The sequence below is a fragment of the Microcebus murinus genome, chromosome 4 (genome assembly GCF_040939455.1).
Source record: "Microcebus murinus isolate Inina chromosome 4, M.murinus_Inina_mat1.0, whole genome shotgun sequence".
Lineage (NCBI taxonomy): Eukaryota > Metazoa > Chordata > Mammalia > Primates > Cheirogaleidae > Microcebus > Microcebus murinus.
In genome coordinates, this window is record NC_134107.1 from 84,878,073 (window position 1) to 84,950,161 (window position 72,089).

The 72,089-nt window shown below is 35.4% G+C and overlaps 1 long non-coding RNA gene across 1 annotated transcript; it reads right to left on the minus strand.

Moving 5' to 3' along the window:
• Positions 1-8,501: 8,501 nt before the first annotated feature.
• LOC142870632 (uncharacterized) lies at positions 8,502-50,945 on the minus strand. Its single transcript, XR_012918995.1, has 3 exons — positions 50,812-50,945; positions 14,016-14,060; positions 8,502-9,054 (listed from the first exon to the last, which is right to left on the minus strand). It is a non-coding gene; the product is annotated as an uncharacterized LOC142870632 (long non-coding RNA).
• Positions 50,946-72,089: the final 21,144 nt, after the last annotated feature.

A 72,089-nucleotide genomic window follows, 5' to 3' on the forward strand; every position in this document is an offset into this window, starting at 1 on the left:
GATCAGTTAATGAAAATATTGTGACCAAAGGCTTATAGGACTCTAACTCTGTATTTCACCTAAGAACAATGCTTTAGTATTTGCCAATTCAGTACTTGTGGCAAATGTGTAAAATATAACTACCACAAAAAATGAGAATCAACTATACCTGTGTGTCTACTATCTCTGTCAGATTTCCTCTTAATTTTTCCAAGAGAAGTTGGAGGTCATTTGCTAATTAGATATCTAATTAGTCAATGGGCTTAAACAAAAAAGTTTTAACTGTTAAGCAGTATATGCCACCTAAGGGGCAATCCTTAGTTAATCGATCTATAAGAAAATACACACACATATACACACAATCATAAAAGGGATACCATTGGCTAAATGCTGTGAGAGAAATAGACCTCACAAAGTTAGTTCAGTCAAGGCTCTAAACAAACAAACACAAGCACATCAACCATTAAGGGCTGAGGGACTCAGTGTCTACAGTTGCCACAATGCATTATTTTAAAAGTCCAGCTTCAAGAACAAATTATGACATTCAGAGAAAAAGGAAAGTATGACCCACACACAAAAAGAAAAAAAAGAGAAAGAGAGACAACTAAAATTGCTTTTGAAGAGGCTCAGATATTAAATATAGCAGAAAAGACTTCAAAGTAGCCATTTTGAATATGTTCAAATAACTAAAGGAAACTATGTCTAAAGAAGATATATTGACAATGTCTCAAAAATAGAGAATATCAATAGGAAGACAGAAATTACAAAATAAGAACCAAAGGTAAATTCTGGAATTGAAAAGTATAAAAACTAAAATGAAAAATGTACTAGAGGGGTTGGACAGTAAACTGGACCTGGCAGAAGAATCAATGAGCTTGAAAATAGATTAATAAAGTTTATGCATTCTAAAAAACAGAGAGAAAAAAGAAATAATAAAGGAAAATGAACAGGGATTCAGAGAAATGTGGAATGCAATTAAGTAGACTGACATACATTTAAGAGTTCTAAAAGTAGAGGAAAACCTATAAAGAAATAGTGGTTGAAAAACTTCTTAAACTTAATGAAAAACACCAGTCAACATATTTAAGAAATTAGTGAAGTCTAGGTAAAAATAAACCTAGAGATTCACACTCAGACACATCATAGTGAAATGTTGAAAGCCCAAGAGAGAAATCCTGAAAGCAATAAAAAGAAAATAATTAATCATATATGAAAGAATCCCAATAGCATTAACAACTGATTCTAATCGAATCAATGGAGGCTAAGAGCCAGTAGGGTATAATATTCAAAATGTTGAAAATAAAAATAAAAAAGAAAACAAATAAAAGCCTATAAACCAAGAATCTTATACCCAGTAAAATTATCTTTCAAAAATGAAGGTGAGATTTCTCATTTAATCCCCAATATGTTAAGAGCTGAGAAGTTGTCACCAATACATGAGTGGATTAATTAAATGTGGCATATGCATACCAGAATACTACTCAACCTCAAAAAACAATGGTGATCTAGCACCTCTTATCCTGGATAGAGATTGAACCCATCCCTTGAAGTGAGGTGTTGCAAGGATGGAAAAACATGCACCACATGTACTCGCCATCAAATTGGTACTAACTGACCAACACTAAGGTGCTCACATGGTAGTAATACTCACTGGGTACCAGTCAGGAAAGGAGTGGGGGGAGGCAAGCCCACCACTAATGGAAGTGGAACCCACTATATGGGGGAGGGACATGCTTATAGCCCAGCCCTGCCTTGGGCAGATCAAGCAGCATTACATGTAACCAAAATGTTTGTACCCCCATAATATCCTGAATTAATAAAAAAAAGTGAAATGAACAAACTGAAAATCAGCAACTTTTCTTGAAAACATCAAATTGCCGATGTTGTAGGGCAAACTACCACCTTAAAATTTGGAGGAACAGATAAACGTAGAGAGTGACAGTCAAGATCTCTTTACAGCAATAGTAGCTGATGGAGCCATAAGTTGGTATAAACACAAAGATGGTCTTTTTGACAAATGCTAAAGGCCAAATGTGGACTAGCATGAAAATGAGAATCTCTATGGACTTCAGTCTTAAGAGTGCCCCCATATTTTCATGGGTTTTACCTTCTGAATTCCACCAGGTTCTCATGATGAAGGTTCAAAATACAAAAAAGTAAAAAAAAAAATGTTCTAGTATTGGCTCTTGTGGAGGACAGGGTGACGAGTGCGTGATCATTGTGGAATGCATTCAGAGCATTCATCATGAAGAAAGACATACTCTCTCTAAGAGAAAAAGTTTTACTAGCGCCTTCTCTCACTACAGAGAGGATATTCCTCCTATTCCAAGTGACTCTAGCCTTGCCTCACCTAAGGCAGGGTGGGGAAAGAAAGGGCGGAGAGAAGCTATACCACTGGAGAAATAGCTGTGAAAGTTACATCCCAGAGACAGAGGCCCAATAAAAGGCAGAGATTTACTTTAATCATAAAATTACATTAGGCTTTTCTTCCCCACATCGTTCTGCCATTTAAACAGGAATCCAGTGAAATAACAGTCGATTACAGCTAAACGAGATGTTCAAAGTCAAGAAGAGAGACAAAATAAGGACACTACTGAAATTTCAAGACTCCAGCACTTACTGCTGGAGAAAACATTAAATAAAGCCCAACTGCTAGCCAATCAACATGTCTTTATAATAAAGGTTTATTTTCATTCCTATGATGGCACAGTGTTCAGTTTTCAATAAAAAAAAATGAAAAGGAATGCCAAAAAGCTAGAAACATACACACACACACACACACACAAAGAAACTAAAGAAGCATCGGAATTAGACTCATCTATAAAACAAATGTCAGAATTATTCGACACGCAATGTTAAGTAAACATGAATAATATGTTAAGGGCTGTATTGGAAAAAGTAAGCAACACTCACGAACAGATGGGTAATGTAAGCAGAGAAGTGGAAATTCTAAAAAATAATCAAAAGGAAACTCTAGAAATCAAAAACACGGTAACAGAAATTAAGAACATCCTTCTGTGGGGGGCCCATCATAATACTAGACAGATGACAAAAAAAAAAGAGTAACGCCATTAACTTGATAAAGAACCTATAACTAATAAAACATGTACAACTAACATCATAGTTAATGGTGAGAAGGTGGGTATTTTCCTACAATGTCAGGACATGGCAAGAATGTCATTCTTACCATTCCCATTCAATATCATACCAGAAGTTCTAGCAATTAAGAGAATAACATAAAATAATACATATATATATATTAGAAAAGTAGAAATAATACTTTGTTTACAAATGATATTCGGTAGAAATTCTCAAAGAATAATGAAGAAAACTCCTAGAATTATTAATAATAAGCCAGTTTAACAAGGTCACAGAACACAAGGTCAGTATACAAAAGTCAAATGCTTTTCTACATACCAGTAATGAACATTTGGAATTTGAAATAAAAAAATTCAAAAATAGGCCGGGCGTGGTGGCTCACGCTTGTAATCCTAGCACTCTGGGAGGCCGAGGCAGGCGGATTGCTCAAGGTCAGGAGTTCAAAACCAGCCTGAGCGAGACCCTGTCTCTACTATAAAAATAGAAAGAAATTAATTGGCCAACTAATATATATATATAAAATTAGCCGGGCATGGTGGCACATGCCTGTAGTCCCAGCTACTCAGGAGGCTGAGGCAGTAGGATTGCTTGAGCCCAGGAGTTTGAGGTTGCTGACGCCACGGCACTCACTCTAGCCAGGGCAACAAGCGAGACTCTGTCTCAAAAACCAAAAAAAAAAAAAAAAAAAAAAAAAAAAAATTCAAAAATATGATTTATTAACACAATAACACCAAAAAAGAAAAGAAAACAAATACTTAAGAATATCTAATAAAATTTATATGGGTGTCATATGCATAAAAGTATAAAACTCTTTTGAAAGAAATCAAAAAAGATAAAAATATATGAAAAGATATTCCATGTTCATGAATTGTAAAACTTAGTATTGATATGCTGTCACTTCCTCCCAACTTGATCTATAGACTCAGCATAATTTCAACCAACATTTCAGCAACCTATATTGTAGATCTTGGCAAAACTGATTCTTAAGTTTATATGAGAAGGAAAGAGATCTAGAATTATCAAACAATACTGACAAAAATACACAGTACTGAAGAAAAATAAGAAAGTTGAAGCCCATTAGGTAAAAACTAAGAAATATCAATAAACTATAGGCTTTAGATACTAATAACATAGCAATATTGGTTCATTAATTGTAACAATTATACTGTACTAATGGAAGATGTTAATGGGGAAACGATATGAAGTGTATAGAAACTCTTTGTAGTGTTTTGCAACTTTTTAGAAAATGTGAAACTGTGCTAATAATGAAGTCTATTAATGATTTTAGAATGAAGATGAAATAAATAAATACTTTTTTAGACAAACAAAACCCTGAGAATTAATTATGAGAAAACCTGCATAAAAGGAATGTCAAAAGACGTTCTTCAGTCAAAAGAGGATACTAATGAGATACTAATTTTTAGACAAGTTGTGCTAGAAATAAGATAATGAACTTGACCAGTTGTACTTTTATTGTGTAAGTCATGGTTTGTAGTGGTTAAAATTAGTTGCACTAGAAATTTTCTGAGGGTTAAAAATCAAAGTTTAAATGGGAGTAATTTTAAAACGTCGCTGACGTAGGTTCCAAATCCCCTGTGTTAATCCTCGTGCTTTTCAAATTAACGACTTATGCAAGTTTTGCAAACTCATTGTGGATAATTGAATCCTATTTGCATAGATACCAAAGCAGGGTGTCCTTGACTCCTATATGACAGCTACTGACACTGATAGACAGGAAGAAGTAGATAATTTAGCAGAAATAAAAAGCTTCTTTTCTTAGGAGACACAGGGCATGCTATGCAAAATAAATTATTATTCCCACTTTATTTGGGGAATAATACTTAACATTTTAAAAATTGGCAGTTAGTTTTAAATTCAACAAAAATTTACATGCTTTAGAGCATGTTACTATCAAATACCTTGTGAATCGAAGTGAAAATATTTCGTTTATACATTTATATTCACTAGTGTCTGGAAAACAAAAGGGTAAAGTACCTTTTGCCAAAAGGAGGAATCCTTGCCACCTTTATAATAATACTGAAAAATCGTATTGACAGAGAACCTTTAACTTGTTCATTAAATCTGCCTCTATGCAGACAGACTGAAAAGTGGAGACTTCTCTTTAGAGAACATATTTACCTGAATCAGTCATAATGTTTTAGAAACTTTGCATTTTGTTTGGCAAACACACCACTTCATAGCCCTGAAAAATAAATGTTTTAAATGAATAGTCTTGTTTTTCCACTTGGAGCCTAATAAAAATATAATACTTTAAGCAAAGCAGTGAAATTAGGAGGAGGAACACAAGGATAACTGGGCTACCAAGCTATCCTTGTTCTCATCTTGCTAGACAGTTCAGAATATCCCTATAAGAACTACACCTTAATATAGAGTATTTATTTCATCCTCACAGTGTGTGAGCAGAATTAAAGAAGGTGATAATATATATGAATGTAAATTTTAAATGTGACAACCTCCCCAAGAGTGATAAGAATAGAGACTGTGTTTTATTCTTTAATGTTGTGTCCCCTACTCCTAGCATTGTCCTACATTTAATAATACCAAAAGAATATATATTTATTAAATGGATGAACTATTTAAAAATTACAAAATGTTATAATGTGCAATGCATAATTGTTATCAGTAGTTCAAATCCAAATTTCTTGTATTGCAAATATTTCACCAATTAATCTATGTTACCTCCAATATCTCTCTTGTCCATCTCTAGTTAACTCCAATATTAAATTTTCATTACCTACCTTCAAATACATCCTGGATATTCTCCTAGCATTACAGAGTCAAGATGTGCAAATTAAATTTCTACTTACATGTCTTAATTTTCCCTTTTGATAAAGAAACCTTAATTCCTTTGATTCTCCATCATTCTACGAGTTCTTTGGCTTCATTCTTATCTTTACCCGAACACTTCCTATTTTTAGTCAAGCCTGCTGATGATATTTCCATACTCTCACTTCTGATCTTCCCCATTCTTTCTGGAAATGCATAGGCAACTCATTGTAATCTTTTATCCTGGACTTCAGTTAGTTTGCTACCTGCTTTAGTTTTTCAGATCACTATGTGAACATTCTACCTGGTCTCTGTGCTTCCAATTCCTCAACCACTCTCTCCCCATTTAATCTTTCCTACACACTTTCTAAATAAAGGCACACCTCGTTCTATCACACTTCACTTTTTGTCCTTCATAAATATTGCGATTTTTACAAATTGAAGGTTGTGGCATCCCTGCGTCAAACAAGACTGTCGGCGCCATTTTCCCAACAGCATGTGTTTGCTTCGCATCTCTGTGTTACGTTTCAGTAATTCTCACAACATGTCAAACTTTTTCATTATTATTATATTTATTATGATGTTATGCGATCAGTAATCTTTGATGTTATTATTGTAATTGTTTGAGGACACCCAAGACCACTCATTTATGACAAACATAATCAATAAATGCTGTGTGCGTTACTGACTGCCCATACTGACTGAAGTGGAGCCTGAAGATGTGACTGAATTGCTGCAATATCATGACCAAACTTGAATGAATGAGTTGTTGCTTCTTATGGATAAGCAAAGAAAGTGGTTTCTTGAGATGGAATCTTCTCTTGGTAAAAATGCTATAAACATTGTTGAAATGACAACGACTTAGAATATTACATGAACTCTTGATAAAGCAGCAGCAGGGTATGAGAAGATTGACTTCAAATTTGAACAGAATTCTACTGTTGGCAAATTGCTATCAAAGAGCGTCTTATGCTACAGAGAAATCTTTCATGAAAGAGTCAATGTAGCAAACTTCATTGTCATTTTAAGAAATTACCAAAATCACTCCAATCTTTAGCAACCACCATCCTGATCAGTCAACAGTCATCAACATGAAGGAAAGACACTCCATCAGCAAAAAAAATATGAATTACTACTGCCTGAATCTTAGATGATTGTTAGCATTGTTTAGAAATAAAGTATTTTTTTTTAGTTAAGATGTGCACATAGTTTTTTTCTTAAGATAGAAGGCTCTTGCACACTAAGTATAGTGTGAGCATAATTTTTATATGCACTGGGAAACCAAAAAATTTGTGTAACTTGCTTTATTGTAGTGGGCTGGAACTGAACACACAATACATCTGAGGCATGCCTGTGTACCAAACTCCTATGGTTTCAATCGCTTTCCTGTTTACGAATCAATTCCTCTTAATTTGTTATTAACAAAAATTCAACTCCTTAGTTTAGGGTATGTAAAATTGTCAATAATCTAGACTTAACTTATTTTAGTCTTTTCTTCTTCCCCCCAGTTTTTATTATTATAATTATATTCCAGCCAAACTAAATAAAACCCCACCCCTATGCAAATATTCTTTATATATTGCAAATATTTTCTGTCTTTATGCTGTGCCTGAAATAACTCTGTTCATCCCTTCCTGTCTCATCCATACACATCCACTAAAACTCATCTCCAATGCTACCTTTGTGTGCATGCCAGAGGAGGAACTCAGGTACAGAGGTTCATGTTCATCATGCTCATCAGTTCATAGCCTGCTATTATTGCTGGCTCATATAAAAGCCCTGTTTTGTTTTATTCAGTTATTTATTGCATTTTATTCCCATCACTGTCCCCATGCAGGCTTTCAAGAACAGACATTTTAAGGGGTCTAATGTATATAATAACTCTTTTATTGGTATATGTTTTGGTCATGCTATCATTATAGAAAGGAATTGTGCTGTGGAATGAGTTGTCTTTTCTTTTTTCATTCAGTACCTATTATGGATTTTGGAGATATATCCATATTTCAGTGCGTATAACTAGTGTGTTGCTACCAAATGCTACAACTTATTCTTTCAATCCACTGTTTATACCAAAGCCTGAGTAGTCTTTAAAGATACAAATATGATCATGTCATTCAGCTGTTTATCATCTTTTGGTGATTTTTCGTTTCACTTAGGATATATTCCAAAATCCTTACCTTGTATAAAAGGCCTTGAAGGACCTGAGCAGTGTCTGGTTGGCAAGTCCAATCCTGTGCCTTTTCCCTTTGATCTTTGCATTCCAGCCACACAGCACTCAAATTCCCCAAACCTGTTATACTTCTACTTTTGTTCTTTGCACACAATGTTCTCTCTTCCTTTAGGTATCAGCCTAAATTTTACTTCCTCAGATAGATATTTCAGGCCAAATAAATCATAGGCTCAAGTTTTAAATATTCTTTCATGTCATATGTTTTATATTACAATTTACACCAGCAGTCCCAACCTTTTTGGCACCAGGGACTGGTTTCATGGAAGACAATATTTTCCATGGACTAGTCAGGGGAGGGTGGTGTGGGGATGATTCCAGCATATTACAATTATTGTACACTGTATTTCTTATATTATTGTGTTGTAATATATAATGAAATAATTATACAACTCACCATAATGCAAAATCAGTGGGAGCCCTGAGCTTGTCTTCCTGCAACTAATGCTGTTGTTGCTCTCACAGGAGGTGGAGCTCAATCAGTGATGTAAGTGACTGGGAGTTTTGCTATAAATACACCTGCCTTACCTCCTGCTGTGTGGCCAGGTCCATAACAGGTCATGGACCAACTGGTACTGATCTGCACCCCAGGGGTTAAGGACCACAGGTTTACACAATATTTATTTGTATTTATTGTTGTGTTCAATTCTTTAATATTTTTGTTACCCACTATAACATCAGTTCCATAAAGGCTTGGGCCATGCCTAATTGTTCCTCATTCAATCTTGTTTCTGCTCATGGGAAGCCACTGATAAAAAAAAAAAAAACTGTCCAATGAAAGAATGACATAGGAGAAGTGACTTACCAAAGGTCACAAAACTAACTGAAGTCAGTCAGGCCCAGGACAAGAAATCAGCACCTTTCTCCTTCGTGAACTTGGTGTTCTTCGAATGCAGTGCCATGTGGTATTCTTATGTCTATTCCAGCTCAATGCCTTGCACACAACGGGTGCTCAATAACTACTGTAGGAAAACACAAAAATAGCAAAGAAATGGAATTGTGGATTATGTCATTTTATTATTTACATTAAAGGACTACTGGCTGTTATGCTAAATTTGCAAATCTTGGGATTTGGTGGTAAAAATAGGTGTCATTGCTATTCTCTTGAGTTTATAAGTAGACATTGCATTTTATTACATTTTTACCAGGTTAAAAACTGCTACCTCTGTTGTCATAAGGTCGGGGCTACATACTGAAACTGCTATCAGTATATTCTGCCTTAGAAAATGTCTGTTAAAATGTGTAGGCACCTAAGTTTCCAACTGCAACTGAATTCAATCTATGAATGTTGAATTTGTGTTCATTTTAATAAGGAAAAAGACTAATGGCCTTCTCCTTAAAAGAGGATGGATGGATTCAAGTTTCTAAGGATATTTCCTTTACTTCAGGAGAACTAGAATAATAAACTGTCATTTTCCCCAACTTGGTCTCTGCCTGAGCAGGTTTTATCAATGGGCCTGTCACAATGCTGAAATTGGGAGCTCTTGCTATGATGTTGCATAAATCTAATTATCTTGAAACCTTGCAGTATCAGCAAGAAAATAAAAAAAGCTCTTGAAGAAGCTACCAAATTGCATTTTTTCCCTTATTTAATTTTTAGTGGTATCAGGGAAATTGCCATGTGCTCACCAAGTGGCATGAATTTATATTACTTATTGAATCCAGGCCTTGAAAACCAGAAATGATCTTTTTCCTTGCTATCCTTAAAAAGTTACATTACTTGGAAAGTAGTACTGTTTTAACTATTGGCAGTTTTAGTAAGTTAAGAAAAAATAGAGCTCTTTTTCAGCGTGAGAAAGGATATAGGACAAGAGACCTTTGTCCCATTAGTCTGTCTCAGCATCTGATATTCTCAGTCTGAGACTTACTTTTTTGGTTTCAGGTTCTGTATAAGATTCTCTCAGTCACAAAGTTCTATCTAATTTCAGATTTTACCCATTTATTATTTCATCTCCACACCATAAGTATGATACATCCAGAAAAGCTGTTAATACCCAATGATAGGAAAGAAAACCAAATCTTAACCAAGTTAAATTATTTGTCCAAATGACTCACAGCAAACACTCAGGCCTTCTGAGTTGGGATCTGGAGTCTTTCACCAATATCACATATGTGGTGCTAATGATATTTTATTATAAGTACTTTAACAGGGGCTATCACAAATAAATTTCCATTGTCTACTCTCTTGCTCTTTCCCTACAATCTTTTATCTGACAACTTCTTGTATATGTTGTTTCACTAAGTGTCCCTCCCACCAGGGTCTGGCTTTGCCCAATATGATTTATTTCTGTTGGTGCCATCATGACATCTTGGGGCCCTTGGAATGCCCATTGTTAAATTCTAAAGCTCTTGACAGCCTACCTGTTGTGATTCAGAAAACTAAAAAAGACAAGCCTTATGTAAGATAAGAACAAAACTAAGGAAGGAAAAAGAATATATTGGGCCTTTGCCTCTGATCTCTGGGTAAATTTAAAGAATAGTGCAGGGATAAAGTTGCAGTATGGGTAAGAACTAGGTCTTTAAAAAGGTGACAGAAAGAACTGAAAGGAAGAAGAAGAATTTCATTTGCATTGGTCAAAAATCTTTAGTCACAAGTGACAATATTCCAATACAGTAGTATAAGCTATAATAAAATCGAAAACTCACTAGATCATGTCATAAGATGGAAGACCAGAATAGGGAAGGGTGTATAGAAGCTGGTGTAGGGACAGCTGTAGCCAGGATGGTATGCACTTCTCATTTTTACTCTTTTCTGTGCAGTTTCTTTTTTCTCTGCTATTGCACAAGACTGATGTAGAAGACAGGTCTTTGAAAATGGACTTCAGTTCTGGACTCAAGTTCTCTTAATATATGATGAGAGATAGAAAAAAAAAATGTCCTTTTTCCTACTGGAGTTTGAAACTTTTAGGAGAGGACTCTAATAGACCCATTTTGGGTAATATGCCAACTCCTTGGGCCAATCAGCATGAATGGGTATGATGACTTTAACCCAGTTTATATTAATAGTCAGGAGGTAGGGTTGGTTGCCAGAGGAAAGAAGGATGGTACATGTATTGCCTTTCAGAACCAAACACAGATCATGGAGTACTTGGCATGCTATGCCAAAGATATGGAATTCATCTTGTATGTATGTTTTATCTATTAGAAAATTTAAAGTAGAAAAAACAATCTGTTTTGTCTTTTGAAAAGACAATTCTGGGAGCAATGTAAAGGATGAGATTTTAAAGACAGTAGATAAGTGTCTTAGGACACTATTAGTTAGGACTCCATTCTGTAAGTTTGAATAAGATGCAATGATGATCATAAGAAAGACATTAGCAACGGGTACACAGAGGAGGAGTCATGCTTGAGAAATGTTTTGAAGATAGAATCTATAGGTTTGTCAGGTGTTAGAATAGAGGGTGGAATGATATAAGAAAGCAAGTTAGATGATTGCATAAATTGAAGTATAGCTCACAATGTATGAGAAACATGAGGAAAAGCATATTTGGCAGCAATCTTCAATAAATTCATTGCAAAAATCTGTCCAATTTTCACTTCCGGGTTACTGGGCAGAGACTAAAAGCTTTCTCATGCACAGAGAAAGAATGATTTATTACTCTTATTTTCCTGTCTCTTTGGTGTAACTGAGCTTATTCAGAAGATAATATCTCGTCACAGAGTAGACTTTTCCTAAGTGTCTATAACCAGAGTATCAGTAAGGAGGGTGCTTCGATGGACAGACAGCTTTTTCTCTCTCTCCTCACTAAACCTCAAATCTGTATCCTCCGTGGTGTCTTTGTGTATAGAAATTGCTAGTTCTTTAAGTAATACACTCTTTTTTCTTTTTACTCATACATATGTATATGTTTAGATGTGTATGCATGCCAAAATGACTGCACACTACTTTTTAAATCTTCCACAAACGTTGAAGCAAAGAGTAGCATGAGTTTACATGAAAATATGTCTGTAAAGACCTCAGTAAAAAGCTTAGAAATTACTCACAATCAGACATCTGAGATTCTGAAATAGTCTCAAAGCCAATTAATATATTTCTACACGTATATGTTTTCTCATGAAATTCTCCTACTCATGCTATCCCAGAGTCTGTAATAATTGCTTAGATTCACTAACAGTATGATCATGCTCTCTTGACTTTGTTAAAAATTTCTCATTCTTAATTAGATTTCACTATCTTAACCTATAGAATACCTTATGTTTTCCCTCAGTGTTTATACTCATAGGCAATATGAAGAATTTTAGCATACGCTTCCTTAGCAACAATTTTGATAAGCTACCAATGTGATCTTTTAAGACTCCATAATTAAGTAGTCTCAATTATTTTTATCAGGGGATTTGTGTTTCTGAGTCTCTCTCTTCTAGACCTGGGATTGACAAACTATAGCCTATAGGCAAGTTGCTTTTTTTTTTTTTAAGTATGATTTTATTGAAACACAGCCATGGTCATTTGTCTGTGTCTATAGCCACTTTTGTGCTATAATAGCAGAGTTGAATAGTTTTGACAGAAACCAACTAGCCTGAAAAACCTAAAATATTTACTATCTCATCCTTTATAGAAAAGGTTTGCCGATCTCTGTTGTAAACTACGATTTGATAGTGGGAGATGCTGTTCATAACTAACATTCTCACTAAATGCATAGAAGAATGGAATGGTGAAATATTTCCTCTTAAAAATTATCCCTCCTTTGGGTATATGCCCAGAAGAGGATTGCCGGGTCATATGGTAATTTTATTCAATATGTCAAAGAGATATCTACACTACCATGTTCGTTACAGCATTATTCACAATAGCCAATATATGAAATCGATCTCAATGACCATCAACAGATGAATGGCCAAAGAAAATATGAGCTACGAGGTATGCCGGGAAAGTATCCAGCCATTGTCAATATAAGAAGAACAGCTACATGGCTGGATACTTTCTGGAGAGACCAGGATATACACAATGAAATACCATTCAGCCTTAAAAAAGAAGAAAATTCTGTCATTTGCAAAAGACGGTTGAACTCTGCTAAGTGAAATGAACCAGGCACATGATCTCGCTCATAGTGGAGTGTCAAACAACCAAACTCACAGAGTAGAATAATGGTTACCAGAGGCTAAGGGGTGGGGGGAATGGGAAGATGTTGGTCAAAAGGTACAAAGTTTCAGTTCTACAGGAACAATCAGTTTTGAGATTTCCTGAACATGGTGGCTACAGTTAATAATAGTGTATTGTATATTTTAAAATTGCTAAAAGAGTAAATTTCAAATGTTCTCACCACAAAGATAAGTATTTGAGGTGATGGATAGATTAACAAGCTTGATTTAATCATTCCTTATTGTAGACACATTATAATATCATTTTGTACCCCTTAACTGTATATAATTATAATTTCTCAGTTTAAAATAAAATAAGAATAAAGAAAGAAAATGGCATTAAAAATCTCCCTCTTTTTCTGTCAACTTCTTTCCCTTCATGTAATTCAAACTTTTCCATTATGTGTACAACTTTGGTTGAATTTGGGACATAATCTCCACAAACAATAGTAGTATAAGTTGACTAACAGCACCAGTGTACATGTGCTTTAGCGGTTGATTTCTGTAGTAAAATCGAGAAATAAATAGGTCAGAATAATTTTTTGCGACTTTTCTGCTGTACTTTTTTCTATACTGGGGAATTATTTTTCTTTCATATTATTTTTGAGAAAAGCTAACAAAATTCAAACATTTATGCCTGAGACATAACTCCTTATTGCTAATCTCTGTGCTTTCTAATCTCAATTAATTTCTAGGGTGATAGAGATTTCACAATTATGTCACCTAACAAGCTGAATCTTTATCATTTTTCTGTGTCTGGCTGCATATGAGTTGTAAAACCATGACTCTGGACTGAAAGCACATTTATTGATATGACTTATAAAATTTCTCAGACAATACTTACCTTTACATAATCTTGGTCTTTCCTTAAGCAAAAGGAGGTCTCTTTCTGAAGGAAATAAAATAAAATTTAAAAGATAAATGTAAACATAAAATAAATTCCCTTGTTAAAATAGGAGACAGAGTAACTAGTGGACAGAATCCCAAACATAGGGAAGTGGTTTCAAATAGTCTTCTAGGGTCAGTTTGAATCTCAGCTCTAGGACCTACCAGCTATGTGAGCTGTCTAAGATCCATTTCTTAACTATAATGTGGGGATAATAATAGTTCCTATTTCATCTGGTTTTAGAATGGATTATAAGAGTAATTGCACAGCGAAGCCCTTAGCATAGAGCCTGACATTTAACACATGTTCCATAAATGCTAGTCCTAACAATTGTAGTAATAATAACACCTTGCAAGATTTTCTCATCTACTCTCTGGGAAGAAATTATGTTCCAGGAGAATCTGGAGCAATGCCTATATAGAAACATTTATCCAATGGGAAGCCAAAGATTTAATATTCCATCAGGAATTAATATGTACAAAAAAGATACAATGAGACCTCTCTAAAGAGGGGTTTTGGGACAAACGTGGTGACTTAAGGGAAGGAGATAATCTCATAGGTGTTTGGAACCACACAGCTTTTAATTACATGCACTCTATTTAATAAGAAAAAAAATATGTATGTAATTAAGTGAGTGGAATTACTTACTGTACATAGGAAAAATGTTAAAAGTGGCCACTGCTTAAAAATAGATGGATTACTCATATTTTTATAAGAATAAAAATATGGTATTTGTTTATATGTTACTGGAAACATTTTCTTGGAAATAATTTCTAACAAAAAATATATTAAGAAAAGTATTTCATATTTTGAAGTATTTCCTTTTAACTGGCATTTCTCATTCATCAACAGTGACAAAATAAATATGCAGATCTTCTCGAATCATTAAACAGACACAGGGAAAAAAATAATCTTTAAAAAAACGTATTGTCCCTGATTCTATGGAGCTTAGTCTGGTGCTGAGGAAATATATCAGCTGAATAATTATGAAAACAAATAAACTGTTTAGGTATTTTAGGAGGCATGTTACGTGCTGTCATTGTATGTGAAAATGGGATTTGGCCTGGTCATTCATTCAGTAACTATTTTAGAGCTTTTGCTCATTGTCGGACATGGTTCTGGCTGCTGCGAATACCACAACCAACAGGACAGACACAGTTCGTACTCATGGAAATTACAAACTAGCAGCTGCTCAGAAAGGCTAGGAAACACGTTGGAGGTTATATATTTAGCAAGTAGAGGAGCCAAAATTCACACTCAGATCAGTCTGATGCCAAAGCCTGTGTCATTATCCACTGTCATCCTTGCTGTTTTCCCAATTTTATCTATCTGCAGTTTAGCAAGCATTTGTCTCATTTTGTCTGTTTGTTGTTTATCTGCCTAACAAATGAACATCCTTTGCATGTTGAAACATTCCTCACACTCTCTGTGAGTCTTAATGATCAGGCAGAGGCTGCCTCCCACCATGGACACTGAAAAGCTAGAAACTTGTTTTCTGGGTCAACCATGCAGAAATGGACTGAGCAAATGGCTTTACCAATCCAGCAAGCTTACTCTGCATTTTAACTAGGTTTAGGGGTCTTAAAGTAGAGAATAGCTATTAAAGAGGTGTCAGCGAACACACCTGGCATTCAAAGTTTGTAGTCATGGCTCTTAAGTCTCTGGCTTCTAATATTCAACAGTGCAACAGTGATGGTCTCAGTGTGCTGTCCTTTCCTTTTCTTTACTATTTTCTGAGCCTGGTTCTCCTGCCTTTCTAGTGCAGCTTAAAGCATCTATACTTATGTTCTTTTTCTTGCAACTAAGAACTCAGGTTGATTCAGTGTGGATCATTTCAACCCAAGCACTGAATTTGCCTGATCGATAGCTAATTAGATAATAATGGAATGAAGTTGCCATGTGTTTATACAATACTCTATAAAACTTCCTCCTTCATCTCATCCACTGTAAAGAAAGATGAGTTAACAATAATTAGAATATGGATAATATCTTGAAGACCTTGACTGGTGTGATAGCAAAAAGAATTCACTTACATTTTTTTTTTTTAGTCAAATTAGGCTTATTGAAAGCTATGAATTTATTCAGCCAAAATGGATATCTACAGTTAAATGCATCTGATAGTATCTGGAAATAATTTAATTTAGCAACATTTTCCTATTAGTCTATTCCTAGCAGTTGTCAACCTTTTATTCTCAATTTTTAATAATTTTCTTTTAGATTTCTGCATGAATATAATTATCAGTCTCAAATAGTAAATGAGTGAAAAGTTTGTCAAAATCTTTAACTTTATGATCACCAAATAAACAAGTGCTTGTGATTTTTTCACTTTTTAACAAGTTACTCTAGTATTATATACACACCAATCTAAAGGAATTGCCAATCCAGAAATCTTCAAAGCTGTAATTTCAACCAGGGAAGTTTTCTTACCACAACTGCAGTTGTACTGATGGACCAGTTTGCTTACAAATGTGTTTTCCTTGTAATGCATAAACGATTTCTGATTTTCTGAGCTTTCACTAACATGAATTTACTCAAAACTTTTGATACAGTTGAAGTTTATAAGAGCTTTATGTTTGCCACAAGAGTAGTTTTTTAAATGGAAGCATATTTGGCTAAATAGATATTTTCTGTGATATTTATCTGTGATAGAAATTATTTAAAAATCTGTTGAAACGGTGTGTTTAATTATAGAAATACATTAACAGTTCTGAAAGGAAGAATAATTCAGCTGTCTGCATTTTTCATTCTGTCAACCTTTCAAATATTTTAGGGACATTAGAGAGCTTGGCTACAGGACATTTTTCTATACAATTAATATTAAAAAGTGGTAACAACTACATATTAATCACCCAGAAGTTGAATTATATATCCAGTAATCTGGATATTTCATATTATCTTGATGTTTGAAGTTTGGTAGATGTTTTCTGAGCAATTATTTTTTCGATTTCAAAATTATGTTTGTCTTTGAGGACAGTATCACTATGAACTGATGCCTTTACTGCTTATTCAAATTTCACTGAGAATAAGCAAAAGCATTTTTTAGTCACTATCAAATAAAAGTAAAATACAGTATAAAAATAATAGGATACATCAAAGTGACTAAACCAAAAATATAATTAAATATCTATATAAAAGAATAAACTGATTTTCTGCAAGCTGAATTACCAATGGATATTTTATTTCAATTCATCGTTGCCTGATTTATTTCTGTACTGTCATTATTATATTGCTAAGAACTTCAATGTCTGTTTTTGTTTTTATTTCTTTTGTTTCACTGGAAATAATATATTCTTTTAGATAGATTTAATTTAACTTTAGTTATATTATTTGTTTACATTTTTATTCTAGAATAGTATATCAAAATGTAACATATTTTATTAATATTAACCCTTAATTCTGGGTGAATTTCTATGTTACAGTAAGGTTGCATAAGATAAAAGCTACTTATGCTAACTTTTTGTATATATATATATATATATATATACATATATATATATATATTTTATTTCAGGAATTTAAGAGAATACAAACATTTTGGTTACATTTTATCTTTGCCTCTCCCTAGCAAAGGTTAGAGGTATGCCCTTCCCCTGTACAATGCTCACCATGTCCCTCAGTTGTGAGTCAACCCTCCCAACCCCCTAATCCCTGGAGAACACCACCACCACCATGTGAGCACCATAGTGTTAATCAGTCAGTACCAATTTGATGGCAAGTACATGTGGAGCCCATTCTTCCTATCTTCTGTCACCTCACTTTGGATAATGGGCTCAAGCTCAATCCAGGCAAATATAAGCGGTGCTAGATCACTGTCGTTTCTTATAATTGAGTAATATTCCATTGTCTACATATAGCAAATTTTAATAATCCATACAAAAGACTTAGAAAACTCTTTCTAATCCAATGTTCAGGGAGGGGACAAAATTTTTCCAGATAAGTTGAACACCAAGCCAATATGGGTGATTAGAGTTTTTTTCTGTTGGCCTTTGCTAGAGTCTGCTGCAAATTCTTACGTTGAAACCTATTCCCTAATGTGAGGGTATTTAGAGGTGGGGCCCTTGGGATTATTAAATAAATAACCCCAAATAAATTTCTGTTGTTTACTAGCTACCAAGTTTATGACAGTTTTTTACAGCAACCCAAACAGACTGAGACGGCTTGTACTTCTCTCATTCTTTTTTATTAGATCTGTAAGTGAATGAAAGCCCTTTTGTTTTCCTATGTTAGTGGAAGAGCTTTAGTTTCATTCCCTTCCAGAATGGGAGGAGCTAGCGATACCCTGCAATCTTAATTCTTGGCCTTTTTCCCTATTGTATGACAGACACTACTACTGCTGTAATTTATTATTTGTATGTATCCTTATAGATTGCAAATATGTATACACACTTGACACTTTGTATGTCCAATACAGTCTTACAGACTATCAGATTTCATCTCCATTTATAGGTAAGTACACTAAGAACCAAAGAATTTCAAGCAACACAGAATGGCTCCATACATTGCCATTGTAATGTAGCAATGGAAGAGCTAGTTCTATAACCTCTGACTCCATGTTAAGTGATCTTTCTAGTATGTCACAACATCTCATTATCAGTAATGCTGACAATAAATACTTACTGAGCCAAACTTCTATCTTTCAGACTCATGATAGAACCCACATAAAAACTATGGTGATTTTTATTACAGTATGCCACCAAGTAATATGGATTTAAGTTTCATTGTGAAGTATCAAAATGTTGCTTTCGAGATACTTGGAGTGTGGTAAGTATAAGATAGAAACATTTTTGTTGTATCATAAGTCAAGAATCCAATTCACTTCTATATCAGAGAATTAAATCTCTGAGATATCTCAGCATAAATGAATGGAAACAGATCCTTTAGTATTATTTACTTACAGTCTCTCTCTGCATTTGCTTCATATGTGGTTTTTTTGTTTTGTTTTGTTTTGTTTGAGACAGAGTCTCACTTTGTTGCCCAGGCTAGAGTGAGTGCCACGGCATCAGCCTAGCTCACAGCAACCTGAAACTCCTGGGCTCAAGCGATCCTACTGCCTCAGCCTCCCAAGTAGCTGGGACTACACGCATGCGCCACCATGCCCGGCTAATATTTTTTTCTATATATATTAGTTGGCCAATTAATTTATTTCTATTTATACTATAGATGGGGTCTCACTCTTGCTCAGGCTGGTTTCGAACTCCTGACCTCGAGCTATCCACCCGCCTCTGCTTCCCAGAGTGCTAGGATTACAGGTGTGAGCCACCGCTCCTGGTCAGGCTTTGTATGTGTTTTAAGAGTAAATACAGGAATATGGAGTAACAATGCTATGTAGTTGCATTGCATTTTACAAGTTTTCAATGGCTTGGTCTGATAGAATTCTGTAAAATTGGTGGGTCAGATTTTATAACTCTCATTTTAGAAATGAAAAACTGACATTAACCGATATCCAAGTGCATAATGTTCGTAAGCAATAGATTTGCGATTAGGGCTCAGTTTTCCTGACAATCTGTCTACATTTCTACTATTCTATTGCCCTACTCTGCTCCAACTCTGCCAGTATGTAAGAGCCATCACAATGCTCCTGACAGATGGTATTTTGTGGTAGTGGAATGGCAACAACGGAATTTTAAAATTTCTATTCAAGAGAGGATATGCTTTCTGTATACTTTCAGAAGGCTTCCCTCCATTCTCCACCAGATATTACACAATCAAGCAATCAAAATATTTTATAATAAAATCTGAAATTCTAATTTCAACATAATACACAATAGAAATGCTTTCAAGGAGATAAATTGTTCATAAAATTAGGAGAAGTTTTATTCTTTAAGGCACTGAGTGCAGTTTTGTGTCACTACCAGATTTAACCCCTGGCTTGCATTAATATCATCATTGGACTATTCCCATTATTATAGTGAAAGTGTGATTGTCACAGTCATCCCAATTTAGGGCAAGAAGACAGAACACTTATCTTGAAATAAAAATATTCAAGTAAGGGAAAAATGCTGACACTGGCTATGTGTGTGCCCAAAAATAGTTTGTTCTTGAGTGCATTGCCTAGATGAGTTGACAGCAAGTGATTCCAGAGTCACTTTTCTGTGAGGCAGCCATGTGGTAAACAGAACAATTTTGTGTTCCTAAATGAAGAAAGATGCATAAGAAAGGAATGGAATGATAAACTGTGAAGGAGAGCTCAGATTATTGTGTAACAGCACACTAATGAGAATGAATAGACATTGTGCATTTCTATAGAGTCTTCAGACACAAATGACTTCTCCAAATTATATTTGCATTCTAAAAAAGAATTCATGTTGAATTGCATGTTATATAAATGTCAATTGTGTGTTAGATCATAAGCAAAATATTACTTAAAACAAGACAGATGATTTGGGATGTGTGATCATACCTAAAACTCTAAACGCTGAATGAGTGTGGTACACTGTGTACCTAACCAAATGCTACATAATCATGGACATCATTTGACTTAATTAGCTCTCTTTTATCTGAAATATTTTACATATGCATGGGCATTTCTCCATATCTTTAAAGTTATAAAGACAAAATGCTCTTAATAGCTTTATTGGGAATCTGAATTTTTATAAAAGAATACTAATCTAAAGAAAATAACTTCTGGTTTAGGAAATCAGTATATTCAGCACTAGGGAAACCCCTGTAATCATGTTCAGTAGGAGGAGTTGGACATTTCAAATGTTGCACTTCAATGACACTTCACTGTCCCCAGTGACTGTGTCCATGCTTCTCAGCTGGATTTTCATGGCCCTCCTTACTACAAACTATCTTTCTTATCGAATTTCCCATGAGTTGTCAACTCATAGCCCCTGTTTTCTGTTCATTGTGAGTTTTTCTTTTCCGAGTCTTTATTCATACTCTTCCCTCTGCGTGAATGCCCTGTCCCCATTCTGGATGCCCAGACTTAATTTTTCCTTTTAGTTTCAACTCAAATGCTCTTTCTTAAATTATTTCCTACTTCCAAATAAGCCTGGGGTCACCCATTAACCCTAATTACAGACATCTGCAGGAGGTTCCAACTAACAAGAGCCTTTTGTGAACAATTTCCCATGTCTTACTGCGAAGCAGAATAGGCAATGCCACTAGGAATTGGTGACTATGAGGCAGACATTTTACTAATAAATGGTCATTTTATCAGGCTGAAAACAACTATTCTCACAGTGCTTCTTTATTAGCTAATTTTTGAGAGCTCAAATAGCATTGAGGTACACATTTAAACAGGTAGGTTCTATGTTTATATATATAGCAAAGCAATTAATAAAGACACAGGTTTACATTCTATTTGTAAAAAAATGTTTATTAGTTTAATGATGATTAAATCCTTAAGGTTTTTTTTTTTTCTGTAAAATATTTGGCATTCTTGTGGTTGCCATGTTGAAGACCTTTGTCAGATTTCAACCTTCCTCAATCAGATGATCCTGAGAACATATTGTTCAGCTGCCATAGACATTCATTTTAATAGTTTCTCTTATTTTGAATTCCAGAGATTATAAATAAGCCTTAAAATGTAACTTCTTTAAAATTAAAGGAGATGTTTGATTTTTTTTGTTTGAGGATCCTGGGCATATATCCATTTATTCAACAAATATTGATTGAATACTTTCTCTTTTCCTTAACAGTATTGTGGAACTCATGAGGAGTCTACTTTACCTGGGGAAATATACATTTTAAAGAATATATTTTTAAATAAATATCCGACATTACCTCATGTAAGGTGATTTTAACCTTGTTAACACAAACAAGATTTTCCAAGGCTTGCGCTAACATTTGGCCCTAAAGAGCTTATCTTTTATTTACTGAAACTTGCTGAAACCCATGAAATAGGAGAGAGTTAAAAGAAATATTCCAAGAAGCGAGGCCTGCTGCAGACTGTGGGTCTCAGACAGCCCCACCCCCACACCCAGACTTTCTGGCTGAGCGGACCATTCCAGCCCCGCCCTGAGAGCAGAGAACAGAACTTTGACCCCTGCTAACAGCCTGAGGGCAGGCTTACCCAACCCAGCTCCGCCCAGAACCAGAGCTGATAACAGGACTCAAAATCAACACCATAGCCTGTTCCTCCAAGCAAACGCCACCTACTGACAGGGACGGCATCTTGCACAGCCTTTCCACGGCACCCACTGACTCAATATACAGGGAGTGGTCCAATTTCACCCACAGGCACCACCTAACGCCTCAGAAACTAAACAAGGTGTGTGAATACCCAAACAATAACCTAAGGAAAGAAACAACAACTGATCGACATGGGAAGAAATCAGCGAAAGAACTCAGGAAATATGAAGAACCAAACGGAAAACACACCCCCAAGGAGGAGCACCAGCCCCCTAGAAATGGACACCGACCAAAATCAGGCAACCGATATGACAGAAAAGGAATTTCGTATGTGGATCATAAGAACACTCACCCAGCTGCAACAACAACTCAATAACCAACACCAAGAAAACACAAAAAACCTCCAAGAAATGGAACAAAGGTTCAACAAAGAGATTGACACAGTGAAGAAAACTTTAACCGAAGTCCTGGAGATGAAGAATCAACTCAGAGAACTACAAAATACTGTGGAAAGTCTCAAGAACAGGGTAGATCAAGCAGAAGAAAGAATCTCAGAGCTTGAAGATAACACCTTCCAATTAAATAAATCAGTCACAGAAATACAGCAGAGAAACAAGAGAAAAGATCAAAGTCTACAAGAGCTGTGGGATTATGTGAAAAAACCTAACGTGAGGGTCATAGGTTTAGCCGAAGGGGAGGAAGACAACACTCATGGGCTGGACAAGCTTTTTGAAGATATAATAGAGGAAAATTTCCCAGGCCTTGCTCAAAATCTCGATATACAAGTTCAAGAAGCCCAGAGGACCCCTGGGAGATTCAATGCAAACAGGAAGACGTCACGTCATACAGTCATCAGACTGACCAAAGTATCAACTAAAGAGGCCCTTCTAAGAGCTGTAAGACAAAAGAAGCAAGTGACATACAAGGGAAAGCCAATTCGAATAACATCAGACTTCTCTAATGAGACTTTACAAGCAAGGAGAGACTGGGGCCCCATTCTGACTCTTTTGAAACAAAACAATGCCCAGCCTAGAATATTATTCCCTGCAAAACTAAGCTTCATATATGAAGGAGAAATAAAAACATTCGCAGACAAGCAAAGGCTCAGAGAATTCACCAAGACAAGACCAGCCCTACAAGAAGTACTTAAAACAGCGTTATGCACGGAACATCATAATAATAATCCACGGATATAAAAACAACCAAAACCCAAAGATATTAAAGGCCAGATATTACAATGGCTCAAGACAGAAATCATAGCAACAACATCCAACCCAACAGAATGATCAGTAATCTACCTTACCTATCAGTTCTCTCAATAAATGTGAATGGCTTAAACTCTCCACTCAAGAGACATAGGCTGGCTGAATGGATAAGAAAATACAGGCCAAGTATATGCTGTCTTCAGGAAACACATTTAACCTGCAAGGATGCACATAGACTAAAAATAAAAGGGTGGAGATCAATATTCCAAGCAAATAGAAGCCAAAAGAAGGCTGGTGTGGCAGTTCTAATTTCAGACGATTTAGTTTTTAAACCAACAAAAGTAGTAAAAGACAAAGAGGGTCATTATATAATGGTGAAGGGCACAGTCCAACAAGAAGAGATAACAATTTTAAATATATATGCACCCAACTTAGGTGCACCCAGATTCATAAAGCAAACCTTACTGGAGCTAAGCAAATGGATTAATAGCAACTCCATAATCGCCGGGGATTTCAACACCCCACTGACGGCACGAGACAGATCCTCCAAACAGAAAATTAATAAAGAAATAATGGACTTAAACAAAACTCTAGAACAATTGGGTCTGACAGACATCTACAGAACATTCTACCCAAAATCCACTGAATATACGTTCTTCTCATCAGCTCACGGGACATTCTCTAAGATTGACCATATCCTAGGACACAAAGAAAATCTCAAGAAATTTAAAAAAATAGAAATCATACCATGTACCTTCTCAGATCACAGTGGAATAAAACTAGAAATCAACCCTAACAGAAACTCACATTTCTACACAAAAACGTGGAAATTAAACAACCTCCTACTAAATGATTACTTCGTAAATGAAGAAATCAAGACGGAAATAAAAAACTTCTATGAAGAAAACGACAATGGAGAGACAAGTTATCAACTCCTCTGGGACACAGCTAAAGCAGTTCTGAGAGGAAAGTTTATCTCCATAAATGCCTATAACCAAAAGGCAAGAAGATCACAAATAGACAATCTAATGAAACGACTCAAAGAGCTGGAAAAAGAAGAACAGACCAACCCCAAACCCAGCAGAAGAAGTGAAATCAACAAGATCAAATCAGAACTAAACGAAATTGAAAACAGGAAAGCTATTCAGGAGATTAATAAAACAAAAAGTTGGTTCTTTGAAAAAATAAACAAGATTGACACGCCGTTGGCTAAGCTAACGAAAAGCAGAAAAGAGAAATCTCTAATAAGCTCCATCAGGAATAAAAAAGGAGATATCACAACTGATCCCAAAGAGATACAAGATACAATTTATGAATACTACAAAAATCTTTATGCACACAAACTGGAAAATGTGGAGGAAATGGACAAATTTCTAGAAACACACAGCCTCCCTAGGCTCAACCAGGAAGAAATAGATTCCCTGAACAGACCAATCTCAACAGCTGAAATAGAAACAGCAATTAAAAATCTCCCTAAAAAGAAAAGTCCCGGTCCAGATGGCTTCACACCTGAATTTTACCATACTTACAAAGAAGAACTAGTACCTATCTTGCAGAAACTATTCCACAACATCGAGAAGAACGGAAACCTCCCCGACACCTTTTATGAAGCGAATATTACCCTGATACCAAAACCAGGAAAGGATGCAACAAAAAAAGAAAACTACAGACCAATATCCCTAATGAATATAGATGCAAAAATTTTCAACAAAATCTTAGCTAACCGAATCCAGACACTTATCAAAAAAATAATCCACCACGACCAAGTGGGCTTCATCCCAGGGATGCAGGGATGGTTCAACATACGTAAATCTATAAATGCAATTCACCACATCAACAGAAGCAAAAACAAAGACCACATGATCCTTTCAATAGATGCAGAAAAAGCTTTTGACAAAATTCAACACCCTTTCATGATACGAACACTTAAGAAAATAGGCATAGAAGGGACATACCTAAAAATGATACAAGCCATATATGACAGACCCATAGCCAACATCATACTGAATGGGGAAAGATTGAAATCATTCCCACTTAGAACTGGAACCAGACAAGGCTGCCCACTATCTCCACTTCTGTTCAACATAGTGCTGGAAGTCTTGGCTACAGCAATCAGACAAGAAAATGGAATCAAAGGTATCCAAATAGGGGCAGAAGAGATCAAACTTTCACTGTTTGCTGATGATATGATATTGTATCTAGAAAACCCCAAGGATTCAACCAAGAAACTCCTGGAACTGATCAATGAATTTAGTAAAGTCTCAGGATACAAAATTAATACACAGAAATCAGAGGCATTCATATACGCCAACAACAATCTAATTGAGAACCAAATCAAAGACTCAATTCCCTTCACAATAGCAACAAAGAAATTAAAGTACCTAGGAATATATTTAACCAAAGAGGTAAAAGACCTCTACAGGGAGAACTATGAAACACTGAGGAAGGAAATAGCAGAGGATGTAAACAGATGGAAATCCATACCATGCTCGTGGATCGGCAGACTCAATATCATCAAAATGTCTATACTACCCAAACTGATCTACAGATTCAATGCAATACCTATTAAAATCCCATCAGCATTCTTCACAGATATAGAAAAAATAATTTTACGCTTCGTATGGAACCAAAGAAGACCCCGAATATCAAGAGCAATTCTAGGCAACAAAAACAAAATGGGAGGCATTAATATGCCAGATATCAAACTATACTACAAAGCTGTAGTAATTAAAACAATATGGTATTGGCACAAAAACAGGAATATTGACCAGTGGAACAGATGTGAGAATCCTGATATAAAACCATCCTCATATAGCCATCTCATCTTTGACAAAGCAGACAAAAACATACGCTGGGGAAAAGAATCCCTCTTCAATAAATGGTGCTGGGAAAACTGGATAGCCACCTGTAGAAGGCTAAAACAGGACCCACACCTTTCACCTCTCACAAAAACCAACTCACGCTGGATAACAGACTTAAACCTAAGATATGAAACTATTAGAACTCTAGAAGAAAAAGTTGGAAACACTCTCCTAGACATCGGCCTGGGCAAAGAGTTTATGAAGAAGTCCCCAAAGGCAATCACAGCAGCAACAAAAATAAATAAATGGGACATGATCAAACTACAAAGCTTCTGCACAGCCAAAGAAATAGTCATGAAAGTAAACAGACAGCCTACAGAATGGGAGAAAATTTTTGCATCCTATGCATCCGATAAGGGACTGATAACTAGAATATACTTAGAACTCACGAAAATTAGGAAGAAAAAATCAAATAACCCCATTAAAAAGTGGGCAAAGGACTTGAACAGAAATTTTTCTAAAGAAGACAGAAGAAAGGCCAACAAACATATGAAGAAATGCTCAACATCTCTAATCATCAGGGAAATGCAAATCAAAACCACAATGAGATATCACTTAACCCCAGTGAGAATGGCCTTTATCAAAAAATCTCCAAACAATAAATGCTGGCGTGGTTGCGGAGAGAGAGGAACACTCCTACACTGCTGGTGGGACTGCAAACTAGTTCAACCTCTGTGGAAAGCAATATGGAGATACCTTAAAGCGATCCAAGTGAATCTACCATTTGATCCAGCAATCCCATTGCTGGGCATCTACCCAAATGATCCAGTGACACTCTACAAAAAAGACACCTGCACTCGAATGTTTATAGCAGCACAATTCATAATTGCAAGGCTGTGGAAACAGCCCAAGTGCCCATCAATCAAAGAATGGATTAATAAAATGTGGTATATGTACACCATGGAGTACTATTCAGCTCTAAGAAACAATGGTGATATAGCACACCTTATATTTTCCTGGTTAGAGCTGGAACCCATACTACTAAGTGAAGTATCCCAAGAATGGAAAAACAAGCACCAGATATATTCTCCAGCAAACTGGTATTAACTGAGTAGCACCTAAGTAGACACATAGGTGCTACAGTAATAGGGTGTTGGGCGGGTGGGAGGGGGGAGGGGGGCGGGTATATGCATGCATGGTGAGTGGGATGTGCGCCATCTGGGGGATGGTCGTGGTGGAGACTCGGACTTTTGGGGGGAGGGGGGGAAATGGGCATTTGTTGAAGCCTTAGAATCTGTACCCCCATAATATGCCAAAATAAAAAAAAAAAAAATACAGTGAAAAAAAAAAAAAAAAAAAAAAAAAAAAAAAAAAAAGAAATATTCCAGTTATCATTATTGTTTTCTTTATCAGTGAACATTTAGTGAGATTGCTTCTACGTTTTAGGACTTTGTTGACCTCTGAGAAACAAATTAAAGTAATAGAAGGTGCTATCCTCAAAAGCTTACAGCCAGTTGGAGAAATATAATATCTAAGGTCCACATAATGCTTTGCTGATTTTCCATACATCTTACTCATTTATTATCAGTACTATTATATAGATAAGCAAATTGAGCTTCAGGAGTCAAGTTGCTGGCCCAAAGTTACGCAGTCATGCAATGGCAAAACCTAAAATTAGACTGAGGTCTTGTGACTATGAGTCAGAGTCACAACCTCACAACCGGTTATGGATTATACTTTCCATTAATAAGCAGCAAAAACCCTAAGGAGATTAAAACCTATCTTCTCTCTGATTCCTGAATTTAGAAACTATTACTGCAAGAGTGACCACTTCATTCTTTTTTCTACTTTTATTTTTTTAGACTAATCAAGTGCAGTAGTGAGGAAGAGATAAAGTAATAGAACAAGGAGTTCAATCTGTAGCTGACTGTAAACAATCAAGTGAGATAACTCACTACCTTCAGACCAGCCGATAACTTATTCTTGATAAACAATTACTGTCTTCAAGTTTACTCTTTATTTATCTTTTCAATTTGATCTATTGAGTATTTCATAGCTTTTCGGGTGGAAAGAAACAGAATCAAGGTGGTGCCATTCCAAGAACTCTGCAAAACAGCAAGACACTATGGGAAAGCCCAGAATCAATTATGAAAGGAAGTCCAAAATCAGACAGGTACCCAGGTTCTTTTTTTTACTAATTAATGCATATTATCTTCTGTTATCTGAAATGGCTATGATTGAGTGTCAGCCAAACTTGCTGATAGACACAAAAATTTCAGCTTATTTCAATGGGTTTAAGTCCACTCAGGATCTTGCAGCCCCAGGAATGCCCTTGATCTCTCAATGACAGTGACTGGTGGTTCCACTAAGAATGTGAAAAATGCTAGTTTTGAGAACTTATGATTGATAGGAAGACAAGTAAAAGTGATTTGAGGCAGGCAAACTTTATACTATACCACAAAATGTATCCTCACCCCCCTACACACTAATGGTAACTCTATAGTAATGGAGGTGTTACTTATTTAATAATTTAATTGTAGTCATCATTTCATAATTTGTACATATATAAAAACATCACATTGTGCATTTTAAATATATACAACTTTTATTTGTCTCTTATACCTCAATAAAGCTGGAAAGAAAAGAAAAAAAAAAAGAAATAAACTTGAGTACATGGGGTTAACTACCCTAAATTTTGAGAGTAACAGATTTCAGCTCACTGTAAGAAATTTTTCTAACAATTGTAACTGACCATGAATAGAACAAGCTGACTGAAGTAGTGAGGTTCTCATGATTGGTTAAAAGCTATGTGAGAACGTTTTCAGTTGTGGCAGAGAGGGTATTGGTGTATGGTAGAGTATTGAAATAGATGATCTTGAATTTTCCCTCCATCCCACTTTTCTAACACTATTTCTAAGTTGGCTCTTGGCTTTTTCCTCTTCCTTAAAAAGGCTGGTGATTTTGAAAAGTGGGCTATGAAGTATGCATAAGAAAAGAAATACAGGCCGGGCGCTGTGGCTCACGCCTGTAATCCTAGCTCTTGGGAGGCCGAGGCGGGCGGATTGCTCAAGGTCAGGAGTTCAAAACCAGCCTGAGCAAGAGCGAGACCCCGTCTCTACTATAAATAGAAAGAAATTAATTGGCCAACTGATATATATATAAAAAAAAAATTAGCCGGGCATGGTGGCGCATGCCTGTAGTCCCAGCTACCCGGGAGGCTGAGGCAGAAGGATCACTCGAGCCCAGGAGTTTGAGGTTGCTGTGAGCTAGGCTGACGCCACGGCACTCACTCTAGCCTGGGCAACAAAGCGAGACTCTGTCTCAAAAAAAAAAAAAAAAAAAAAAAAGAAATACACACAAAAGAAATATACACAAAAGACAGAAGGAGGAGGAGGAGGAAGAGGGAAGGGAGCCATAGAAGAGAAAAGCAGTATGGGGAAAGATGAAAAATTAGGAAAGAGGATGCATAGTGGGAAGTCTGATATGTTTTGTTTTTCTAAACAGGAATGAGCCCATGCACAGTGACTAACGTCTGCTAAGTATCTCATAGATTATCTGTAAGCAGCACACAAGCACCCTGGTTAGGCAGACTTCCATGATGCAAGGTATTGGGTAGGTCTTCCATGATGCCAGCGTGACCCCTGACATTCAGCTTGACCCCTTTCCCATTTAATTCTGCCTCTATGGCCTAAACAGAGCACCAGGAGGAAGCCATGCCCCAGGAAATGCAGCATGTTTGTGAATAAAGCTGCATGCTTCTGTCTACAGCCTGTGGCTTTTTCCTTACCCAACCCATTTTCAACTCTCCATGCTTTCTGCATGATTTCTCATCCTCCTGTTTTCTTTTGTCCTTGTCCTTTTTAATGAAATGATTTCCTCCTAATTCTGACTTTACTTCTTTTGAGGGCAATTCTGTGTCTCTATTTTAGCATTGACCATAGAGGGGACTCTCTTAACTTACACCCCCTCTATATTTGAATCGGCCCTTTCAACCTTATTCTCAAGCAAGACACGGTCTGCTGACCCATCCTTATTACTCTCCAAAATTCAAACTGTTTCTCTTCCTCACAGGCTTAGAGAAATTGGCTGACCCCTGCCTAGGGTTATTCAATTCTGATGTGGATACATGCCAGACGCTCCCAAAGCTTTCTTGAGACAGCAAAGGTAAAGAAACTCCATCATTACAAAATTAAACAGTGAAACAAACTTCTATTCAGCTTGCAGGATACTATGTTGACTTAGGAGGCAGTGAGTTTGCAGGAACTATGAAAGAATACAATAACATCCACAGTTGCTAGTAGACTTTCCAGTCACATCATTTTATTCATCTTCCATTCCAATTCTTTAAAAATAGTGCAGGTTAAATGCCATGCTGTGGGAATGGGCTCTAGAATGAATCCTGTGCTTACACAGAATGTAGGAAGGATCCCTTTTATATCACGGCCAAAATGGGAATTGCTCCAGCAATTTTCCTCAAGTTATTATGTTTCCGCTTGTGGCTTTTCTTTTTAACCTTTCTTCATTGGGCAATAATAGCTGAGCCTCTCTCTTCAGAGGTCATCAAATATGAAACATTGCTCTGATGTGTTGCTGGAAACCGGAGACAAACTGTGAGCAGTTTTAATATTTCTCACACTATTTCTGAATTTTGGCATTTCATTTACAAGACATAAAATTAACAAATATGTCAAGATTAGTAAAATATTACAGTTTATATCTTTAAAACCAAAGTTGGGAATTTTGTTTCTGTTTATGAGGCAGCAGTGTGTACCAAAGAAATATTCTGGAAGAAAGTAAGTGTAAACCCCAGAAAGAAAACTGAAACAAAACAAAGCAGCTGTTTTGCACCCCACAGAGAATAGCCAAAACAGCCAAGAATTACAGAGACCAGACCTAAGAGAAAAAGAAATTGCCTAAAAGTGAACCCCACATTTGCTTGTATAATTTCCCCTCATTCATTTTACTGATTCTCAGTGATGATGATGGAGACCGAAGAAAAAATAGTAGCCCAAATTTGTGGCAATCTCATTGGATAGAGAGAACAAAATCAGATTCCAGCAAACCAAGGCAACCACAACCTAAAAGAAAAAGATCCAGGACTTACCACCAAGGAATAGGCATCAAATACTGCATGCAGCTTTCCCTGGAGCATTTGCTGACTTCTAAGGTGCACAGGCTCGGGGTGAGGCTCTGAGAAGTAAGGCAGAGGATTCATCCATTTCACAGTGCTGGGGAAGCAATTTTAGAGGTACCATACTACAAAAAAGGAGGCGCTTAGGAAAATACCTCAGTCAAAGACCTCAAAGAGCCACCCTTAACAATTAGAGTAAAACCATAGAATAAAAACATAAATTAATTAATTAAAAAAAGGCAGCAATTAGAGTAATACCATAGAGAATAAGGGCCATGTTTAAAAGTAAAAAGCAAAGTAGAACTAGAACAGGACTCATAAAACCTGAACTCTAGACTGGATTATATGAAGATGATCTGGCTATACTCTAGCAGATTGCCAGAATTTCATTAAATTATCTTCAGGGGAATATAATATAATTCACTTATATCTATACATAAATTAACAAAGTCCAGCACACAAAATGCCATGGCAGAAAATAGGACAAAATGACCAAAAAAGAAGGAAAAAATAAGAAAATTAAAAGAAAAAAGGCAATAGTAAAACACCTACAATAGATTCAGTTACTGTAATTTTTGGATACAAAACTTCAATATCAGTATGGTTAATATGCCTGAAAAATAGAAGAAAAGGTGGAGAATTTAACTGGAGAACTGAAAGCTATAGAATTTTAAAATTTTCACAAATTTTTAAAATATATAGTACTTAAAACTAAGAAAGTACTAAAAATTTCAGTAGAAATTTAGATACCATAGAACCAAGGATTAGTGAACTAGAAGATAGTTTAGGAAGAAATACCCAAATTGAATCCCAAAGAATACAGAAAATGAAAAAAACATAGTATCTTGAATGATAAATACAACATAAATGATAAATTCTGAAATTTGTATAATGAGAGCCTGAGAACAAAGGCAAGAGAGAAGAGTCATAATATTCAATAGAATAAAGGGCAATCATTTTGAGATGGCTTAATAAAAAGAGCATCAAACAGCTTTCAAATTACCCCCAAGTAGGAATAAAAGAACACACACAAACTCTCTTTCTACACACACACACACACACACACACACACACACACACACACACACACATACTGTTGGTGTGGATAAAAAGTTGAAAGCAAAGGAAAATTTGAAATGCAGTTATATAGAAGTTGTATGTTTCCTTCAAGGTGAAATAATAAGACTACCAATAAACTTTTCATCAGAAACAGTGCCAACTAGAAGACAAAAGATGACAATACTGAGAAAAAAAAATAGTTCCCACTTCAGAATTTTATTCATGATAAAATTTCCTTCAAAAATAAAGAATAAAAGGTATTTATAAATAAACAAAAACCAAAGAGATTCATCCTAAGAAGACATCATTAAGAGAAATATGGAAATTTTAAATTTCAGCATATTATGGGGGTACGAATGTTTATGTTACGTATATTACCCTTACCTCATCCAAGTCAGAGCTTCAGGTGTAGATGTGGAAACAACCCAAGTGCCCATAAATGCATGAGTGGATTAATAAACAACTGTTTTAAGTTATTTTAAGTGTATATGAAACAATTTTTAAAAAGACTGTTTCCTGGGCCAGAAAGAAAATCCCCATGTATTTCATAGGATTGAAACCATTCAGAGTATATTTTTTCCCTGTAGTGAAATTATGCAACAAGGCAATACAAAAAGATTACTTGAAAAGGCTGAAATATTTATGAATTAAGCAATAAGCTTCTAAATAACCAAATGAGTCAAGGAGGATATTAAGTTATATACCTCAGAGAATGCAATTAAATCTGTGCTTAGCAAGAATGTATAGGCTTAAATGCTTCAAATTGATAGGAACACTTTAAAATTAATAACCTATGTGTTCATCTAATGAAGCTGGAAAAAAATAGCAAATTAATGTAAACAAATCAATACAGAGGAATTAAGAGCAGATGTCAGTGATATAGATAATAAGGAGTCAGTAGAAAAAATAAACAAAATTGTAATTTTTTTTTTTTATTAAAGACTAAAGTGGTAGATATGGAAATGTGTATTATGAACTCCCCTTCAAAGAACTTTCTGTCCAGCTGCAGGGAGTAGTGAGCACACAGATGTCAACAACTCCAGAGCCTGCCCCCAGCTGTATAAAAAGCTGTTTGTTCACAATGGTGACTTTCCAAAGACAGCTTGTATCTGGTAGAAACAGACCTATAAAATTCCTGCAATTTCAACCTGATAAGGGTTAACTCTTGGGGAATTCTTTTTATTGTGAACCCTGGTATGTTGGGCAAGCTTTGGTCAAGAAACCATCATAATTTGATGCCTAATAAACCAAGATCATTGGAACTGAGAGTGGTTCAACAAAGCAGGTAAGAAGACGGAGTGTTCTTGAAACTGGGTTTTGAAGTTGAGTCGTTTTTCACCTCTCTGGCAACACAGAGCTCAACACTGAAGGTAAGTGGAGCATAAATGGTCCTAGCATAAGGTCCTAGCATGGAGGCCCAGTTGTTAAAACTTTCACTGGCAGATAATTAAGAGGGTGTACTAGAGGAAGGGACTATGTTGGTTAATCCTTTGGTGTTTGAGATGTACAGAAGAAATGTCGTATGAATAACATGGTTGCGTGACTACTGTTAGATGCTGTTGATGTCCCACAGAAAGGTACTGAAGAGCCGAGGGGAGCATTAGACAATCAGAAGTCAGATACGAAAGCATCTTCTGCAATGAGAGGTAGAGAAAACCAAGGACCAAGCCAAAGACCTAGTAGTCAAAGAGGGCAACTTCAAACACAGTTAATGTTCACCAAGGCTATTGTGTTATGCCAAGGTCAGAGTTCTGATAGGAAAACCCTGGGATTTTGACACATTGGATGGCGAGACCTGGGTGTGTACCATGAAACTTTTTTACTTGCCAGAATCCTCTCACCCTACTGGGACCTATAAAAATAGCACATCCATTAAGGGCTAGAATGCCCTAGTCCTCACTTCTTATGTTAAATAATTATTCAGAGGTATGTACCCACTCAGGATCTGCTCCTATTTGTCATTATAGCCACTACTCCTGCAACTATGGTTAAGCTGTAGCATAACCTACTTGGTTTTATATCTTGAAAGAGCTGCAAGAAACAGATGTCATATACCAGCACGTCCTGGGCGAGCATGCATGGGGCTGAATCTCAGGGTGCATAATCAAGGGGAATAAATACAAAATAGGATAGATAAGAGTTTATTAACTTGTAAATGCTCTCCTGTGATGAAAAATTCAATATCCAGTCAATAATCCCAGGACATAGGGCAAACTTGCTACTAGGATATTTCCTAGAAGTGGGTAAAAAACAATGGCCTATACTGAGTGAAGGTTAAAAGGCTAGAAATGCCAAAGCAGGAAAGAGAAGAAGGGATCAGAATTCTCTTGGAAGTGGACACACAGGAATTGGAGAGGACATGTATGCTCAGAAGGTTTGGCAGGTTATTATGCACATGGGAAGGCCCAGAGGATGTGCCATTTACAAGGGCTATGAAGAATGATCTAGTGAGAGGGGCACCTGCAATACTAAAACTTTCAGTGTTGTATTTACTCTCTACACCATGGCTATCAATTGGAGAAACTATTATAAAATATGGCTTTCTGATGGCAATGGGAATAATAAAATCTACCCACACTTAAAAAAATAGAGGCCAGGTGGTGGAGTTGACCACTCAGAGGCCAGTGGCTATGTTTTATTTGTCCTTCCCAGTGCCTTGTCTAGTGCCTGATATGTAGTAACATGCTTGACACAGGTATGGATGAATCAATGTTTGTATTAATAGAAGTACACAGCGCACATTAAAAATAAGAATCAACAAAAGCTAGTTAAAGCTGTTAGTTGAATCCTGCCAGGAAGCATAGTTGAGAGAAGAGATGAGAGCAATATTTGCTTTAGGAATGCAGGATTGGCTTATTGTCTTTTGCAGAAATTATTTGCTTTCATAATTAATTTAACCTAGGCTAACATTAAAATTAGTTATTATTCCTAAGGGCACACCAAGTGCCAGTAAATGATGCCAAGGACAATTTTCTCAGAGCAGAAAATAAAGTAATGCTGCAGTTGATGATTCATATGCAGATACTACAGAGTTAGCTGCCATGGCAATGTTGATCAATAATAAAAAGAAGAGTTGAGTTCTACTTCTCTGTACAAATGACAGCTGCCCATAAATTCTTGCCAAATCAGTGCTCACAGAACACGCATACAGCCCTAGTCTAATTTCTAAGTGCAGAGATCTGAAACGTGACCACCTGCCCTCTGCCATGCACTGGAATTTTTCAGGACAGGTAGATTTGTCTCAGTCTATATATGGCCACAACATCGAGTTTTATTTACAAATTTCTAAAACAGTCATCTCAGAATGGGAGGGTTTTAATAAGTCTTCTCATATGATCCTGTCATTTTATAGTCCAGTAAAGTTGATCTAGAGATGACCTGGAACTTAATCCAATAGTCCACAGTCATGTAGCATCCAGAGCCCTCAGGCATTTTTTCTTTTCACTGCTTGATCACGCTTTGACTGCTTTTGCCAGATAGGGTCCCTGTGGGTCCGATTTAGTGAAGTGCCAGTAGCCACAGTGTTATAAAGGCTGATCACAGACTCCAGAAAGTAGCCCAGCTCAAGTATGTTTGTGCTCCTCAATTCAGCCAGATTTTCTGTAAAGTTGGGCATCATCAATGGGCTATTTTCATTTTTTATTTCTGAAATGTTTTTCTTTTCTTGCTGAAATTAGAAACAGATGCTCATTTAAAGGGCTTTGTTAGAAATATGCAATCTATTGAGGTTTTAGGGAGAGCAAATGCATTCTTTTCATGTGCTTCCATGGATACATTTTGGGAAGCAATGAAAATAATTCTCAAATTTTATATAATATGTTTTAATATAAAGAAAGCAAGATAAGTTCAATTAAAATTATAAGAATAGTAATAAAACTTCGATACTGAAAAATAGTTTCTTGTCAATGAATATTTAAAAACTCATTTCATCCTTGGAAATATTTTTATCTATAAATTAATCCAAAGGGATATTTTAATTATAATAGTAATCAATTTATTTTAAAACTAATGTAAATATCAAAGTAAATTTTATTAGTGTTTGTGAGATAACCATTATACCTAGGAGCAAACAATTTGACAATTTTATTCCTAAACTGAAAAACTTGAAGAAATTTATTTCTATTACCTTGTATTACCTCCTAGCATTTTCTCTGATCTGGCCTTGAGGTATAGTAACTACCCTCTCCCTATTATTGAAAATTCTGACATGGTACTGATTCATTAAGAAATAAATTACTTTACTCTTTTTTTCTGCTTGACACTGTAGTCAAATTACTGTGGTAAGCGTCTAGATTCATTTTGTTAAACACAATTTAGGAGAAGCCATTGTTTTGGGCTAGCCTTCTATACCTGGCCCCAGCAGATCAGAATGGAATCACTTGTGCTAAGTACCACATAATCAAACTGACCTTTCAAACAGTTCAGTTTTTAAAAAATAAATAAATAAATAAATAAAACACAAAAACCAACCAAACAAAAAAACCAGGAGATTCCAGTCCCCTCTAAGCACCTTAATAAGGAAATCTCCTGTTTTAATATCACAAAAAAGGTAACTTTGAAACAACCAGTTTTTTTGTTCTGTGTTTCTGCTTTTTCTGGCCCTTTTCTCCCTATAAAATCAGCCTTCTTTGTTCAGCTAATCAGAACACTCATTCTATTAAAATATTTTATAGAATGAAGTGTTGCCAATTCTAGAATTACAAATGAAAGCCAATTAGGTCTTTAAACTAAATTTGTTATAATTTTGTCTTTTAACAACTTCTAGGGAGACTCTAATAATAAGAGCCAGAGACTATCTTAGAGATGATCTATTCCAATAATTTCCAATTCTTACATTTCTCAGCATTTGTCTTTAAAAAGTAAAGACTACAATGGTTGCATGCATTGAGGAACTACATGATCTTGTCCTCCAAATCTCTTAGGACTCATCTTCAAGTAGCTTCCTGGGAAAGCCGCCCAACCAACGAGAGTCCATGATATTTCTTGTGAAAAATATATAAAAACAAGTTCACAAATGTTGAATTCATTGGCTATTGAGAACTCATCAAACTGGGTATTGTGGATTCTTTAAAAAAAAAAGCCAGAAGTTGTGAGTACTTTAGTAGATTTTATATATTTTTCAAATGGTTCCTTCACTCAGACACCACTGTGAGTATACCATCCCTTTTTTCTTCAGTGAACCATTGCTGCTAAAATTATCACTGTTGAAGTCCTGTACTTGTTTACTATTTAGTCCATGCAGTTCTCTTCCTCATTATAATGTAATTATTTCACACTGGTGCCATGTTTCAATAGTGATGCAGGATTGAGTCTGCACAGCATTATCATAAAGGGAACATCCCCCCTTCTTTAACATCAAGTTAAATGTAAGAGTGTTAATGAGGATTGCCATGAAAGTGAGTAAGGTACCCGATTCAGTCTTTAATACAATCCTTATCACTCTAGATCTTCTTGCATGTTAAAGAATATAGGACCATTAGGGAGAAGCATAGGGTCAATGTCATGGTAACTGCAATCAATTATTTTTAATTCTAATTAACTTTTATTAATGAAAATGTTCACATCTACTTAACCACATTCACAGAAGTTCTCATCATGACATTCATCTTCTTTAGAAAAGATTTCATTAAATCCCTAAACTAAATCAGATCTACCTATCATATGTTCATATAAGACCCTATAATTTTTCTTAGCAATTATCACATTTTATAATTACTTAATGGTATGATTGCATGATTAATGTCTGTCTTCTATATTAGATTCTAAGTTGCATTGTGGTAATTATTGAGTTTATTTTGAGCACTATGGAAATCCTTAGCGCTTACAGTGCTTGGTGCATGGTAGACAATCAATAGGTATTTGTAGAATGAATATATAAAGAATAAGTTACCTTTCTTATATCAGTTCCTGCTAATTGACAACAAAACTCACACTCAAGAAGACAAAGCAAGGATTCAGAGTTCTCAGAGTTCTCCAGAGAGTCACTGCCATTTATAGTGGTCAGACAGATTAAAACTTGTTTGCTATCCTTGACCTTACTACTTATCCAAAACATCATTTCTTAAACTTCCCTCATGGAAATACTTACCGTGTTTCCCGAAAATAAGAGCTACCCATAAAATAAGCCCTAGCAGGATTTCTAAGCATTTGTGTAATATAAGCCCTACTCCAAAAAATAAGACCTAGTGATGGGCATGGCTACTACGCAGCGTATCTGCACATCCCATGCATTTCCTTGAAGAGTGGTAAAGAAGACGAGCAGCCCTTCTCATCTGCCCCATCAGAGCTCTATTGCTCAACATGAGAGATTGGGGCCAATGGATCTAAAGGAAATAGAGTGCAAGAAATTCAGGATAGAATTTGGGGTTTGGAGAGTTATGATGACGTTCCAAAATAAGACGACTTAACTATATTTGAATAAATGTAGATTGTTCTACCATACTTAAAAAAGATAACACATCCCCTGAAAATAAACCCTAGGGTATCTTCTTGAGGAAAAATAAATATAAGACCCAGTCTTATTTTCAGAGAAACACAGTACTCCCTTTGAAGGCTTCATAGAAAAATACATTCCCAGGTTCCTCCCATAGAGATTCTGATTTAGTGAGTTTGGAGTGAAAACTGAAGATTTTTTTAAATAAGATTTCCAGCTAATTTGTAACATCAGTGGAATTAAAAAAACACTAACATAAACATGCTTTACAAATTTGTTAATCATGATAATAAGATTCAACTTTGAGAATTTGATTTAAAAAACACACACCTAACCATACCCCATGACTTCTAACTCATTATTTCCAGAGAAATTGGACGTCTGGATGTTTAGAAAATACCATGTGATTCTGTTGGTAACTGTGAGAGACTAAACTACTTATTATTTAACTGTATGTAATTTCTATTTTATGAGCTTAGATGTAGCTTTTAAAAAAGTGGAACAAATTTACTTTTTTGAGATAAGAAGAAATGAGTTCTGGATGAATATGATGGGTTGAATAACTGCATTATCTCAATCCCCATCTTTAAACCCCATTAAAATATTATAAAGTTGGTCGAAAACTTACAAGGGTAAGAAGAACAAGGAAAGAGATGACAGGTGAATACAGAAGCTACTACAACACAACTGAAAAAGTAGATACATCAAACAAACAACAAGCCACCACCAACAACAATAGAAGAGGAATATTTGCAAGTCTGTCTATGAAATCACTAGGCCTTCAAAACTTCTGGCTCACTGCCCCTTCCCATCGGAACAGAAGACAGCAAGTTTACAGCTTGGAGAGTTTCAGAACAGTAAGTGCAGCTGAATTCAGGAAAAAGCACTTTACCAAAACAGGTATACTTAGAGGAATTTCACAGGCAAGAATGGAAGAAAGGTAAAGTAGAAATAATTAAGATCAGTCATACTATCAATGAGCCACTGTACTAGCTAGTTGAAAACTTACGCCCATTCAACAACCTGCACATGGATATTTACAGTAGCTTTACTCAAAAATGCCTCAAACTGGAACCAATCAAGAGGATTGTTAGTAGCTAAATGTATAAATAAACTATCTTACATCTAGACAATGGAATAGTATGCAGTGCTAAAAAGAAATCAGCTATTAAGCCCTGAAAAGACATGGAAGAAAGTTAAATGCATATTACTAAGTGAAAACCAATCTGAAAAGGCTACATTTCTATGACTCCAACTATTTAACATTCTAAAAGCAAAATTACGAGTCAATAAGAAGATTAGTGTTTTGTGGGTATTGGGGGAAAAAGGGATGAATAATCAGAGCACAGAGGATTCTTAAGGCAGAGAAAATACTCTCTATGATACCATAATAATGGATACATGTCATTACATATTTGTTCAAACCCATGGAATGTAAAACACCAAGAGTGAACCTTAATGTAAACTATGGACTCTGGGAGACAGTGATTTGTCTATGTAGGTTTGTCAATTGTAACATATGTACCACTTTGGTGGGGATCTTGATTATGGAGAAGGCTGTGATGTGTAGGGACAAGTGATGTATGGGAACTTTTTGTACTTTCTGCTCAATTTTGCTATGAAATTAAAACTTCTCTAAAAAAAATAAAGTCTAAAATATATACATATACACACACACAAACTATGCCCACTGCTTATCCAATATTGAAGCAACCAAGTGGGAATCCATACATGTGCACCATACCCAAATACCATTTTAGATCTTCAAACTTAAATATGAATGGGCATCCCAATAGTCACCAGATATTCAAGAACATCTTCTGATATGAAAATTACATGTGCAAACAAAGCCATAATACACCACAGTGATTAAGGTAGCAGAATAAACTATTTAGACATGATAGGTTTTAGCCTCAGAAAGATAAAAACATTTCTGAAATAAGTGATAATAAAAGGTGTTTTAAAATATTAAAAAGTGATTTATTTGAAAGTAAACGTGATAGAAGGAATTTTAATAGAATGTTTGAAACCGAAAATTAAGGAAATCTACCAAAAATAGAACAACTACAAAAAGATGGGAAATAGCAGAAAAAAGATAAAAACAGGAGGAGCCCACAAAGTGTAAAACCCACAGACTTCTCAGCACAGAGCACTGTCGCAGTTGCTATGATGGGCAAGGCCATGGTCTCCCGCAGGGCTCGCATGTCCTGGGGGAGCTGGGTTCTGCCCACCTATCTAATCCACCGGTGGGCAATCCTAGAAATGCTGCTGCACGGGGAGCCCACCTTCAGTGGCAGGTTGGGTAAGAAACAGGCTTCTCAGCACAAAGCCCTCTGGCGGTTGCTATAGGGGGGGATTCCTGGTCACCCTGCACCACCCTGGTGTCCTGGGGGCACCAGGTCTTGTCTGCCTATCCAAGCCACTAGCAGGCCATCCCGCCTAGCGCTCCCCAGCACGGAGACACAGGCTCCCCAGCACAGAGCCCTCTCCCGTTGCTATGGGGGTGGAGATGGGGGCTGCGGCTACAAGCTGGCTTGAGCCATAATTACTTTCTGTGATGCCAGGAATGGAGGAGGTGCAGAGGAGGAGGCATCTAGGCATAGAGAGAGCTGCCTCTCTTGTCTCTCGTGCCACTCTCAGAGGAGGGTGTGTGTGAGAGAGAGAAAGAGTTTTGTGTTCCCCTGCTCGCTAGAGTCACCCAAGTGGGAGAGGGGAGCCGCCCTCTTAACCTTTCACTGGGCTCTCTGGATTTGGTCTGAGCCACCATCCTCTCTTCTCTCTCTTCCTCTTTCTCAGCTTTCCAGACCTTCTCCGTGGGGTCCCCAGAGGCCTCTGCTGCCACTCCCTGCAAACACCTGAGCTGCAATTGTTCTCCACTGTCCTCAGTCCAACCTTCTACCCTTGAGCAGGGACAGTCAGACAAGCTCTGTCTCTAGTCGGCCATCTTGGCTCAGTTCTACCATTGTTTACTGAGAGTATAGCCTGCCCGTGTTTCTTTCTACTTTTAGTCTCTTCTTAGTCTCTTTCCTCTTAAGGAAATCTACCAAAAATAGAACAACTACAAAAAGATGGGAAATAGCAGAAAAAAGATAAAAACAGGAGGAGCCCACAAAGTGTAAAACCCACAGACTTCTCAGCACAGAGCACTGTCGCAGTTGCTATGATGGGCAAGGCCATGGTCTCCCGCAGGGAGACTTCTTCTTCTAAGAAGAAGTCCATTCTTCTGTTTTGATTTTTGATCTCGTACTTGAGGACCAGAATAATTGCAAGATTATTGCTCAAGCTCTAGATTTCCTAATTATTTTCAAGATTGCAAATGAGGGAAGAGGTGCAAAAGAGGATGCTTCTTTCTTCTTATATCTTCCCCTTTATTAGGAAATCAAAATCTTCCCAGATGTTTCCTTACAACTTTCCTTTTCCACTCCATTAGCTAGGACTGGGTCAGAATCAACCCACAGTTGCAAAGGAAGCTTGCAACATGATTTTCTGGCTTCCTCGACCTTGGTCAGGAATAGTTAAGGGAGAAGAAAGCTAGGAACAACTTCTTTATCGCACCACACACATTAGCAATGGAATACGTAAATATAGTAGAATAAAGACATTTTCAGACTGTGCAAGAACTTCAAAACTGCATGAATGCTCCACACTTTCTGAGGAAGAATTTGAAGGGCATGTTCCATCAAAATAAAGGCATAAAGCAAAGAGGAAGACGGATTATAGGATACCCAACATACAAAGTAGTTAACTGCAAAATCTGAGGAAATAGTCACGGAAGGATTGCACTTACTTCAGACTATCTGAAAGCCAGGTTAAATATTGAAAATTATTTTCAATATTGCATATTTTCAAATGTTGAAAATTATTTCAGAAAATCCTGAAAATGATACATTTAGTTCATAAAACTAAGTGTTTTATTCCCAAAGACAAGGGACCATTTTGGAGACAAATAATATTTCAATACATTCTTTAAGACTTTATGTGACACCAGATGTTGTACCAGGTATGGTGGAGAATACAGATGCCAAACGTGACTGGATTCTGCTGTCAACAGCTTTATAGCTTAGGAGGAACAATATTTATAAATGACCAGAACAAGAGGTAGAGCAGAATATGTAAATTAGGAGTGACACAGGAAAAAAGTGACTTTGTTATTGTGCAGAAATCAGACAAAGCTTTGCATAAGAGAAAACAGACTGATCTTCTTTTCTTTCTTATCACCTTAAAACTTAGGTCTTAATAGACTCAAACAAGAGACTCTTTTTCACCCTCATAAGAAAGCAAAAAAGTGCATTGAAGATGTGGTCTCTGAGAATTGTTTTTTCCTTAGAGAAATTATAACTTTTAAATAAGGAGAGACCACTCTAGTGGGCATTGCATTGGTTCAGTATCACTCAGGTTCGCACAAGCATATTGATAAGCCAAGAAAACCAAGAGTGCAGACAAATGGCTTATATGCTTCTCCAAGCAGAGAAAGCTAACCTGCAATCATGAACCTCAAAATTAAGACCAGAGACTGTTCAGAGGAGTGGTAAGGTAGAGTTTTCTCAGAAAGTTCTGGGTGGATATATATATATTTTAACCCCTGAGGGCCTATTTATTCCATTGTCTCTACCCCTTCCTCTGCAAATATTGGTGCTGAAGTAATTTTACAAGACTTGGTCCTCTCTAATTTTTGGTTCATCCAAATATAAGATATTATTTGCTTAGTAGAACTCTTGTGAGGATTATATGTGATGCTACATATGAAGATTATATGTCATCCATGAGCTGATGTAACATTTTCCTTGTTATAGTCTATATTTCACAACTCTGCTGGTTATTATTATTTATCTTGCCTTTTCCACCAATGATTTATATCTATTTGAATTGTATCTCCGATAATGTTAAACTGACTGTGGCCTTTGTTTTAGATTTTTTTTTTCCTGACATACGTACATTGCTGAGCATGTTGTCTCTACTTAGTAGTTGCTGAAATTTAACCTTAAATATTTCAGATCCATATCTTGCCCCTACCCCAAGATATGTAACCCTAACAATATTTGTGCCCACAGAATTTGGGGAAAAAAAATAAATAAATAAATTTAAAAAAAAATTTCAGATCCCTTAGGAGGGGATTCTTACATAGGATCCATGGCTTTGAAGAATTATCTCCCAAACAGATTTTTAGAGATTATACCAATTAGCTATTGTTTTGTACAAACTGACACAAAATATGGTCGATTAAAATAGTAAACATTTATCATTGCCATTCATCCACAGGTCAGCTGGGTGGCTCTAATTATTTTTGCCAACCTCTCTTTCTCCCATGCCTTAGCTGTCAACTGACTATTAGTTTGTCTGGGGTGGCCTCGGCCCTTCTCGAAATCATGCCTCATGTTCCAGCAGGCCAGCCAGGCTTCTTTTCATGGTGTGGCAGGATTTCAAGAGGGAAATCTGAAATGAACAAGGTTTCCTGAGACCTGGGCTAGCTCAGAACTTTCATACTTTTACTTCTGCCATATTCTGTTAGCCAGAGAAATATACAGGTCTGACTGAGAGTCAAGCTTCACCTCTGATGAGTAGAGTTGCAAAGGCACATTGCAGAAGGCATGGATAAAAGAAGGGGAATAATTGGGGCTATTTTCTTTGCCAATCTTTTAACCCAGCTCTGACAATTTTTCTCTTGTAATTCATTGCTTTGCTTGTTTATGTTTTAAGATTTAATTGACATATAAAACAAACTGCTTAGAAAGTGTATAATTTTAGAAATTTGCACATATTTATACACTCATGAAGCAAACACCGCAATCAAAATATTGAATATATCCATCACCCTCTATAGTTCCCTTATGTCCCTTATAACCTCTCCCTCTTGCTCACCTCCACCACCCATACCCATTCTCAGGTAACCACTGCTCCACTCCCATTACGAATAAGTTTGAATTTTCTAGACTTTATGTAAATGTAATCATACAATATGTACTCATTTTCTCTTGCTTATTTCACTCAGCACAATCATTTTGAGACTCATCTGTAGGGAAGAAAAAAATTATTTTTCTTACCCATTCTAGGTTCATGGCTGAGGTCCCTATATAACAAAAGATGGGATTAATAAGAGAAAAGCATAAACATTTACCTAATACATTTTACAGGACCTGGGAGCCATTGTAAGGAAATGAAAACCCAAAGAAACAGTTAAACTTGAGTATGCAGTTGACCCTTGAATAACACAGGTTTGAACTGTGTGGGTTCGCTTATATATGGATTTTTTTTTTCAATTAATGTATTGGAAAGCTTTTCCAAGATTTGGGACAATTTGAAAAATCTTCCAGATTAACTCTGTAGTATAGACATATCAAAAAAATTAAGGAAAAGTTATGTATGCCATAAACACATAAACGTATGTAGATACTAGTCTATTTTATCATTTACTACTGTAAAATATAAGCAAATCTATTATAAGAAGTTAAAATTTATCAAAACGCATGCACAAAACATGTACAGACCATATATGTCACCATTCACAGTTGAGAGAAATGTGAGAAAACATAAAGATGTAGTATTAAATCACAACTCCACAAATTAACTGCAGTACATACTGTATTATTATAATAATTTCATAGCCACTTCCTGTTGATATTGCAGTGAACTTGATTGTTGCAAGTATCTGTCTAAAAGGCCATGTGACACGAATCATCTCCATGTGAGCAGTTTCTCTCTCCAGTAAATTGCATATTGCAGTAAAAAGTGATCTTTCCCGGTTCTCGTGTATATTTCATCGTGTTTAGTGCAATACTGTAAACTTTGAATAACGCCATGGGACTCATAGGAAGTGCCACTAGTGGTGCTAGAAGTACTCCCAGGAAGCAGAGAAAAGTCATGATAATTCCAGAAAAGTTGAATTGCTTGATATGTACTGTAGATTGAGGTCTGCAGCTGCAGTTGTCTACCATTTAAGACAAACACTTCATCTTGTAAACAGACAACATAAACTTATGGTATTAATAAATTCTGTATAGTACTAGAAGTGCATTTTCTCTTCATCCTGGTTTTCTTAATAACGTTTTCTTTTATCCAGCTTACTTCATTGTAAGAATGCAGTATATAATGCATATATTGTACAAAATATGTGTTAATTGTCTCTATTATCAGTAAGACTTCTGGTCAACAATAGGCGATTAGTAGTTAAATTTGGGGAGAGTCCAAAGTTATATGTGAATTTTTTAATTGTGTAAGGGGTCAACACTCCTAACCTCTACATTGTTAAGAGCCAGCAGTATTTTATCACAGGTCTGATGAAGAATGGATAGTCATGGAGAAATAAAATAGGACAAAGCGGGCATGATACAATAGTAATAAACTGAGGGAAACTTAGCAAGGCCTGTTTGTTCAGAGTCTTCTCTGTGACCCTTCATCTTCACAGATAAGGAGGTTCCTTTCCTCCTGGTATAGAGGGGCACCTCTCACTTCAGGGTCCTATGACCTGCTTCAAGGAAGAAGAAATGCAGGGTGCTGAAGGGGAAGGTCAGAGTAACATTTTTGCTTACCTTTTCTTCAATATGCCAAGATACCATATTTGGTGTAGTGTGCCTTGAATCTCATCACATGTTTCGTGTATCATTAGTTCATCCATGTTTATTTCTGAGCAGCTCATTATACTATAATTTGTTTATCCATTTACCTATTGATGGAAATTTGGATTGTTTCCAGTATTGTTGATTACATGTAATGTTGTATGAACAACCTTTGCTATGGATGCATGTTTTCACTTAGCTTGTGTAAATACCTATGAGCCAAATGAATGGCTCCACATCCTTCACTACCTATGGTTTAGTCAGTCTTGTCAATTATGAACATTCTACTAGATGAGTAGAGATATCTCATTGCAGATTTACTTTGCATTTCCCTAATAATTAATAATTTGAGCATCTTTTTATGTGCTTAGTTGGCATCCATACATGTTTTTTTGAGGAGTCAGTTCAAAATTTTTGTTCATAATTTGGTTTTTGTTCGTTTCTTAGTTTTAAAGTTCTTTAAACTTTATTCTGCACACAAATCCTTTACCAACTGTATGAATTTCAAACATTTTCCCCTGGTTTGTGACTGTTCTTTTCACTTTCTTAGCAATGTTTTTTTGATGAGCAAACATACTTAACTTTGATGACATATGATTTAACAATTTTTTCTGTGTATAAGTGTTTTATATAATAAATATTTGCCTAACTCAAGACAAAAAAGAATGTCTACTGTTTTCTTCTATACATTTTAAAAAGTTTCAAGTTTATATTTAGGTCTATGACTCAAATTGAGTTAATTTTTTGTTTCTGTTTTTTTTTTCTTTTTTGCATGTGAATATCCAGTTGCTTCATTACCATTTTTTATAAAGACTATTCTTTCTCTATTGAATTTTCCTTGTGCTTTTGTTGAAAATCAATTTCTGGATTCTTTAATCTGTTCCAACGTTCTGTCTATCTTGACACCAATATCACAATGTCTTGATTACTGTAGCTTAGATAATATGCATTGAAGTTAGCTTGTGTAAGTCATTCAACTATGTTCTTTTTCAAAATTATTTGAACTATTCTAGGTCCTTTGAATTGCCATATGGATATTAGAATTAGATTGCCAATTTCTACAAAATAACCTGTTAGGTTTTAACTGAAATTGGATTGACTATGGATCAATTTGTGAAGAATTGCTATCTTCACAATATTGAGTCTTCTGATCTAAGGACATAGACTGTCTCTCCATTTATTCATATCTTATTTAATTTCCCTCATCAATGCTTTGTTGGGTTCACATCTTTCATCACATTACCCATAAATACTTTATACATTTTTTTATAATTTATATATATATATTTGCATTATTACAAATCTTACTTTTATTTCTGCTGGTTCATTGCTAACATTTAGAAATGCAATTTATTTATTGTATATTGATTGTGCATCTTGCAAACTTGCTAAGCTCACTTATTATTTCTAATAGTTTCATTTTTAGATGTCAATTGATTCTCTACATAGATAATCGTGCTGTCAAATACAGTGTTTGACTGTTTGCTTTCCAATCTGAATATTTTTATGTGTTTTTCTTGCCTTACTGCACTGACTAGAACCTTCAGTACAATGTTGAAAAGAGGGAATGAGATTGTCTTGTTCCTTGGGTCAAGTAAAAAGCATTCAATCCCTTAACATCAAATATGATGTTATATGTAGGATTTTTGTAGATGTTCTTTGTCAAGTTCCTATCTTTTCCTGATATGCTGAGTTTATCAAGAATAGTGATTCAATTTCATCATGTGTCTTTTTCTTCATCTACTGAGATTATGGCATTCTTCTTTTTTAATATGTTAATATAGTAAATTATATTAATAAATTTCAAATGTTAAACCAATTTTCCATTTCCTGGGATATTATTAATTTGGAAGTGATGCACTATCCTTTTTCTGTATTTTTGGATTTCATTTATTCACATTTGGTTAAAAATTATTGTACCTCGTTTCATCAGAAATATTTGTCTCTGGCTTTCTTTTTTTGTAATGCTTTTTCTGGTTTTGGTGTCAGGATAATGCTGGCGGTATCATTAACTAATTAGGAAAATATTCCATACATTTTATCAATTTTTGGAAGAATTTGTATACAATTGGCATTACCTCTAATCAATTGCTGAGAGGGAGGTATTGATATAGACTTATGACTATGTCTCCTTCATCCTGTCTATATTTGCTTCATGTGTTTTGAAGCTCTGTTAGTACATGCGTCTTTCTGGATGGTGGAAACAGACAATAGTCTCGTTTTTGTATGAGCTCCAAGAATTGTTCTCTTTAATACTTCCAGATGGTTTGTTCATTCCTCAGCTTCAGGTAGATTTCTCCCTCCAACACATGTGCAGATCAGTTCTCTACTGACAAACTTGAGATAGATCCTCTACATGTTGCTAGAGCTTTCTTTCTGTGCAGCTCTCTCCTCTCTGGTACTCTGTTCTGTGAACCCTAGCTGCTTTCACCTTGGAACTCTCATACACCTGAGAGTTCCAAATCTGCGAAAATGTCAGATTCTGCTGTCTTTCTTCTGGCTCACCTAGGTCTGGAAGCTGTAGCTAATTATTTATCTTCCTCTCTAAAACAAACCATGCTAATTTGCACTAAAGGCCTGCAATTCCAGGGGAAATTATTCTTACCATCTTTATTGAAGAAAACGTGATATCATAACTCTATTTTAAATCAAATGTTCAAAAATATAAGGATATAAAAATAATGATAGATGGTATAGGAAACGCGGGCAACGCTTAAAGTAATTCAGCACTCCAGTGTCAGGGAAATAGTTTCTGCAGTCATTTTAAAACCCAACTACTACAATTTTAAATCTTGTCACATGTTACAAAGAGAGGCAAGTATAAATAATTATTTTGTGAAAGATTGTTATAGATGCATGCGCTTTAAATAGAACAAGGCTAATAAGAACATTTTGTTCTTGTTACTGCTTCTCAAAAAGTTTGGTGGTTCAGTTTAATTCAGATAAACTTTCCACATACTTGGCACCTTGTCCAACCTCATAGCAAAGACGTTCAAATGCTTTGGCATCCTCCTATTCTTCCCTCTCTCCTCCTGACCTTTTGTCTCCTCATTTCCATCTAACCATTCCCAGACCTCACGCTTATCTTCCAACATCTAATAGGCCTTTATTAAGAACTGAACATGTGAGGACCAGATTTCTAGGCTAGACTTTTCTCTCTGTAGACCTTTCAATTAAAATTTCACAATGTTCTGGTTTCACTAAGTCAGTAAAGCCCCCCCCTATGTTTCCATTCTTAATATATCTCTACTTGCATCCATCACCTCTTTCATAACATTAGAGACCCCATGGATAATTTAAAACTTTGGAAACAACATCATTTTTTAAAAAAACTCTGACTAAGATGATTACAAAATAAGAGATTTCTGTAAAAAATGTGGATGGGAAAATGTAGACATTTGTCCAAAATTCAATCAATGGTCTCCTTCAGATTGAATTTCAAGCTATGAATGTCAAAAGAAGAGTTCTGCTTGACTACTTGCAAAGACCAGTACAATTCTTTTATAAAAATAAATTGTCATGAATATAAGTTTTTATATCCTGAAAAAAATAGGAATAAGTTATATATTCAGAAATAAGTTCTCTATATTCAGTTCTTACTCACGATGCCTGTGAACCACCATCACAGGGAAGAAATTTTTCTTAAGATCTAAAATTAAAATGCAGACAAGTAACGAGGGTGGCATTAGAGGCCATCCTGCTGCTGTTTGAATTCTCTTGTACACACTGATTACATATTGATATTAATTCTATTCAGTGTTTCTCATCTAAAAGAAATATCTGCTCCAAATATTTAAACTCAACTTTCGCAGAAGCAATGAACTACGTTAAGCATAATCATGAGCAAAGGCAAACAACAATCATAATTTTTAACTTTTAACTATGAAAATGAGATATGAAAAGAATAATTGTATTCACCATCACTTGGCAGAGTCTGGAAAATGTTATTTTATCCTGGAGAGAATGCAGGCAAGCTCTAAAGAGTTGATATGGTAAAAAAAAAAGATACTAATAGAGTTTCTGGGGAGAAAAAATACCTTGGCTATGAGTAAAAAGAATCTTGCTGGAAAAAAAAAAAAGAGCGAAAAAAAAATACTTAGGACCCTGATTCTCCTAATGTTAGAGCTTTTTTAGGACATTTTATGATATTTTTCTACAAGTACAGGGCTGTGGCTATTTAGCTTGATTTCTATTATGCCTTTCTTGGCATCATGTAGTATAACTAGCACATCTTATAGGACACTGGTGAAAGACAAAAGAGACGACACAAAAATCGTATGACATTCCTCAAACTGATTTATGTGAAAAAGAAAGGCTGTCATAGACTATTCAAATCCCTAGATGGATATGTCAAAATAAGAGCCTGAGAGGAAGAGATGATTTCAAGGATGTTCCACACAGGACAACATGGTGCATTGTTACATTGTTATATAAATACTAACAGTGCCAGAATACTAATCCCTTAATGGGGGAGGAAATGTTCTAAATTCACTTACCTCTTGCGCCACTCTCCTACATGGTCCAGTAGCCACAGCCCATTGGCACCCTGGAGATGGCATTCTGAAAGGAAGGCAGGATCTCAAGAACTCTCCTCATGGTGTTCCCTTGCCCTTGAAGATCAGTGTCTTGTGCTGGTACATTCCTTGGTGAGTCAGTAGATGGCAGTATGTCTGAATCTAGTGTGTATGGTAGGGGAAAGCTTTTTAGCATTTTCCAAGAAAATGAAGGTTTTGAAGGCTGTGAGGCAGCATGGGGCCTAGCGCATGGGCCAGGAGACTTGATCTTTATTTCTGGCTCTACTCCTGAATAAATTTATTTGAATAAATGGAGACCAGCCACTTAACTTTTGTGTTCCTTGCTTTCTTGAACTTGAAATTAGACAAAATACTTTGCCTCTTTCCATCTCCCTCACAAGGACACTGAGTTTCAATCAGACTTCAGACTCATTTCCGTTCTTTGAAGAAAAGACCCTTTATGAATTTGCTATGCTATTTATAATGTCAGTGGCAAAACTGATCTGGGTTGTTCTTCTGGGACTTGAAGTCAATAAACACAGAGGCCATTGGCAAGAAAGGGATCTTCTATATTTCCGTGCCATAAAATGTTGGTGTGTTTTGGTTTTAAGTAGCAGCATTGGATCTCAGGATGCAAAATAATTCTTGTTACAAAATAATTCTTGTTAAAATAACTTCCTCAATGCCATGGAACTTGACAATTATGGAAGGAAGCCAATAGACCCCTGGCAGCTTCTCAATTTAAATATCAACTGTTCACTGCAAGTGCAGATTCAGTCAGATACAATAATTTTCACTTTTGCCTGCTATTGAACATGAAAATTTTCACTCAGGATTTCACTCCAAAGCTGGCACTCTGATAAATGTGAAATGAAATTGTACGTAGAAAATATCGCTGAATGATTGAAATAGGATTCTTTCTCCCAATGTAACCCTGCTGTGTGCGCGGGTGTACCACTTCCTCTTGAAGTTGGAATCCTCACCGAAAACATACCTTCAGATGCATGGCACCAGAATGGGCCATGACAAGAGCATGATGAGACAAAGCAAACTATGGCATCTCCCCTGTCAACCTGGCTGTGGCCTTGTTCACAGCTAAGCTTCCTTATGGGAGTCTTGCTACTCTGAGGCTGGCAGCATGGATCAAAAAGGGATAAGATCAATAATACTATTTCTGGGGACAGGTGGATTCTGATAGGGAGGGGTAGCATGTGTCTAATACAGACACACTATCTCATCGAGTCTTCTGGAAGCAAGAAATTATATTGTGTGGGATAGCCAGAAACCTACCTGGCATATAAAAAGAAAAATCATGAAACGAAATGGATGTCATGTTTGAACACACATTCCATATCGACATTTCTAGATAGCAGCCATCTCGTATATAGACAAATATTTGTGGTGAATTCTTGGTGTATAATCAATTGGAAAAGCTGTGCTAATATCAAAATCCATTGTCAAAATGTTAGTAAACAACTAGGCTTTTTGGAAATCTCTTGTGCAATAAACACAGATTTAAGACAAGTGATTTTTGTGGTGTGTCATCTTATTCGTAAGACATGCCTCTCAAATTGAATGGTGATTGGCTTGTTGGTTTAAATGTCAGGAGGTTAAAATTTTAATTTAAATATGCATAAGCATTAAAATATGTTCAAGAGAATGTCACATCAACCTCAACCTCAAAGTACCAATTATGTTGTTTGGGTTCCACATTTGACACTGTTCTGACTAAACTGATATCCCCAGCTCAGAATTTCTAAAAATGACTCAGATCTCAGTTTCATAATACATTCTATTTAAAGTGGAAACATTAAGAAGGGCTGAATTTAAGGAATATTATTTCATAGTTTCAAGGACATAAAAGTCAAAGCATACTGCCTGAAGCTAATGAACAATTATAAAGATGTATAAGCTAGCACATTATCTATTAGCATTAAGATAGAAGAAATATACTTGGACAATTCTGTAACCACTCAATAAGAGGAGTTCAAAACAAAGAAGTTTTTAAGGCTGGAATTTAATGAGAAACATTAATTTGTATATTGGATGAGAAAAAGTAACTGGTTTTTAATCCTTAGCCAATGTGCTTCATTTTACCCTAAAGCCACTGATAGAAGAAGATAAATGATGTAGGAGAAACAAGGAGAATAACTAATAACTAAAATTTTATGCATATTTATATAGAGAACTTAAGTGAGAAAGAACTGTATTGCAGCACTTTCAATTTAAATAAGGTAAAACTTGATGTATCTTAGCAGGCAGCCAAACAGAATTCTCTGAGAAGCCTACTTACAAAGTAACAATAAAATGATAATTGATTGTTGTTGATTAACTTGAAGCACTTTCTGATTCAGAAAAAAATAAAATTGGAAGTTATATTATGCATAATATGTTTTTGACATTATGTATTATTTTTAATATTGGTTATTCATATCCAATTTGTGGCAATCCTCTGAGTCTTATCATTGATAAGTGAGAGTACTTCTTCCCAGATAATTATTTTTAAACAATTTACTGTTTTCAAATAATTTTGATACAATGATGTTCAGAGATGGTTGCTCTGACAATATCAGTTTAGCAGCTACCTAAAGGCATGTAATATAAGAATGTGCTTTAGCATTTTAGCTGTGTACATCTATAAAATAACGTTAATATAAATGTAGTAAAAATAAGGTGTGACAGGAAGCTGAGGAAGAGAAAGGCCGTTGGAAGACCCATGAAAATGGAAATTGGCTTTCTTAACCAGAGAGGAAAAGTGATAACATGAAGGAAAGAAGCAAGGTGGCAATAGGTATCAGAAAGTACCTCAGTTATGTGGATGATAGCTCCTGGATTGTCCTGATTTTGTGAAACAAGTGGAATATTAATAAAAATAGGCTGGCTTTCTACACACTGATAAAATCTCAAAAGTCTAGAAAAAAAATCACTGTCTTACGCAAAAGAAGGATTTCAACAATTTGGTTAAAAAAGATGATGGTAACTGTCAGTAGGGTTCGTTGTACTCTGATTGACAGTTCAGCTTAAATTGGATTAATAAGATTGAGGTATTATTGGCTAATGTCAACAAATAGTTCAGTTTAATTAGAAACTAGAATTCTAATGATTGGAATTTCTCCTTCCTCTGTCCCCTGTCCCCTGGGTTAGCTCAACCCTTGGAATGGTGCCCCTTATGGATGTACAATGGTGGCAGCAGTAGTGGCCCTGCCATTCTCCTACCACCGACTTCAGAGTCTAGCATGCCTGCAAATTGTTCTGGGGATTGCACTTCTGGGACTGGACTAAATTACTGGCCAATGCCTGTAATAATCCTGATGGCCAGGAAAATGTGCCTGTTGGCTGAAGCTTGTATCCATCCATTAATAAGTGAATTCATCTAATAAATAAATCAATATGTTGACAGTCTTCTTTGACTCCAATCACTGTGGCCAAGGGAATGAACTGTGCCAGTAAAACCCTAGGCAATACTATCAAAATTGCATAACCAATAATGGGAAACTGGTAATTTCCCCAAAGAAGATGCAATATTATTATTTGAAGGAAGGAAAACAACGGATGCTGGGAAGCAAACAACTCCAGAGGAATTCCCAGCTGTTTTCATGATTCAGTAAATGCATAGAGTAGATAAACTTCAAGGAGGTTAAACACAGAAAGAGAATACATTTCAGTAGTTCCAATGCTAGCTCAGATAAGGGGTTATATGTGAAAAGGGTTATATAAATTGACCAACAAGATGAACTAGTTTTATAAATCAAAGTCATATCAGGATTTTTTTGAGTCTGTTTACTGTTAGTGCACTCTTTTATGTATTATGCAGTACTTATGTTTCCTTAAGCCTCCATAGATAACAGTGAGGCAGTCTTGTGTTTCAAGTATATCCACACATGTTCAGTAATATCTGGAGAATTCTGCTCATCCTTTAAGAGTTGGCCAAGTGTCCCTTTTTATGTGAGGACTTAGCTGAAACCCGTCATGTCAGTCACAAGTACACTTTATGTATATACTGATTTGTGCACTTTTCATAGTCTGTTGTAATGATTTGTTTGGGTTTCTGTCTTCCTTACTCAGTTTTCAGCTGTTAGATGACACGATTTATTCAATTTATCTGTAAAGCATGGAACAATTGTGTATGGTGCTCAACTAATGCTTGGTTAAAAAATAAATACATGATTTAAGTTTTGACTTCTTCATTTACCCATTTATTTTCTCGAATCTCAGCCATTTTATATAGGAAAAAATGAAGATGGAGGGCATAATACATATCATCTATGACAATAATAAATAATTTGCATTTATTTACTATCTATGAGGTATCAGTAATATGTTTTATATCTGTTATCTCATTTAGTCCTCGCACCAAACTTGCTTGGTAGATGGTATTTTCTCCTTTACACAGCTATGAGCCCAAGGCTCAGTAACTTGCCACACACTGCAATTTAATAATTGTGAAACTTAGATTTAGCTCATATGCTGCCTGACTTAAATTTCCATACATTTTCTATAGCTCCTAAAATTTCCACTGTTTTGAAGTTGTATAAGGAGGGTGGAAAAATCCACAATCAAAAAAGCTTTCACTCGGACCCCAGAAAAAAAAAGGGGGGGGGAAACTTACCTAAATACAAACTCAATTGTGAAACTGGAAACTCCTTTAATATATAAAGGGAGATTCAAAAACCCAGCTAACACAAAGAGGGTATTTGTAGCTTGTTATTATAGAGTTATGTTTTTCTTTGTGATTTTGCCTATGTGAGCTGTTAATTACTCATGTTGACATTCATTGTGCTGTTGATCAGGAGAACTGGCCTGTTACTTCAAGTATAAAAATAGAAATGAGTCTATAAAAATTTCCAGAGACTAAACAATAAGGAGAATTGTACATGATTTTTCTTTTCTCAGATACTTTTCCCAGTACTGCCTACCATACATAAGTCTAATATGTGTATATAGAATATGTTCTCTCTATATATACGTATATATACGACTTGTATATAATATGTAGTGTTTCATGAAAATGAAAACTCCTCAACAGGTCAAAATATGCAACTGAAAGAGTGTGAAAACTGAAGCTGCTGAGTTTCTTCCTTAAAAATCACGTTGGGATTGATTTCTTGGGATTTATTTCAAAAGTGACATTTTGAGAAGAAAACCAAAGGTTTTATGGATATTTTGTAGGATTGCACTTGTGCAAAATCTGCAGTCAGAAAGGTCATATCTAAGCTAGGTATAAATGACGGCTTTGTGAAAGCGGTTATCCCCTATCTGGTCCTTTAGGAACTTGTGAATGGTATCCCATATGCTTTTGAGGGGTCCTCAGAGTGAGCTCTCACTGATCTTTGCACCCTCTCTGCTCTCGCTCAAGACTTTCCTCTAGATTTGCTTTTCAGTGATCTCTTCCCTCTCAAGATCATATAGCCCAGCTCTCAATTTGATTTTGGGTGTCAACATGTCTGATCATATATTAATTAGTCCCTGATTCACAATTAACCTTATAAGATCCAAAATTTATAGTTTTGGGGTATTTCTTTCTTAAAAAACACGATAAAATTTATTTATACACCTCATTCATTTATTGATTTTTTTTTTATTGTACTCTGACAAATCAGCTTTCTTTTTTGTTGTTTAATATTCTAATTTAGCACAACAGAAACGGAAGAGAGAGAGACAGCCTTAGGAACTGGAAGGTTGTTCCTATAATGGGTTTGAGAACTTCTACCTCATTACATTTCTTTTGGTAGAAGAAAAAGTAGACATGAGTGACAGGCAGCTGGACAGGCCCCCTCACTGCGACAGAGATTCTACTTCTGTGGAATGAGTGGGTTTGCGTATATGAGTGTAGCGGCTTTTGGTTTTTTGTCAACACCATGGGTAAGCCTTCTCTTCAGCTTCTGCACTGGTTTCACTGCCCCTCCATTGGTGTATTACTTCCAGTGTGAAATCTTGTATCACTGATCCAGGTTGAAGTGTACTGGGTAATATAACAACTGAATATCAGTATAGGGGGTTGAAGGAGCTGGGAAGAACATAATTGAGTAATGAGAAGGAAGGCAAAGCAAGGAGGAAGAGTAGCTTAAGCTAAGTTTTAGGGAATATGGAAGGATGTGACCAAAAGAGTGACCTTGATCCCACTTTACTTTTCCATACCTTTAGAATTTTTAGTTTTTTTCACTGCCTTACCCACCAATTAGATAATCATACACAGCCAGTCTTGTGAGCTCCCCACTGATGCCATAGCTGACAGCTCACATTTTTGTGACAATATTTTATGATGTCGGAAACTGGCTAAAGGACAAAGAAAATTAAACATCTTGTCTATCAGGGAACTAAAAATTGCACAGTGTAGAAGGACAAGGTGAGGACCAGGTATTTTGGAGCAGGATGGAGCTAACTAGAGAGGGAGATATCACATGAGAAAAGGGGGTTGAACTCAAGGAAGAGCTAGGTCAGTGATTTCTGGGGAAGGAAGGAGAAGAAAGGAATTCACCCAGACCTTAAGAGTTAGGTTGGATACAAATAGGAGGAGAGTGCCACTGGTACTGCTGAAAAATTATATTGGAGCCATTAGAAAACTCCTGTAGGCTCCCCATCACATACATTAGGTATGGAGAAGGAAAGAGGCAGAAAGGCTCATTGTTTTTCACTCTGTATGTACAAGAGAATGACTGGAGGGGAAACTGATGCTACAAAATATATTTACACTTCCTCAAATAGCAGATCTTTCCCTGAAAAAGGGGTAAGTTTCCACTTAGCAGGAAGATATTGCTGAAGCTCACTCTTGGCCTCACCCCCTGGGCATCTCCCTTGAGGAGGCTGCATACCTACCAGCAGACAAGGCATTCATAGGAAGTGCGTTCCATACAAATACTCCATTCCTAATCTGCTCATATGTCCCAGCACTTCCCCTCGTACTGGGTCAGGGAGGAGCGGCTGAGGGTCTGGGGCATATTTTAGACCTCAGTATCCTGGGGTCCTAGAATGAAAGAACAAGTAAGAAGAGCAGGACAGGGAGAATGAGTGTTTGAAAAAGGAATACAGAATCATTCCAACATCTGGTGCAGCAGTGAGACACTGTGAAAGATAGTGTTGGGAACAGCCTTTGTTGAGAATGGTTCAAATACAGAAAATAGAATAAATGCTGGCTCTCAAAGTGAGCTTCCCCATCCGCACCGGATGTTTGTGAATATCTCAAAGACACTATTCATTTCCTCTTGGCAGCAGCCTATGAAAAAGAGGGAGGAAAAAAAAAAAACAACCACAACTTTACAAAGGCTTTTTTCTATTGCAATCATAAAAAGTTATTTTCAAAATAAATTGTAAAGAATGATGCTTGTTAAATATCTCTCCTATTATTTTCAGGGACCTACAATTCAAGGAGAAATGTTGCAACTTTGTAAGTGAGAAGCACAATTCACAAACTTTAAAACCATAAAAGGCTTAATATTGTTAGCTCCAAAAACTACCAGTTTTCTCTAGTATTATTGAATTAGATTACATTAACTAAAAAAATATTATTCATGTAGAACCAATATGATTGATCTTATTTTGCTGTAGATTTACAGTTCTGCTGTCTACTTAGGAAAACTTTCTTTTACCAAAAATTGCCTTCAATGATTGCGGTCTTTTATTAGTCTTTTTAATACCCTTTATTGTACCTCTTTGTCAGAGAATGCAAATGCATGGATCCAAAGACACATCAGGGATTAAGACTACATTAAGTCTATCATTAATGTTATCCCAAGACAATTTTATGCCCAGAGAAAAGCTAATACTAAAAGTATCAAGCATTTAAAAAATGCAGCATGGCTTTATTGTTGAGTTTCCTGATTCAATAATATTACTTAAATAAGTCAACGGTTAACCAGCCAGATTTTTCTCATTCAACCAAATCTTATTTTGAGCTATCATGGAAAATACTAAGAAGTTCCTCTAACCGGTATTTGCTCCAGAAAGGAGGAAATTTGATACCAGTGCCTGTCATACATAAATGAGCAAATATGTCTAAAATCCTTATCACCTCATTTCAATACTTCTTATAAACTACTGCTATGTAAATCGCTCAAAAACACAGTTCTGATACTGTCACTCACCTCAGTTCAGCAAGAGCATTTAGTGGAAGATTCTCAGCTAACAGGAAACCTCTCTGGGAGACCTTGAAGCAGCCTTTTTTCAACCTTGCACTAAAATAGCTAAAATGGCTCAGAAAAATAGAATAGCTACAATATATTGAAGATCAAGACCAGGTCAAAAGATTGTCATATTTTAAAAGAAATTTCTATTTATTCTAAAGATAATGCAGTTGGACTGAAGAAAAAAGTTGGTGATATACCATGCTTTACTCTAAAAAATGCATCAGCAAGCACCGGACATCTGGAAGAAGACAGAGGGACAGTCTATTCCTCTCTGTCTGCACAGGAAATGCAAGAGGCCTGGGAGGCATTTAGCTCACTGCTAGGTTGTCAGAAACATGGTGAGCCCAGTATGAAGTCTCATTCAGCCACATGTGAGTGGGTACAAAGCTCACCCTAGACCTCAGTCTTTTCCACTCTCTCCTCCAGTCCTTGTTGAGATCTGCTGTATACGAGACAGCACAATATGCTGGAAAAAAGCCCAGGTCCTGTACCCTGATTCTTACTAGCATCATAACCTTGGGTCTCTGTACCTCACCCAGTCCCTGCATCTGAAATAGGAATAATGAGAATGAAACTTCACAAATATGTTGAACTAAATGAGTTAATTTTATTATTAAGATATGTTTCAGCTCAACACAAAATATAGCCAGAAAGGATTTTCTCAGTGCTTTGAAGAGAGATTTTCTAAGAACATGCTTAATCTTAAAATAAATCCCTTTACCCCTCCCTGTTCAGAGCAGTTTAAATAACACCAAGTCTGCTGTCTCAGAGGGGAGGGACAAACCAATTCTACACAACTGTGGCAGGGATTTGGGCAGAGGACGTGCTGAAGGAGAGTTGATATCGGTAAGTCTTGCTGTCTCAGACATCTATGTGGGGCAGAAGAAAATCCAAACAGCTAGAAGGACAGAAACACGGCTCATGACGAGAGCATTTTAAAGTCTGCATCTGAACAACTGCAGAGAGACCAAAAAATGCCTCTTTTTTATATTCGCTGCAATACAGGAAGTCACCAGGTCACAGAGGGATGTGGGACATGGGACTCAGCATGAGGTTCAGAATGAGGAAATGATGAGCACAGTGACACCGGGAAGGGCAGGGCCAGAATATTTTATCATATTATAAAGTGATATTAGGTCATTGAGATAAAATATAGCCTTTAGAAGAATGTAAGTTTTCTGTGAGTTATAAATGGATTAACAAAAGAAAGAATTTTTGCCTCTCCAAATTATTTACCTTGTCTGAAGGCTGACATTCATTTGGCAAAAGGAATTAGGTCCCACAATAATAACCTTACTAATTAAGTTTAAAACATAAATAATCTCACTGTTATATGTTTACATCACTCCTTCTCTAGATCTCTGATTTTATGTTCAAAATGATAAATTAATTTTAAGGTACTTTGAAGAAGAGCATTCTGTATTCATAAAACTAGCATAGTTCATACTAATTTTTAAAATTTTAAATATTTGGTCATTAATTATGATTATAGGATTTATATAGCAAGAGAGAAAATAAATTAATCTGAATAAACATAGTTGAAACCTTAAGCTATAGATTTTAATTAGGATCTTAAAATTATTAAACTAATATTATTTTCAAAAGTGCCACAATCATTCTAGACAGGTTCACCAATCAGTACCTTCATTCTCTTAATTCTCTCCTTTCCTCCCTGCCCTTCTCTTCTTAAGTCTCCATCAAGTTTTCTATCTCTCCTTCATTTCTCCGAGTCCTCTTATGAATTGATGGTCAATCTTTTGCTCACTGATCTTCTTACTTCCACATTTATTTTTTGAAATCTCTCTACTGTCAAGTTTTTTAACTACCATCTATATAGTTAATGTCTTGTTCAGTTCAGGCTGCTGTAACAAAGTACAATGGACTGGGCGGCTTATAAACAACAGAAATTTATTTATCACAGTTCTGGAGGTGAAAGTCTGAGATCAGGGTGCCAGCATGACAGAGTTCTGGCAAAAGCCCTCTTCTGGGATGGAGACTGCTGACGTCTTGTATATCCTCACATGGTGAAAAAAGATCAAAAGAATTACCTGGAGTCTTTTTAATAAGGACACTAATACTATTCATTAGGGTTTCACCCTGATGACCTAATTATCTCCCAAAGGCCCCACCTCCTAATATGATGACATTGGAGGTTAGGATTTCAACACATGAATTTGGGGCAAGGGGAGGAATACAAACATTCAGTCTATAATCCTTAGATTACCAAATCTGACCTTGGGCTTTTCCTAAATTTCATGACTCCTATATCCACTGGGTATGTCTATCTGAAGGTGCATGGGTAGCTCAAATGAGCATTTCTAACAATGAACAAGATCCCACTTTTTAGTAAGGCTTTCTCATCCTTTCCTATTTCTGAACCCAGTTCATGGAACCACCATTTAGCTTCTGAAATTAAAGTTAATCATCCAGCATTTACTCCCCATTATTTGCTAGCACATTTGTCCTGGATTTGACTCCCTTTTCATAATTCTGCATGTGCCTGTCTCCTAACCCTGGGTCTTTTCCTTTTCAATTTGAGCGATACATGTGTTAATTTGGATTAACACACAACTCTTTCCATGTCTGTAGGTTCTGTTCAATTTTTCAAAACAACTAGTTGCCAAGATTTGGTCTTCTAATGCCCCTCTGCAAGGAGATTAACTAAGAGGCCAATGATTTTAAACACACTCCTCAAGTTTCTTCAATACCCTTGGTCCCCACGGACTTAGACTTGAGCCATGTCTGTTTGGATCTTCAACTCAAAATCAAGCCTGGACACTAAACCTAGCCTTTTTAAGAAAATTATATAAATATACTCATTTGATTCATATGAAAGCATAACTTCTCAAATGGATCTTTAAGGTGCACAGTATTAATTTTACATATCACTCATTTTCCATTTTCTAATAGACTATACAAACTAATATTTCTTAGGTCAATTCAGCTGTCTCATTCCCAGTATAACCTTGCCTTTTATTTCCCACAGAAACAAAAGCCTTCACATACCAATTGTCTTGATTTCCCTTCCTTCCTTCTCCAAACCTGTATCTTTACTCATCTTCAGGTAAATGGATAATGTGTTCTGAGTGGGATTTTTCTGTTGCCTTAAAATTTTCACTAAGGCCCAAGAATAAAAACAGAAATCTCTAAGCACCTCACCTTCCTATCTCAGGGATCCATTAACTGTCAGACTGACCATTTTGCACAGAGCTTCCTGAAGGCTACCATGAGAGAATCCATCCTACCTACATTGCTTCACCAAATCTAGCTGATAAAATAAGAGAACTAATAAGGGAGACATATGGTCTCTTCATAGAATACAGTGTTATTTAAAAGAAGCTACTTCCTCCTGCCTCTTCCCTGTGGGGGTATAAAGAGTCCTCTGCCTCTCACCAAATAAAGAAAGAACAACTCCTGGATATGGCAAATATAATTTACATACCCCCTAGGAAAAATCTGAACGCACAGTAGGTATTCAAGAATACATGGTTAAATTATGCAAATAAGATGTTATTTTTTCAGAATCACTTAGTGTTGCTCTATGCACCCTTTCTTGAAGGTTGGGAAATTGTCCTTGAAAAGTTGCTAGTTTACAGACCAACAAAGCCATGAGATATTTTTTAAAATGTGACTGTCACAAGATAATGAATAATGCTATTGGCATTCATCTGGCTGACCCACTGACTCATTATTTGAGCTGAAGGAAAACAGTTCATTTCTTTACTGCAAAATTATCTTCAGTGCCAGAGAGCCAAATGAGATGTAGTGAGATAGATATACACCAAGCCTCAGCGTCAAAGAGTTCCCTCATTCAATTGTACAATTATCTGCCTAATTGAAAACTGAATTTAAATATTTTCCTGGGGGAAAAAATGCCAGTTTGATGCTCTGTTAAAAAAAAAAAAAAAAAGTCTTTGCAGATGTAAAATGAGAAAATTTTATTGCAGGGTGCAATGATTTAGCATGCATTAAAATTAAGTATCTAAAATATCTACAGGGCCTGAAAAGGTATATGGAAATGAGCTGTTTTCCAAGTTAATGCCACAGGAAATGACAGCTAAGCTGATCTCTTTTTCACACCATTTTAATGATGCATTTCTCTTAGGGTTTGAAAAAACTTTCAGATCTATCTGCTTTCAATTCTAGGGTGTAGATGATTCAAAGTAAAATTAGTCTTGGGTTCTAATATGTTAATTTGGAAATAACGGGTAGTTTCATTTATAGGAGCTCAATTTCCATAAGTGATATGTAGGCAAGTAGGCGAACTTATTAAATGAGCAATGTTTATCTCTGTACCCTCCAGCCTTTCCATGTTTTAAGCCTTCTTGATAATTTCTACAACTTTCATATCTTTTCCTTCTTTCTAAAGATACTCTCTGATCCTGCATTTATACTAATCTGTACATGTAAAATGTAAATTTCTTTTTCCTGTAAGCCCTTTTTGATTGTATAGCAATAGCTCACTGGAACACAGGACAATAATATAGTTATCAGAATATTGGTTTGTGGTGAATATCATGAGAAAAAATATATGGAAATGCTACATGTGCAAGGATTGAAAAATATACATTATCACAGATAATATAGCAAAGATGCAATTTTATATGCAAAATTAAGTTTATAGATATTCTAAACCATATTTTGTCTATGAGAAAATTGATTACAAATGAGTTAAAGGCACTGGTTATATGTCACCAGGTTAAATTTCACAGTAATCATTGCTTTATAAATTTATAAATTCCTAAAAATGTTCAATACAGGAAGGTCTCAAACAATTTACTGAAGTCAATGTGTAATCAGCAATATGAAGTCACTGAAAATGCTATCACATTACTTGTATTTCATTGCACATTGAATGTTAAATTGTAAGACTACATTTTTCATTCTTCATGTATCAAAGTTATAAACATAATATGTAAAGCACAATTTAATAGCTATAATTTCAAAAGCTATAGCTTCATATCAATAAACATGAATTGAAAAGAAAAATATTTAATTTATGATTTAATCAATCTGCAGAGTAATTCTATTTAGAATAAAAACCAACTATCTTAGTTGAAAAAAGCTTTGCTATAATAGAGAGGGTAACAAATTATGCACGAATGGTGTCATTTTTAAAAATAATTCTATACACCTTTAACTGGACTGTTTCAGAAACCAATACTGCTGAAGCTAACTCATATGAAATCCTCTTTTCTAATTAATTACCCTGAACTTTTGCCATCTCCAGTGCATGTCATCAATGTTCCATTGCCTAGATCCCAGAAAGAGATATGAAGGCACAATAATCACAGGGTCCATACTGATTAAAAAGGGGTTTTGGCATTGGGCGCATACCCAGATGATTCAGTTATTTGCACTGGGCTAATGTCCAGACAAGAAGTTTCCTGAGGCCAGAGATATCCTCTTTTAATGATTCTGGGGGCTCTGTTGTTAATACAGGTATGTACAATATTCCAGAGGTATTATTGCCCAGTGGAAGTGGATAGCAGACTACCTTTTGTATTAATCCCAGATCAATCCTTTAATAGTTTTATCTTTAGCAAGAAATTTCAGCAAAAATTTAATGATTTAACAGAGTTTTTAAAAGAATTAAATGAAAAAATAATATAAAAACTTATAGGACTTCAGAAAATAAATTCACAATAAATGGTAAATGCTATTAGTTATTTTTCACGATAACTTGTCTAATTTTTCAAATCTGTTTTTCAATAGGGTTAATAACATTAATTTCAAGTTGAATAATATATGATGGAAACAATTTATACATTTTAGTAAAAATAAATCTTGTAGAAAATATAGAAAAATATATAATGAATAGTATTATACTCACTAATCATCTTTTTAAAAAATATTAATACTTGTCTATATTAACTTCAGAGCTTGTGGTGTTCAAAAAAATAAAGAAACAATATAGATATTGGCAGCTATTAGTAGAGAATGTCCAGTTCATTTTCTTCCCTCCCAACTCAAAGGGAATCTCATCAGTACACATGGACTATTTCTCTTATGTTTTCAGACTTTTAAAGATATATTAGCATCAATATGCTTCAAAAGTTTATATTTGGATTTGTACATTTAGCTACATATAGACTGACTCTTCATTGTATAACTGCTTTAAGCTTTCCATGTACATATCAAGCTTAAGAAATCTGCTCTCTTATTAATGAGCATTTACATAATTTCAATTATTTTGCTATTATAAACACAGTTCTTTTTGTCTCATTCTTTTCATTTTTAAAGTGGAGATAGTAATAGTGACTCCCTTACAGGAATTTTTTGGAGAAAAATCTGGTTAACAAATATAACAATTGTCCTTGGTGCAAAATAAATACTGTATGTGTCTACTATTAACATAGTGTTGCAGGATCCTTTTTGCACTGACCTCTTTGATTCTGTGTATGAGCTTTAAGAATGAGATCCAGAAGTGGAAATGTATACCTCTTCAACTTTACTCTAGATTTCCCTTCTGCTCTCCAAAGTAACTGTACTATTTTACGTTCTCAGGGATTATAGTGTGATATCTCCAGACATGGATTCTGGAGCCACGTTCTCTGGGATGTAGCTGTATGACTTTGGCAAGATACTTCCCTGTGACCTGGTTTACTCATCCATCAAGTCAACATAACAATACTACCTATTTTACTATATTGCAGCAGAGATTAAATAGGTTAAGTATAAAGAACATTGGAAGAGTGCCTGAAACACATGCAGTGTATAATAAATATTATCTACCATCACCAGCAGCATAGGACAGTATATGTTTATCTACTAATAGCTGAATTTGTCTGATTTGTTCGTTTGTTTCCCACCTCACATGTGATCATTTGAATACTTGATTTTGAATACTGCTCCTGAAACCAATCCCAGGCCCATTCCTTCCGCATCCAGCAGGCCAAAGGCTTCATCCTGGTTCTCCTCATAGTCCTACTCCATGCAGATACCTTTCTTCTTTTTGAATAAAGCCATATCCTTTCAGTTTCTTTCTTATATCTCATATGAAATATTGATATTTTCATAGTCATCTCATTGCTCTGTGTTGGGACCAGAGGACTTGACTCCAACAAAAGATTTACATATTTTGATTAGGATGCAAAACACTTTTTTACGAGTAAAATGATTTCTACTCATCATAGGCAACATGGAAATGGATGATAGGCATGAATACAAAAATAAAAGCCATCCATATTCTAACAGTCAGAAAACATTTCTTAACACAAATTTATATTTTTAGAAATAAACTTTAAATAAAATGATGTAGATCTTAGCAGCACTGCATATCAAAATAAAGGAATCTTGGGAAAGCATATTATCAGAAGAAAGTTTCTATTCTTAAACAATTTAATTATATGATAAAATAGTATTTTAAATATTGAATTAGAAATCAAATCTAAATTTTGAAAGATAGCTTCAAAACCAATGTAAGAAAAGGAATTGTAAGGATATAAAGAGTAAAATATTTAATTATCTTATTAGAAAAATTAATAAATGTTTGTATTGTTAAGTTTAGTCATAAGTCATTTCCTTGGAAAGAAGAATTCAAAAACCAATTGTTAATCTAAAGATAAAATAAGAGAGAAATTGTGTAAAACATAGCATGAGTAAAGAGATATATAGATATTTTTATTTTATAGTGCTAATAAAATTGAATCTGGAGGAAATAAATTCTCTAGAAAAATATACATTTAACAAAATTACCCCAAGATGAAGTAAGAAGAGCATTGGAAAATGTTTGAGATAATTGTCAAAAACTAACAAAATAATGTCCTCCAAAAATTTCATAGTTAACTTTATTCTAACTTTCCAACAAACACTTCTGTGGCTATTTATCTCATTCAGAACTTAAACAAAAGAAAGAAAAAATTTCCTAATAATTTTTAAATATGTTGCATAACCCTGATATAATAAAAATATTTCATATATATTGTATAAGCATATATAAATAATACATTTTACTTAGAAATCAATATGCAAACATCTCAAATAAAATTTTAGCAAATAAAATATAGTGCATTATCAATAAAATAATGTCATAATCAAGTAGGAAATGAAATAATGCTTAAGTATTCAGAAATTTTAATTCTTTATGTTAATAAATCAAATAGAAAAATCCAATGCTCATCTCATAGATGACAGAAGTATATATGGTAAGTTCTGATACTTTTTAAATACTTTTTTAAAGTAAAGGAATTTAATTATAGCTTTTTATATGATAAAAAGTAATTATTCAGTCTTTTATGTACTTATATATATGCATGTATATGTATTTTTGTTGAAATTAAACTTACACCCCACTCTACTACCAAAAATTATTTAGATCATGATAGAATCAATTTATAAGTTATTTTGGGAAACACTTGTAATTAGGCAATGCTATTGTATTCCTAAGATTGTTTTTTTTAGAATGCTAGTTCTTTGGAATATTAATAGGTATCCCTTGAATACAAGATTCCATAGTCAAAAAAGTTTGGGGTACACTGGGTTAAATAGTTCATTATATTCTTTTGATGCAAGACTATTTGAGAAGGAGATAAATTGTGTATTATTTGTAAAATGTATTTGGCCATTAACTACTCCTAGCTCATGGATACACTTTCCTTTAATATTTCTTCAGAACTTAGTGGTGAAATTTATAAGCAATATGCATAGCTAAGAGGAACCAAATCCTATCTCTTACTCTATTTGTTTTAAGATTGTTTGCCAATAAAATCGAATTTTATTGTGTATGAAAGGATGTTATACTGAAATTGCTTGTATTATTTTCCTAAGCTGAATATTGTAATTGCGTTTATTTAATAGTCTTTGGTTTTAAAAGTTCCCTTAAATTTTCACTTATAGTGAAATGTGAACAATGTTGGTTTTATGTATAATATAACATTCCTTCATTGAACAAATTTCCATGGATCACTTACTAAGGACCAGATTTCTTCTAGAAATGTAGTATCCAAAATTGAATAAAATCAGCAGATCAAGACCTTCTTTACAATCGTTGTGTACGATATAATCCAAGACTGCAATAGTTGAATTTGCCAAAACACATTCCCCCTCAGTAAGCTTTTTGAGTGGGCAATTTCAAAATACATCCATTGCCTTATTTATAAAGTTATATGCATTTACTGCTGTGTAAATATATTGAGTTCATTATAAAGCTTAACTTTTTGAAAACTGGGAATTATACAATATTGGGAACCATTTTGACACATGGTCCTATACCTACATTAATTTTTGTGACTGCAAATGCTGGAGGCAATATTTGCATACTCAAAGCAAAATTAGATTTATGGCAACTCTAAAGTCACTTTGATACATTGTCATTAACATTTATTGAGTATTGATGGAAAAATAGCTTATACTGAATAGAAACTTTCAATTTGAAGATCTCAGATATAGTCCACCTGCATAGACCACTAAAAGCAACTTACCTCCATACTTTAGCAAAGAAATGAATACTTCTTTTTCAAGTGTCTTTCATGTGGGAAATCTTAGCCACAAAGAATATACTTAGCAATATTATAACCATAGACCTCTGCTTGTCACCCGTTTTGCAAATGGGTAATAAAATAACCTAATATGATTTTCCTGCAGGGCTTGGTTATATGACTTGTACTAATCTTCTATTAAATTACTTTGCCATTTCATATCATGGAGTGGAAAAATAAAAGTATTGTCAAACCAATATTAAAAAAATAGTTATTTTTGTAATTAAGACACACAGACCACTAGACATAAAGGTTCAGTTTGGGGAATCCTAACTCAAAACCAATTAGTAGAGAAAACCTTTCAGTTATACCTCCTATTTGGAAATGTACAATAGGGAAGGCTGCCAATTTTATACAAAATGTAATAAAATTGCATTGAATCAGACACAAATCATTCCCATTTATGGGAAAATATGGAGGCTTTTTCCCTTAGCAGTTGATAACCCTGAGGCAAAACACACAGTGAGCATCCAATTGTCCATGGAAGTGAGCTAAAACTACGAAGGCTTCAATATGCAGCACTACACAGCCTGGCTCAAATTGCCACTGCAATGTCTAAGCTATTTCTATCCACTGGAAATAGTGTATTAAAATATTTCCATGCCTTTAAGTAAATGAAATGTTGGTTTCTGCAAAGCCTGTAATGAAGCTACTGTGGATTTTTTCTTTCCATCCCTCCCAACCCCCTTAAAAATGTAGTTACTAATGATGGCGAATACATTGTCTTCAGAGGCAACAAAACAATGACCTCAAAGAATTCTTACTTTGTGATAATATTTCATTCTCAATGCATATTTAAAGCCAGACATAGAAGCAAAGGCCATCAAGAGTGCCTTCTTTGAAAAGCATTTGTGGAGTTGAAAATTTTTATGTAGCCATTTTCTAACTTAACATTACATCTTATATGCGGAGTTTAACATGGTTGAACAATTTGGTTTCTTGGAAACTCTAAAAATAAATTAGGATTCAGCAGTAGCAAGTCAGGTTTCAGTTGCTCTAAGCATTTTGCTATTACTTATTATAATTGACTGTGGATGATCAAGTGGAGAGCAAGTACAGCAATATTATAAAGCAACATGCATAATGAGTGGCTGAACGTAGTAAAATGTTTGTTTTAGGCACTAAACTTAAAAATTTTGCAGTAGTTCAATTTGAAATGGAAAAAATGGGCTTAATAAATTAGTACAATAAAATATGAATCTATCTGCATAAAGAAGAGAGGTTAAGAAGACAAAGAAGAGTGTTTTTGCATTTCAATATGAATGCATTGCTGTATGCAGTCTCTCTTTGCTTAAAATCAAGGTGACAATATGTTCTGCAACTATTTTAAATGGAAAGCATTTTCTTTACCGAGATATATCACGTTCATTCACATAAATATTTAATTAGCCGTGAGGGAAAAGCTATTGGAACATTTCTTTCATTTGCAGTGAGTTTAGTGAGAGTTTCAGTCTTCATCGAATGTGGCAATTTCCTGGGGTTTACTGCTGCAAACTCGTCCATTTTCCGTTCTCCATCAGAAACTGAAAGAACTAAAAATTTGTCCTCTGTAAGCCATCAGAAGAAAATGAAGCATATAAGTGACAAATCAGGTTGAAAAGATGGAAAAATGGACTTACCTTTTGTTTATCTGCCACTGTCATTTTAGATTTCTTTCTTTCATTATTTTATACAAAGGTCTTTTAGAGGACGATCCTTTAAAAATCCCAAAATGTCCTATTCTTTTCCTCTTCAATGATCCTTTTATTTGTCCATATTGAAGTGACATGAGGTTATTAAACATTTCTTCAGAAAAAGAACAATACTGTTACAGAGGCTGGATGTTTGCGATCTTTTCTTCTTCCTTCTCTAATTCCATTTTAATAGTTACTATACTTGAGAATAATGAAATTCGACTTTACTTTTTGCTCTTTCTCCAATTCCATTTCATAGGTGAACCACATGGGTCTGCCATGATGATCACCTTTCCAACACATTGATTCTGAGGCTGTTTCATTTGTTGTGGTTCCCTGTGGAGATCTGATTAGGTCAACTATGACTGCATTCATTTCTCTGAATTGGCTAGATTGTTTCAAATTCTTTCATCTTCAAAGTAGACTAGGTCTGGAACAATAAAATCAGTACAGACTACCTTACTTGAATTTGAATGAACTTTCTTTTCATTTAGTCAGGCAAATGATATTCTGACAATCCAATATAAATTTCTACACATTTAGAAAATGTCCTAGAGAAAGTTTTGTAACTATCTGTCTATCTATCTCCCTAATTCTACTGCTCCTTTACACAATTCAGTAGCTGTGGGTCATCTCTCCTTTCTCCCCAGTATGTTACCCCATGATCCAACAATTTAAAATGCCATGAAGATCTGGTCTTTATCTGAAAATCTGTGTAGCCTCTGTTATCTATCCTATTATCCTCATTCTTTCTCTACATCCGATTTTATACAGCCTCTTAGCAGGTAATAAGCTAATAATGGTTGTAATGCCAAGAGGGCCGTATGTTGCAAAGTTCTGTCCAGTTGTGATTAAATTTCCCATGATTTCTGAATCATTGACTTCTACCTTTTCCTAAACTTCTTCACAACTGGCTTCTCAAAAGTCTAAATGCCTCTATGACTAAATTTTATGTGTCAACTTGACTGAGTTAAGGGATACCAACGTAGCTGATAAAACATTATTTGGGGTATGTCTGTGAGGGTATTTCTGGAAGAGATTAGTGTTTGAATCAGTAGACCATGTAAAGGAGGTCTGTTCTCAGTAACATGGGCAGGCATCAGCCAATCATGAAGGGCCCAGATAGAACAAAAAGGCAGAGAAAAGGCAAAATCATGCCTTTTCTGGACCTGGAACATTCTTCTTCTGCTTTTGGACATCAGAGATCCAAGTTTGGGGGTCTTAGAACTCTGGGACTTCCACCATTGGCTCCAGACTAAATTATGCCACCAGCCTTCTGGGTTCTCTAGCCTACAGAGGACATATCATAGGACATCCCAGTCTCCATAATCTCATGGCCAATTTCCATAGTAAATCTCTTATCAATCTCTCTCTCTTTTATATATGTACATGTATACACATCCTGTTTCTTATTGGTTCCATTTCTCTTGAGAACCATAACTAATACACTAACTAATACTCTTTCTTTTTGGGCAGTTCTTTTAAAATATTTGAGTAATAAAAAATTAATTTGATTCATATTAATATTCAATTCCTAGGTGTTTAGCATGCACATCTTAAAAATGATGTCAATATATCTGAAATTAGTGAATTGACTATTAAGAGTATTAAATTTGTCCCATTATTTTGCTGTATCATCCTCAGCGTATCATAAGCTCTTTGAGTAAAGGGTCTGTGTCTTCTATTTATTTGTCAAATTAAGGGACCTTGCAAGCATTATAACAAATAACAAAATAAGAAAAAAGTTGCAGACAAATGTTGAATCTTTTTCTCATTATGGCAAGTGTGTACGTATGTGTGAGATGGTGTGTGTGTGTGTACAGGAAAATCTTCATAAACATTGTAAATCTTGGTTATAATTGTTATGTAAAGAATATTTAATACTCCTTTATGAAGACTGCACAATTTCTGATTAGCAAGTACAATTGATTTCACTCATTGCAATAATTAAATTGAAATTCAAGTTTACTGAAAGATCACTCATC